At 42.0% G+C, this 72089-nt stretch overlaps 1 protein-coding gene across 7 annotated transcripts; it reads left to right on the forward strand.

The window, feature by feature from the left end:
• Positions 1 to 9746: 9746 nt before the first annotated feature.
• pax2a (paired box 2a) lies at positions 9747 to 50177 on the forward strand. 7 transcript variants are annotated; one of them, XM_072437009.1, is made up of 13 exons: positions 9747 to 10343; positions 11764 to 11929; positions 12444 to 12464; positions 12692 to 12889; positions 18054 to 18139; positions 19115 to 19234; positions 20449 to 20493; positions 32627 to 32802; positions 36515 to 36635; positions 44923 to 45129; positions 46905 to 47006; positions 48931 to 49017; positions 49350 to 50177. In XM_072437009.1, the coding sequence occupies exons 1-13, from the start codon at positions 10301 to 10303 to the stop codon at positions 49469 to 49471; spliced, it is 1494 nt and encodes a 497-aa protein (XP_072293110.1). In that variant the 5' UTR covers positions 9747 to 10300; the 3' UTR covers positions 49472 to 50177. The 7 variants fall into 7 exon arrangements, with proteins under 7 accessions (XP_072293110.1, XP_072293111.1, XP_072293112.1 ...); XM_072437010.1 differs by lacking the exon at positions 12444 to 12464 and having other exon boundaries at positions 9753 to 10343; positions 49350 to 50174; XM_072437011.1 differs by lacking the exon at positions 44923 to 45129 and having other exon boundaries at positions 9755 to 10343; positions 49350 to 50174.
• Positions 50178 to 72089: the final 21912 nt, after the last annotated feature.

The raw sequence follows: 72089 nt of genomic DNA on the forward strand, positions 1-72089 counted from the left end.
TTGCTAATGTGACGTCTAAAAACTATCTCTTATGATCCCATCATGTTTGACCCAATGTGCACTGACTAGATGAGAAAGTAAATTGCATATTTGTATGTAAAAAAGCAGGAAAAATAAACGTGTTCACGCCCAAATCACCATTAAACTCATTCAGTGCCTTTTCATTTCTGCCGTTCAAACGCAAATCATCAAAATCCTGAGAGTATAAGTAGTTTATAGCTTTGTGTCTCTAAACTCCTGCCATGGACACAATATATGGATACTTTGAAATATACTTCTGGCGGCAGGAAAGAAGTTCATCACAAAGAAATGACACAAACTGAACCAACAATCAAAGGACTAAAATTGAACTTAACATTCGGAAACTGAAAAATATTTAATTCTGACTATTCAAAAATGGACAAATCTCTGTTTCTGTTCTTTTCTTTTGTGTTGTATATAAAAACTGAAAATGTCATTGACGACAATGTCATTGCTCTGTTTTTAACTCAACAAAATCAGTGCAAAAGTCAAATTTTCTGAATTTTCACCTTTTCAATTTTTCCAAAACTGTGAAATCCTTACAGCGGTTGTGTTTTTTGTGTTTGTCGATTTGTAAAAATAGACTTTTAACTACATTAGCATTAGCCTGACGGTGTTGCTTTGACAAATGACATTGCACACGGTGGCCTGCCTGGAAGAGAAGCGCAGGACAAAACAAAATGGAGAGAATGGAGGAAAGAGAGACAGAAAGGAGGGGGGGTCATGAGAGACGGGGGGATACCAGGGACACTCGGAGGGACAGGGGAGGTGTACTTAATGTTCAATCCATGAGCAAGTAGGGCACTATTTTTGCACCGAGGGCCTGGATGGACGGGGCAGGTGAAAAGTTACCAGCAGCAGGGGAGCGCGGCTACAGCTCGGAGGCCCCGACCTTAACCCGGCGCGGGCCCCCCCTCCCGGGCAATATCCGGGGCCGGTCCTGATGCCAGTGACCACCCTAATGGACTAATGGGTTATAATAAAAACTCTCTCTTTCCCCCGTTGACTAAATCCACTGGTCTGTGCCTGGTTCCCCACCTCCCCACATGAGCGTGCGCGTTAGCCTCCATTAGCATCAGCCCTACACAGGTTTATGGGCTCCTCCCGTCAGGATGCGGCGCGTGATGGAGCGGTGTGGGCAGAGCAGAGACCAAAGTGTGGGTTCTAACACAAAGGCGGGAAAAAGGAGGAAAATAAAAACTCGGATTGGAGATTTCTGAAGAGCTGTATTTTGTAATGAGTCACTCTGGGAAATGAATGAAGAAAAGAATGTGTATATTACTATCAAAAATAATATTAATCATGACATTTTTTGTATACTTTTTCTTTTTTATTTTATAATGTCGAAACTATTTTGGCATAATGAATCAATTTTATGTGTTTTATTGTTTTATGATATGAATCTATTAAAAAGCAATGGGTTATTTCATTTATTAGTGACAAAAGTGTTCAGAGTGCTGTGTTCAGTGATATGGTAAAGTCAGGTTTTGAATATAATTTCAAGTTTATTTACCATAAATTGTCGTGAAAGATGTGCTAATTAGACACTGTAAAATAACAAACGTTTGACATTATTTGACATGTAAAGTAAAGGACGTTTTGGGGCCTTTTTTGCCTTTTCATTGCTGTTGTAGAAAAAGATTAAGTTGTAAAATATATAACTTGTTGTTTTGTTCTATGTTTTAGTCTCAAAATTGTTATAATAAAACATTGAATACTTTAGGTTTACAGAGGGAAATCTGTTATTATTTCTATGATATTTATTCATTTTATTGTGCTTCCGTTAACGCTGCTTTCAAGTGTGTTTTTTTATTTTCTCTAGTGACGACAAACCTTTAAATAACAGTAAAAATTACAATAAAAGAACATTTGTTTAAACTTATGGTTAAAGACTTCAACACTAACACTCAATTTGATCTTTAGGCTCGTATCAAAATGCTCAAAATTCTATATAGCTAAGTTTTTCCTGTTTTTCTCATCGTTTTCTCTCTCTCAAAACAACAACATAAAATATTCTTCAAAAATGATAGTAAATAAACTGAAAGAAACCATATCCTTCACATTTAGCAGCCACCAACGCGACGGCCCAAAATAAGCTCATTTTCACTGGCTGTTCATCACTGTCACAGGAAATTAGCATAAATTAACATTGCAAGAAAAACCCTTCAGACCGGACCAGTATGTAAACTCTTTATCTAAAAACACACATTTTAACATGTTCTGTATTCTTTTTTGAACTCTTGCTAAACTTTAGATACCCAACTACGCTACATAAAACCACAAAGGCCCCGTCATAAAATACAGAATACTGATATAGTGTCCACCAATAGAAAACTATATCTTGGGACATTTGATCAAATCCATTATGATCCTTGGTCCAGTGACGGTCTTATCGCTTAACTTGCCACACTGTAAAGAGACTTCTAATGCCAAATGTTTGTTAAATAGCCGATAAAGAAGCTATAATGTTTTAATGTTGAATTTTATGGCTCGGGCACGCTCGGGTGTTCTTCTGGATATTGTAATATTGCATTTTTACTGGTAATTCATCTGTTAATGTTCCAGTAGCTAACTTTTATACTCTCCAAGATTATTTTCTGTCTCTTTTTGGTGTATTCCCGCAGTTAAACATAGACTCAAAGTTGGGTCTCAGAAGTTCAGGAAGAATGGGTTTCCTATAGCTGTAAAGTTATTTAAGATGCACTTTATGGGAAATTATTGAATCATAATCATGCTTACAAATGCTGGTAATAGGCTGGAATCGTGATGATTTTTATGGACTTGTTTCAGTTTGGAGGTTGGTCAAACAGATCAGGAGAATTACTGTAGATTTTATTTGGAATTTCACGATAAAATGTGTGGATTTCATAACCAATCTGATATTTAAAACGTTAATATTCCTGTATGACAAATGTTGTATTGTTTTATTTTCTAAAATAAAAATAGAAAGAAAACCCTTCAAAATAACTACACTTTTAATAGCCTTAATAAAGCATGAACAAAGGGTTCAGGAGTGGTAATTGTGAGTCTTTGTTCATGCTTTATTAAGGCTGAACTAAGTGTAAAGTGGTGCCATATAAGTCAATAAAATATTATCTTCTGCATACATAGTACAACATGATATTGTTTTTATGTTATGTTATATTATGTTGCTAAGAATAAAATAAGGAAAACAGTATGATTTGCTTACAAAGCTTTATTTTGTTATTCTTATTATCATTTTTTACATGCTTCACGTGAACATAAAAGTCTTCACTCACTGACCTGTAAAAATGCCCAAACGACTGAATGTGTTAATGGACGAATACTGAGCCATATAAGGAGATAATTATTAACTTTTATAACATAGGCCTATCATATGGCCTTTTCATCTATTCAACACTCAAAAATAAGTACATAACTGGACAAAAACACCGTGCGCAAAAGTTGTACCCGTGTTTCCAAGGCCTCCAAAACACTCCTGAACACCCCTGACCACTCCTGAACTCTCCTGAACTCTCCTGAACTCTCCTGAACTCTCCTGAACTCTCCTGAACTCTCCTGAACACTCCTGAACACTCCTAAACACTCCTGAACACTCCTGAACACTCCTGAACTCTCCTGAACTCTCCTGAACACTCCTGAACACTCCTGAACACTCCTGAACTCTCCTGAACTCTCCTGAACTCTCCTGAACTCTCCTGAACTCTCCTGAACTCTCCTGAACACTCCTGAACACTCCTAAACACTCCTGAACACTCCTGAACACTCCTGAACTCTCCTGAACTCTCCTGAACACTCCTGAACACTCCTAAACACTCCTGAACACTCCTGAACACTCCTGAACTCTCCTGAACTCTCCTGAACTCTCCTGAACTCTCCTGAACACTCCTGAACACTCCTAAACACTCCTGAACACTCCTGAACTCTCCTGAACACTCCTGAACACTCCTGAACTCTCCTGAACACTCCTGAACTCTCCTGAACTCTCCTGAACACTCCTGAACACTCCTAAACACTCCTGAACACTCCTGAACTCTCCTGAACACTCCTGAACACTCCTAAACACTCCTGAACACTCCTGAACTCTCCTGAACACTCCTGAACACTCCTAAACACTCCTGAACTCTCCTAAACACTCCTGAACACTTCTGAACACACCTGAACACACCTGACCACACATGTGCTTACATTTGAGCTTACTTATAGTGTCTTATCTTAAGTAACGCCCCATCTCTCTCAAGCACCACGCTTTTCTGCTCTGATTTTCTACCTTCTTCTTCTTCTTCTTCTTCTTCTTCTTCTTCTTCTTCTTCTTCTTCTTCTTCTTCTTCTTCTTCTTCTTTCTTTCTTTCTTTCTTTCTTTCTTTTTTTCTTCTTTTTTTTTTTTTCTTACTCTTTATCAATGCCTAGTTCATTGGAGCACACTTGCTTCTTCCCTTTTTTGTTGTCGCCCTAAACCGTTTAGTTGTGGATGGGCGCTCCGCGGAGTTGTGACGTGACGGCGGCGGCGGCAGGGCGAGGACGCACGGGCAGCAGCCGGGGAGGGCGCGCAGGAGGCCGGACACATCTAGTGGGCTGCATCGGGGTGGGGTGTTTGGGGGGAGGTGGGGGACGCACCATTAGCCAAGACGCCTAGGACATGGCTCAAAGCGCGCCGCACCCGCCGTCACCGCCGCCGCCGCTGCTGCTGCGCCAGGTACGGAACAGGAAGGATTCCCCTCTCCAACAAGAACACATGTCAATGTTTATTTGCACTTGACAAAACAGAGGAATTCCCATCAGTGTCCATTGAGTTCAGACTGATGAGAGATTAGACAAAGACATTAACATTAAAAACAGAATAATACGTCGTTTTGAATGGGAAAAAGTGCTCAGAATGTTGCATATTATAAGACTGAATATGTGGAACACTATAAGGTTTTACACATAACTCCACTTCAAATTAGGCTATAATGTTAGGCCTATTATTAGTATTATAGTTATTCAAATCTCTCAGAATGATACACGATATTCATTTCAGTACGATATTCAATAGGTCCATTTTGAAGAAGAAACAGAATTTATTTATCCTTAGTACACTTAATTATGCACTGAATTGGAGCAAAATATCATGGTCTATGTTTAATTCTCGCTATTTTATTTTATTTTATTTTATCAGCAACAAACAATACTTTTGATACGCTGAAAGTAGTGATTGTTTTCGTAGATTAAGATTAATTTGATTTTTTTATTGACTATCAGATGATTATTTTTATTGCACATTGAGACCACATAAAGGCTGAAACATGGTGACTAAAGATAACATTTACAGATATTATCAAAGAAAGTAGTTTTTTCTTCTTTTTTTTTACATTTGGATTTATTAATGTCACTATGTTTTTGTTATAAGATGTATGTGTTTTAGAGTTTAGTCCAGATAACGATTATCACATTATTATTTTTTATTATGGAGCAGTGCAGGATTAGTTAATTCATCCCTGCAGCCCTTAATTATCCGGCCTGTAACCACATCCACATCTCTCAGTCCCATATTATCAAGTTATTTATCTCAAAACACGATATTTATTGCGATTTTTCAACGAGTATCGGTGATCGTAACATGATCCCGCAATTATTATGGCTCAACATTTCACCTCTAATTGAAAACACGCAACCCCGCAGCGCAATTCACCTCCAGTTTGGACTTAGATGGGAAGATCAATGCGAAACAGTTGTAATGATCTAATTAATTACGGCGAAATTAAAAAGCAAGTACAAAATCAATCTGCGCCAGTGTCGGGGATATCGAGTCCAATTGGATCTCCATCTGCGCCGAGTGGAGAGGGAGAGAGGGTGAGGGGGGGAGAGAGGGTGAGAGGGGGGGAGAGAGGGTGAGAGGGGGGGGGAGGGTGAGAGGGGGGGAGAGAGGGTGAGAGGGGGGGAGAGAGAGGGTGAGAGGGGAAGAGAGGGTGAGAGGGGGGGAGAGAGGGTGAGAGGGGGGGAGAGAGGGTGAGAGGGGGGGAGAGAGGGTGAGAGGGGGGGAGAGAGAGGGTGAGGGGGGGAGAGGGTGAGAGGGGGGGGAGAGAGGGTGAGGGGGGGAGAGAGGGTGAGAGGGGGGGAGAGAGGGTGAGAGGGGGGGAGGGTGAGAGGGTGAGAGGGGGGGAGAGAGGGTGAGGGGGGGGAGAGAGGGTGAGAGGGGGGGAGAGAGGGTGAGGGGGGGAGAGAGGGTGAGAGGGGGGGAGAGAGGGTGAGAGGGGGGGGAGGGTGAGAGGGTGAGAGGGGGGGAGAGAGGGTGAGGGGGGGAGAGAGGGTGAGAGGGGGGGAGAGAGGGTGAGAGGGGGGGGGAGGGTGAGAGGGGGGGGAGAGGGTGAGAGGGGGGGGTGAGAGGGGGGGAGAGAGGGTGAGAGGGGGGGAGAGAGGGTGAGGGGGGGAGAGAGGGTGAGAGGGGGGGAGAGAGGGTGAGAGGGGGGGAGAGAGGGTGAGAGGGGGGGGAGGGTGAGAGGGGGGGGGGAGGGTGAGAGGGGGGGAGAGAGGGTGAGAGGGGGGGAGAGAGAGGGTGAGAGGGGAAGAGAGGGTGAGAGGGTGAGAGGGGGGGAGAGAGGGTGAGAGGGGGGGAGAGAGGGTGAGAGGGGGGGAGAGAGAGGGTGAGGGGGGGAGAGGGTGAGAGGGGGGGAGGGTGAGAGGGGGGGAGAGAGAGGGTGAGGGGGGGAGAGAGGGTGAGAGGGGGGGAGAGGGTGAGAGGGGGGGGAGAGAGAGGGTGAGGGGGGGAGAGAGGGTGAGAGGGGGGGAGAGGGTGAGAGGGGGGGGAGAGAGGCGCAGCTGTTGTCCCGCAGTTGTGCCACGGTCCCGCGCATATGGCAGCGGGTGTCACGAGGGCCCCACGGCGTCACGGAGGGGTACGAGGGGGGTCCTCCACGTGCAGCAGCTCATCATAAGTGGACTAATAGGGATGGAGTGGGTCCAAAGACAGGACAGGACGGGGAGTTATTATTGTAAGCGCTAAACGTGGTAAATTGGGTGAAATAAACAGAATTAGACAGAGTTAGGGTTTAGTTTACGGGTCAAAGAGGCGCGTTTTATAGCAACAAAAATAAAGCAAGGCCGGGTGTTGTGAAAGAGTCCGTGGATTGTGTGCCACTTTTACGCGTGCCAAATAGTGCAAGAGCTTCTAATGTGACACGGAACAGAGCAAGCGAGGCGGTGGAGCCAGGAACAAGACACAAGGAACAACAAAAAATTGATTTTTGACGTGAACGCGCGTTACGTCTCAGCCAGGAACAAAAAACACGTTCAATTTACTGCCATTTATCATCCTCCTCCTCAATTATGACTTCTTATTATTATTATTAGTACAAGTATTAGTAGTTGCAGTGTTTTCTGTTTGTTATTTGGTCAATTGTAGACATCTGTTACTATAGAAATTGTACAATTGTCTTTATTTTTGAACATTGTATTACATTGCCTTCTGCCTTTTGCATTGGATTAAATTGGTCAGCAGAATTATGACCCTATTATTACATTTTAAAAAAAGGTTTGACATTATTATTGTTTATCTCTGACCTTAAAAAAAAAATTGTTAATGAAAAATGAAAATGTGTGTGTGTGTGTGTGTGTGTGTATGTGTGTGTGTGTGTGTGTGTGTGTGTGTGTGTGTGTGTGTGTGTGTGTGTGTGTGAGATACTACAAATGGCAAATAAACTAACAAATTGTGTAAAAATTAGCAGTTTGACATTTAAAAAAACAGAAAATTCGTTTTTAGTCAAAGTAAAAAAACAAGATAAACGCGAGTAAAGGCCATGGAGGCAGAGACATAAAGCTGCTCTTTGCTCTCAGGACTAAACCCTGGCACTTTGTCCTCCTCCTCCTTCATCATCCTCTTCATCACGCGTGTTGTTCCGGTGGCGGCGGTGACACGGACACTTCACGTCGTCAGCGGTAAAACACTGCGGCCCCGCGCGCTCCGAGGACCAGGCGCCCGGACGCACGGACGCGCGGGGGGCAGATCGGCAGGCAGGGCAGGGCTGCATGGCTGTTGTGTGGGGGAAATAGCAGCAGCTTTAGGGCAAAAGTGCACTGACGTGTGAAATTACTGCCCATGGTGCTACATATTGTACCAGAAGCTGCCAGCCCCCAAAAAAGTCACGTATAAAAAAGAAGGATCGTCCTCAAAGTTGTCCAGAGGCAAGTGGACCATCACGGCTAGATTATATTATCATTATTATTATTATCATTATTATTATTATTGGCATTATTGTGATTCGTATGACTGCTATACCATCATTGTTTTATTGTATTGTAATGCAGTAAAGATGAATTATTTTAGTCAATTCTTCAGTTTTCCTTTCATTATATTTTAATAACATTGTAAAAATATATATATATATATATATATATATATATATATATATATATATATATATATATATATATATGTATATACATTTGTATTCAAAATAAAATATATATCTAAAACAGAATAAAAATAAATTTTAATAAAAATTAAATAAGAATACATAAACATTAGATTTAGATCAACTTTATTGTTCTACAAAATAATTACTTGGACACAGTAGCTCACAATTTACAGCAAAATAACCACAAAAAAGCACAAAAAATTAATTACAATTAAATTCACAAATTGTTCATTATAAAACAGTTAGATTAATTGGATTACACTGACTGGACAAAATCCTGCCCAAAGTTCCAAGTCAGATCACACCTCCAAAAGGCAAACACTTTCCCTTTTCCCAGACACAAAGCATTAACTTTTTCAAATCCTGTTAGACCCGAGCTTTTCTCTCTTTGTTTCGCTTCGGATTGAGTCCCAGCGGAAGAGATTAAGCCGCTATAATTCAGCTACAGTAGGCTTACGGGCCGACCTCTGACCCGGCCGGAGCAGCGGCCGCGGCGGCCGCGGTGCTGCTGTTGGTTTTGGAGACGCTGTGGGTGAAAGACGCGGCCCCGCTGTGCGTAAAGCCTCTGTGTGAGCGCCATCTACAGAGCGAGCGCGGGCAGTGGGAATGTGGTGATGAAGAAGAAGAAGAAGAAGAAGAAGAAGAAGAAGAAGAAGAAGAAGAAGAAGAAGAAGAAGAAGAAGAAGAAGAAGAAGAAGAAGAAGAAGAAGAAGAGGGGGAGGAGGAGGAGTGCACCTTACACCTGCCTCTGACCACGCACAGGCACGCCAAAAACACTCAGTTTTCTATTTATTTTATATTTTCGCGAGGACAAGTTTTGAGTGACTTTCTGATTTGTTTGTCAAATTCAACATTTTAATAAAAGAAAAACATTAAAAAATATTTTTTTATTTAAACGTCTTTTTACCCTTAAAATATGTTTTATTTATAGTAGTAAAGATTATAATTGAATCCTGATGGTTCAAATTGAAGCACATTGACAGGCCCAAAACGTGCCTCAAGGCCATCATTTTAGTCACAGTTATTTAATTGTTCAAACGAATGCCTTCATCCTTTGTCTTGTCAAGTCTAGTTTGGACATCTTAAGGCTGACTTTGTACATGTGATATTGTGAGGGGAATAACACTCTCTTGACTTGAGAGTCCAGAGACAACAGTTCCAAAGTGCCTGTTCCTTAAACACCGCGGCGCGCTGACAGTGGCGTCCCTCACTTCTACCCCCTGTCTTTAATTTCCTTGATTCTTCACCCTAAAGTCTCATCATTTCCCATTTCGTCTCCCTCCCCTTCCTGGCTGTCGGATGCAGGGACCTCCTCATTTGAGCTGCAGTTTTTTTTACGTGGGCGAATCACAAAGTGTTGGAATCTATTGCCTTTGTCTGACAAGTCATCCATCTCTATGCGCGGGGATCTGTGGGCTGGAGGAGTGGGGAGGGGGATCTGTGACTGCAGCTTTTAGAAACAGACACACAGCACAGCCTTTCATTCTCAGCCAAAGCTCCGCACAGGCACAGCCCACTGCGAGAGGGGGATCCTCTGTCCGGCCGCTCCGCTCTCATCCGCACGCTCCGCTCCGGATACTCAGCTCCAGCCGCAGGATTCACTCTGCTTTTGCTCACTATGTGCTGTGGACACGAGCTGTGAGCCGCTTTGAGCCCATGTTCTGGTCGCTGCTGGTGCGCTGTGCACACGCGTGGGTCATGCTCTGCACCTGACACTCTCACTCCTGCCTCCAGACTCGACAGGAGCACAGAGAAGTCCGTCCGCAGGCGACACAACTTGTGGACCGCTCCACACGGACTGTTTGACCGCGACCGTCGAGGCTCCTTTTTTACACCTATTCAAGCTGCACCATCGAGCCGAGACGGCGACCTCAGTCGATTACCTTTCTTTCCTCTGCTATCCCATGGATATTCACTGCAAAGCAGACCCCTTCTCGGCGATGCACCGTGAGTATTCTCAACTAGTTTGTAAATGTCCAGCAGCATCGGGCCGTTTGAACCGGGATTTCTCTGTGGAAGTCATTTCTTTTCAGTTTGCCCATAACAAAAAATGTTGAGTTCGTTAAAAATGTTAAAACCTTAAAAACGGCAGCTTCCTATAGGCAAGGGAAAAAATAGAAACACAATTACTATTTTTAGTTAAATTATGAAAAACGTTGTGCATAAAAATAGATGCGTTTTATTTTGAGAGAGAAAAAAAAAAGTAAAGTAAACTACATGTGTTATTTTGAATTGGCCTCACTCAGAGACACGTGTCTGTTGGAGAGTTGTTTATATTTTTACTAGGGCTTTATATTTATGCTTTACTTATTGTCCTCCGTTGTAAGTAAACTTATATTACCCATGAGTGTTTTCGTGTGTGTAAAACAAACGCAGGTGATTTTGAACATCTTTGTCACCTCTGCAGTGACACTGCCTGTGCTACAGAAGGTCGCTGTGTGTAAATGACCCTGACTATATTCAAATGTATTATAAGTGTTCATATAAAACCCCAAAGTGAAACAGAAACATAAACAGCGTCCCACCGCGTCCCTCTGCATCTTTATTATGGGCATGTTTTGCTCCATACGATATGGGTGAAGAAGAGGACCCGGGCGCGTGATGCATTATTGATTCGTTCCTCATTCGCACCATTCGCATTTGTAATATGAGTTATCAAAGCTCATTTTAATTATTTACAATTATTGTGCGAGGAAAATTAAACAGGTTGAAACGTAATATGAGCGACATGTGTTAGACTCCCCTGGGGCAGGAGAGCACGAGCTGCTTATTATATCCATTTACTCCCGTTTGACTAGAACAAACACGTTTAAAAACGGCTATTCACAATTTAATATAAAAAAAAAGAAAAGGAAAGAAAAAAAATATCCTCGTTGGTGTAATAAATTAATTGTCTCGTTGATTTAACCGTTACTTTTACACTGCTTTTTTTAATCGCGTTTCATTATTTAGTTTATTAGTTTACAAAATTGATTTATACTCATATAATTTAGATAAAGTTTTACATTGCTATCTATATTGTGGCCTTCTTATTATACATGCAAACGAAATGTAAAGAATATAGGACAGTTTCGCGCGCGTAAAAGTCTGAGTAAAGGCGCGTGTTCCTGAACAAAAACATGGCTCTCCGTGTTGAAGAATCCAAACCAAACCAGCTCATAAAACACTAGATTCCCCACGCACCGCATAAGGACCTGCTCAGGACCAAACCGGGTCTAAACTGGACCCAAATCGCTGCACGTGTGTAAATCCGTCCCGCGTGTGCGTGTGCCGCTCTGTCTTCGCTCGTGAACACTGGTCCCGCGCGCGCCGCCTCTGCAGGTATGTAATGTTATGCTCCTCTGTGCTGCTGTTGTGTCCCACGCAGGGCACGGCGGTGTGAACCAGCTCGGTGGGGTGTTTGTGAACGGCAGACCCCTCCCGGACGTGGTGCGGCAGCGGATAGTGGAGCTGGCCCATCAAGGCGTGCGGCCCTGCGACATCTCCCGACAGCTCCGGGTCAGCCACGGCTGCGTCAGCAAAATCCTCGGCAGGTAAAAGAATCCTCGCGAGTGTAAATGTGTGTGAGAGAGAGAGGGAACGTGTCAGACATCAATCTTACCGAGCGCACGCCTCGCTCTCTCACCGCAGCGCACATCCGTTACACCAGGCACATTTTAGCCCGTTCCTTGCCCTCCATTTACGTCCCATCACGAAACGCCTTGGAGGGGAAAAATGAGATAAAAATTTACAGCTAAACATTAAGAGTAAAATGAGCTTTATTAATAGTAAAAGTAGAGTCAGGTTTGGGTGAGAGGCCACGACTGCTTAGAAACCTGTTACAATTGTTGTCATTTTCACAATAATTCATTTTGTTTGCTTGATAATTCATAAAATAGACACGCACACATTATTATCAGATTTATTTTGGACTAATACAATGTAAGTGACAAGCTTCAGAGAGAACAGTATGAACACATCATCCACACTGACTCTAGCGTAAAGTGTAGGACGCTCGTTCTGAACCCAAATGTTGAGAGTAATTTCTCTACATATATTTCTCCCTAGCTATCAGAAGTCATTTCAGAGGTACTCCTTTCACACACACTAAATGTTCACATTGTGTAGCTACACTGTAGGAGACACGGTGGCATGTGGTGCATGCTGCTTCAGAAGCCAAAACTCTGTGCCCTTTGTTCTGTGCGTCTCACTGTTTGAATAAATAAGTACACCAGCCTTAAGAGCACAATTAGGTAAAAGTACACACTCCTGTTTCCAGTCGCTCACTCCGGTAAACTGTCCTCTTCTCCGCGCAGGTACTACGAAACGGGCAGTATTAAACCCGGGGTCATAGGTGGCTCCAAACCAAAGGTGGCGACTCCCAAAGTGGTGGATAAAATAGCCGAATATAAACGACAGAACCCGACCATGTTCGCGTGGGAGATCCGAGACCGGCTATTGGCTGAGGGCGTGTGCGACAACGACACAGTGCCCAGCGTGTCATCCATCAACAGGTAGGTCCACGGTGCCTTTACACCCGAGCTCCAGCTCCAGCGCCGTAGGGCGAGACGCCGCAGGCGAGGCGGGCTTTGTGCGCTCTGTGCTCGGTCTGCGCTCTCCACATGGAACGCGAAAGTCTCCAAACTGCAGCTAAACATGGGTTATTGTTTTATTTAATCAACTCACATGCATAGATTTGTGTGGGACATTGTAACTTATTATTTTCGAATGCGTTTTCCCATAGTGGCACGTGCTAAACTTTACATTTGACACTTTCACAACATGATTTTGACGGATCGCACAGAAGGATTTGTTAATATCTAATTCAAAGCCTGATTTATTCACATTTTACCTCAAAAGAATGAGCTGGAATTTCAATTGTACGCCAATTTGTCAATTTTCTGTCAAATCTAGTTTACTCGAATGGTAAATAAGATATCCAAAATCCCCTTTGTATTCATTTGGAACATAAATGACAAAATAATAATAATAATAATAATAATAATAATAAATAAATACACATTTAAACCTGGCTCTACCCACTTCTCAGATTTACTTCTCTCAAATCTCTGCAATTTTGGCCATTTTCAAGCATAAAATTCCTAATATTTTATGGAGAAAAAAAAAAACTGTAACCCACACATTGACGTAAGGAAACTACAGAATAAGTTTCAAATTGGCATCTCTAAATGTAAGATTTTTTTCCATTTCACCTGCAGCGTCTCGCCTTAAGAGGATAGAATGGCTTTACTTTTCTTCTGGCTCTCACACGCACCATATTATTTACTGATAATATGCTGGAGTTATAACGGTGCCAAGAAGCTGGGGTGGTCTCTCCCCAAGTGCAATCCAATCCCCGCCGCGGCCCACGAGCGCCGCGCGCGCGCCGTGCCCGAGGAGAGATCACATCTGTCTCGATAAAAACCGATCGATAGCGCGCAACCAGATCCAGGCGGAGGGAAATACCCAACAAAGCCGTTCAATACGCGGACCACACTGCGACACGACAGCGCTCCGGTGTCCAGCAGCCTCCTGCACCGCGCTGCCACACCTGCCGCGCCGCCAAATGGCACAGACGTGGCGCGTAATGGCAGAGGTTGGGCTTTTTACGCCTAAATGGATAAGTCAGTGCTGGGAAGAAAATACGTGAGAATTGTGTTTTGCTGCAGCTGTTTTCTGGTTTTACTCTTGAGAGATGGAATTGTTCAGGGAGTTGAGTGGCATTTTGGGTAATATTGATTGTTGTTATGTATGAAATGTGTTCAGAATCAACATAGGTATTGACAACACAAGGAATAGTTTAAACGTTTGAACCAAAATACGTATTTTTTGATGCAAGAATTTATAATATCTACACTTTTATGAGCATTAATAAACAAAACATGTATTAATAATAATTTACACTCAAGTAAGTACTTACTCAGCCTGAGTCATTCTTAATAAAGTATTTGTTCTTTATGGCTTAAGTCCTTGTTCATGTTTATTAAGGCTACTTAAGGAGTAGTTACTGGCAGAACATGAGTCAAATTGCGTTGTGATAATGAGAATTGTTTCCTGTTACGAAGCCTCATTTATTCTGTTTCCCCCTGAATTACATTTGTCTCTGATCGGTTTTTATTTGTGGAATTTGCCTGAAAGTAACTTGTGGGTTCTGTACGATTTGGAGTTGATAAGTAGACACCTCTGATGGTCCCTGTAGAAGGCACACAGAGCAGCAGCAGAAGCACAGAGAGCCCGGAGCATGTGGAGTGTGGGGGGGAGAGAGGGAGGGAGGGATGGAGGGAGGGAGGGAGGGAGAGAGAGAGAGAGAGAGAGAGAGAGAGGGAGAGAAGAGAAAGGGAGAGAGATAGTCAGAGAAAGCCTTGGAAAACGCCAAAGCCCCACAGTGCAGCGCGAGTGATGAACTTTGCTTAGGAGGCACTGTTCCAGAGAGTTGGTCATCGGCATTACATTTTAATGAGGCCAACCGAGTCTCATAACACGTCCAGCTTTTAAACGCGACGGGCGCGAGCGCGAACAGTGAACGCGTTTGACACGTTATTACGAGAATGAGACGCGTTCTAATCACTTCTAATGGATTCGTGCGCGGCGGCGGCGGCTGCGTCACTGCTGCGTTCACCTGTTGTTCGTCAAAAATAGTATCAAAAAGTAGGACGTGTCATCGCGGATGTGCACGTGGCGCCGCGCGTCGACATTAGCGGGTTGTGACGACCCGCTGTGACGTGTTTGTTGTCTTCTGGTCATTAGGCGTGTGGCTCCAAATGGTACGAGATGTGAACTGTGGACACGACATGTGAGAACATTGAGGATTCAAGTTGATTGGTCTTTTTCTAGTGTTGAAATCTGCGCGTTTGTGTATTTCAGTATTTGGCGACATGAAGCATATGGACTACATTTGAATGAGAATTATTATAAAGAATTGTATATTTATTTTTCTTTACAAATGAGCGGACCAAAAATATTTTTTATGGTTTGAATAATTAATCATATTATTATTATTAGTATTAGGATTATTATTACAATTATTATTGTTATTATCATCATCATTATTATTATTGTTATCATTATTATTGTTGTTGTGCATTATTATATTAATAGTAGTAGTAGTGGTAGTAGTAGTAGTAGTGGTAGTAGTAGTAGTGGTGGTAGTAGTAGAAGGCCTAGTAGTAGTATTAGTATTACAATCATCATTAATGTTATTATTATTATCATCTTTACTTGTAGTGGTCGTAGCAGGCTATTATTATATATATCGTTTTTATTATTATTACATTTTTATTGTCAAGTAAATCATTGACTATAGCTCAGAAAAAAATATATCATTAATTACATTGCATTTTATTGTACAGTGATATGGCCCACTGTATTGAACCATAAATTGCTCTATTGTATTGTCATTATGATAATACATGTCATAACGACAATATGCATAGCCTATCTTTACGACAAAACCATAAAATATGAAGAATTAAATGTCTTTTTTTGTTTTAAGTTTAATTTTTGGCGAAGAAATATTGCGTTTTCAAAATATTATTTTAATTTGTTTATTTGCAATTCAATATATTTTTTAATATCAAAATAATCTATAGCCATAATAGCCATAGCAATTTAACATTTCAAAATAAAATAGTACACACAAAAGTACAATACACTTGTCTTGCAAAATCCATTACGAACCAAAGAAATTCAGATTTTCCTCATCTCAATCTGGAGTGTAAAATCTGTCCGTTGCATATGTTTGCTGGTGGTCCGTGCGGTTTGCTGCTCCTGACCTTTGCTCCCCGCAATAAAGAGGATGCCCTGGCTTTAAACACATTTTTCCTGCATGCATTATTAAAGATTACACACAGGCCGGGTTGCACGTTGTTTTGTTGTGGCTTGACCGGAGTGGAGTTACTATCACCCGCCTCCCTAAGCAACCCCTCAATCATATCGATCCCACATTTTAATATTTCTTTGGGGGATGTTTCCTCTCCCTTCCTCCCTCCGTTAGTCTTTCTCTCTGCACAAAAGTCGTTAATTCAGACGCACCACAATTGCTTATTCAACATGCACTTGGAAACTAGTCCTTGGATTTATGCCTGGCGCAGGTCAAATAACTGTTGTGAAGCCATGTTCCAAATCCAAATCAAATATTGATGAGGAGGGCTTATAGTGCTGTGTGTATTCGGACCCCGGGGGAGATTAACCCGTAGTTGTCCAAAATAGGCAGGTGTCATTTCTCATAGGATCGGTGAAGATACCTGTTATTCAGCCTGTCAGTCAAAGCATGATGTGATGTTATGGAGGCGCAGCGCTGAGCGGAGGGACTTTCACATGTAAAGAATACAAAACGTGCTCGGGATGTGGGATTGAAGCAGATAAAACTCTGCTGGTTTCTGTTAAACGTGAGATTTTCCCGTGTTCCATATGACAAAGAATGATCGTCATTATTGAGATTGTGAAGACTTTACAAAAAAAGTTTCCTGATGTTTGAGAATAGAAAGCCTCTCATATTTTGTCCTCGGTGGCACTTAAAATCTAAAAGGAATATTAACATTTATAATTGGCAATGATTCAAGCTAATATAATGCATATCGCTAATGTTTTATATAAACAATTTAGCATTATATTGTATTAAAATTGTTGTTTATCCTTCAAAAGCAATACCTGCACATATATTTGTCGGTCGTGGCATGTTATGTGTAATATTATAATAATAAGAAGATTAGAAAGTTTGCATTTCTGGTTTTGTATTTCAATTTAAATGTCATTGATTTCGTCTTTGATTATTACGTTACTGTATGTATCCTCTCTAAACACGTCTTTCCGTCCAATCAAACAGTTAAACGACTATTGTCAGGGGAGATTTTCATTTTAGAATCACAGCATTTGATTTTTGTGATGAATCGTTGGTATTTAAAGCAAATATTCGCAGTTGTAACCGCCGCCTGCATTGAAATCCCCCACTTCCTGCTCCTCACCGCTCGCCGTTTGCATTCACTCCCTGCAATCCATCCTTTAACTTTTCTCTGGCCAAGTCCTGATCAATACGGCGTGATCCTCCATGAGCCCGGGGGGTCTACAGTCTACAGCCCCCCCCCAAACACTCACAGAGAGAGAGAGATGGGGGGGGGGAATGAACTCAGGCGATGCTAAGATGAGCTGTGAAAGAGTTTTATTGTGGACTTGGACAGTGAGGAGAGTGGAGAGAGAGGTTGTAGGTAGAGACTCGCTGCCCGGGAAGGAAAAGCGGGGGCTCCAGGGGGGTGCAGAGGGAGCAGATTATTAGACTTGGCCAGGTAGAGCCAGTGAAGCCGATCATTGAGGTGAATTGATGTGATTTCATGCTTTGTTTGCAAGATCATTCCGAGCAAAGTGCAATGAAGACTTTCCCCGCCACATCACATCTTACTGCCGCCGTGCCGACTTTATCATATTTTCTAACCCCCAGAATCCAAAGCCAGATTGAATCCGAGCTATTCAACCAGGTAGAGATTGGCCCCGAAAGCTCAGAGATTGGTTATTTGGGTGACAAGGGAGGCCCCCCGATATGGCGTTTACAGCAGAACAGGGCCCTTAGCGGTATAGAACATGCACCTATGGGAGAATAGGCGGGCAGCGCTGGTGTTAAAGGGCCCCCAAACTATGTGAAACTATCGATCGATTGATTTCCCTGATGTTTGTTCACTTTGCCAGGATTATCCGCACCAAAGTCCAGCAGCAGTTCCACCCGTCGCCCGATGGATCCGTGACGCCGCTGTCCACGCCGGGCCACACTATAGGTGAGACAAAAACACCAACTGGTTCATTCTAATTGGTTTAAATTGAGTGTATGTTAAAGAGAAAAGAGGTGGGGCTGGACCGTGCAGGGTTCTGATTGGTTAGAAGGAACTGTGTGAACAAAACCGGAGGTAAACAGTTGTAGCTTTATGTTAGCAAGAAGCTGGTTTGAACATGGATGGATTGATGATATTTCTTGTAGTATTTTTGGATCATTTGAGTCAATTTATTGACTTTGTCCCCTGTTCTATTCACACGCTCCTTCATAATTTAATACGCGTCACGGTACCACAAAGATTCCTTTCTGTTGTTTGTAAAATAGACAAAAAGTACTGAAAGTCCTTATGACAGTTCAGACGACTCATTGAACTAAAATGCAGTTGAGTTTGATATATTTGAAATTTTGCTAGAAATGAGGAAAATATTATCCCAGAAATAAAAATAAAATTAGGTTTATAATTTCACTTCCTGTTTGTAACTGATGACATCACACTCGGAAATTACCCAACAAACACTGAGAAAAAACTAATTTAAATGTCACAATTGCTTTTAATTTGACAAATGGAATTATATGACAGTACTTTTATTTTGGTGAGTTAAAGTTTCGAATGTCAAAAAAGTTGTTTCATTTGTGTAATATATGCATAAACTTTGTCTGTAATGAGTGTCCCCAGTGTGATGTCACTTCCTGTCATTTTCTACACATTTTTCAACATTTTCTCACATATAAACACACCAAAATAAAGTCAAAATTAGAAAATCGTAAAAACCTGTCATATGCACTTTAAGCACACATTTCCATTACTACATACAATTATACTTCTACTATTTCTACTACTTCTTGTACTACTGACAGCAAAGTGCAATAACCGCCAAACCCAATGGGATGACACACATAATGGACATTCCCAAAACCAAACTTGAAACATACACCTCTAACATCCAGAACCTTTCTAACTCTTCTCGTCCTCCCGCAGTCCCTAGCACCGCCTCCCCTCCAGTGACCAGCGCCTCCAACGACCCCGTGGGCTCCTACTCCATCAACGGCATCCTGGGCATCCCCCGCTCCAACGGCGAGAAGCGGAAACGGGACGATGGTAAGACGAGAAAAGAACGAACGAATGAACGAAAGAAAACACCCCATTGTTTTCCTCTTTTTTTTAATTCTCGCTTCCTACTTTTCCGGAGGATGGCATTTATGACAGCACGCCGGGCAGAGTGTAGATCCCCCCCTCCTGTGTCTCCGGTGACTTGTTATGTGGTGTAGCAGTCAGGGGGAGCGCTGGGAGTGTGTTTGCGATTCAATCAGATTTTCTTGATGCCCCCAACGTTTTTACCATACGCCTACGCGAGAAGAGATCTCAATTTGAGGCTGGAGACGCGCCACGCAGTATCCCATAAAGCTGTCATGGAGCGTAATCCCACACACGCCGAGCTCAGGGGGTGTTTCTGTAACAACAAACGCACTGCCCGTCCTAAAACGGCGCCATCAATAGGATTAGCCACGTATAAGTATAGATATTTTACCCCTTAGTTAAGAGGACAAGCCCCACTACACATTTCCTATGGCTCTCCGAGTATGATATGGCTAGAATCTGTCATAATGCAAAATAATATAGCAAAATCATATAGAGCAAGAAGCAACATTGAAGCGCCGTTAATGTGGAAAAAATGTGTTGCAATTCCGTGAAAAATCCTGTTCTTAAGTCGAGTCATTCTAAAAACCTGTAATCTGCTGAATAAAATGATATTATAACTATATTTGAAAAAAGTAGGAGGTTTTCTGTTTACAAATGTCAATAGAATATGTCTAAACGGCAGGGGTATCAGGTAGTAGCAGTGTAAACGTTCATTTCCCGTATTAGAACTATGACTTTACTTCCCCCATAATGCTACAGTTCAATTCTACAAAAATACAAAATAGAAATAATGAACTTTTGGTGTAAACTATACACTGTGGAATACTTTACTCGTGCGGGGCATTGGCAGCCAAAAGCCCGTATCTCCGCTCACAGATTATATCCGGTTTGAGTTTCTCATTCCGAGGCGAGAGAGTGGACACACTGCCTCGGGGCTAATAGATTATCGGTTGTGCAAACAATTGGCTTTTTTAATGCCTCTGAATTAACATGTCCCTGGTGTAGGGCTGAACAGGTGTAGGAACAGACCGGGGCAGGCAGGGAGGGGCCATGTGTGTACCTCTGTGTGTGTGTGTGTGTGTGTGTTTATGATGGGATGTTGTGGTTGAAAATGATCTCAAAGAGCATTCATCAAAACAGGCCTCTTCCTCTTTATGTTTCTGTCTCTGTAGTTCTCTGGAGTGGCAACCACTTGGACGGGAGGAAAATAGGACATTGTAAGTGCCAGTTACACACCCTTCTCCTTTGCTTTGGTCACTTTCATCTCTGTCTTCTGTCTCTGCTGCTGCTGCTGCTGCTGCTGCTGCTGCTGCTGCTGCTGCTGTTTCCATGCTGTTACGGCGGATTACAGGCTTTTTCCAATAAATCATCTCCAGAGAAATTAAATACATTACGATAAAATGAGTGGGAAATCATGTTTTCCGTGTAATGGCGTGCAGGTCAATACACAGTCATGCACCGTGTGTTCACTTGGGAGCCCTGGTGTCAGGCAAGACATAAGGCCAGATTTGGAAAGGTTTTCTCAGATTGAATTGAGCTCACCTTTCTGACTACATCATTCCAGTTTATTACATTACTTATGTTATTAGCCAGCCCTCACTTTAGGCTAGTGGACAGGAGCAACAGAACAGCGTATAATGATGTCAGACAGGGGCATTTTCAATCAGATGACCCAAAATGACTGTTAAATCGGGTCATTGTTTTTCTTTGTGCCATTCTAGGTTTCATAGCATTAACCAAATATATCTGCAGCATGATTATAGAGTATATCTAAAGTATAACATCAAACTTACTGTTTCACTGTAAGAAAAGCTCTGTTTAAGAAGCCTTACTAATTATTTTGCTCCTGTCTGCCTCTCTAAACTGCTCTGAGAAACGATTTCATCACAAAATATGTTTTTTGCTACATTAAATACAGCATCTTATTATTTCTCTCGATTTACCGTAACACAATAATCACACATAATCTCTTTTGCGTGCCTGTTTTACCCTCTTACACTGTGAAATAACCCTGAACACTTACACTCACATCACGGTTTTCTTACTGTACATCACATTTATCTTTCTTTACTGTGCATCCCACTCACGGTTTCTTATAATATATCACATTTGCGCTTTCTTACTGCATATCACAATCATGCTTTTTGACTGTATGCCACGTTTATGCTTTCTTACTGTCCATCACATTTGCGGTTTCTCACTGTCCATCACATTTGCGGTTTCTTACTGTACATCACTGCTGTTTTGCTGCTGGTTTTGCTGCTGGTTTGGGGGGTGTGTGTGCTGGTGTGGCTGACCTCTGCCCTTTGCTCAGGCACAGGTCCCATTACCAGCCGGCTGTAGAGATAATGTAGTGTGACGTGCGTTATGTACACGGGCTCTGTGTATGGGCCCGCTCAGGGACGGGGCCGCCATCGCTGCCATTCATCCGGCCTTGTCATGTCCGCCGCAGATTAAACGTAGCATGCTACACTAGATGACGGGGAGGAAGGGGCGGGGACAAAATACGGCGGGGGAGGGGCTTATGGCGGTCCGGGCAGGAAGTTACTGTTCAAGGAGTTGCTGTATCTTCATAATGTGTTGGATTATGTGCGATTGTTTGTATTTTTATCATCACTTTTCGTATTTTTTGCTAATGTTTTGATACTCGTCCTCATGCTTAGTTTTTTTAGGCAAACTTGAACATATTTTAAGCTGTATTGGGTAATTAAATAGCTAAATGTGCAGTTTATAAGATTCAGCAATGATTACCCAAATTCTATTGTGATTATTTGTTGTTATTGCCAATCGAACAGGCAAATTTGATTGATAATTGTAATATTGTTGGCCTTATTTGTGGCTATAATTGGTTGGAAGCTTAGTATATATTTTGTGTATATGTCCCATGCTTGGATATTATTGGAGACTTCATTTATCTGGAGGGGCATCTGGTCAAAAAAAAGAAAAAAAGGGGGGGGGGAGTGTGAAATTAAAATGCTTCGAAGCCTTTCATTTCCTGCATTTCTTCCATTGTTTCGTTATATGTGGTGCTAAATTATTGCCATGTCAATAACAAATCACGTGCGATCAGCTTTGCATACTTGATATTTTTTGCAGGTCTAAACTGTGGCTTCAAACGCCTCCACTGACATTTTGAACCGCTTGCAATTCTACAGGGGGAAGCTATTAATTCACAAATTAACACCCTCCCCATACCCATACATCGTACATTCTATCCTGGAAGTGCGAGCCATCGAAAGACAAAAGAAATAGCCTTAAGGGGGGAAAGGAGAGAGTCTGCTTGGAGATTGGTTTGCATGTCTGCGAGCACCCATACCAATTATACCATCGCTGAGGAGAACGCGTGTCTCCCTGCACACCCCCCCCCCCCCCCCCCCCCCCCAGCACCACCCCCAAACCTCTACTCCTCATCCCACAGCCCTGAGTCTATCCATAGCCAGATTTATTTGTGTATCTCATTACAGGAAATGGAATGTTGTCCCTGCCAAATGCATTAATACAGAGGTGAAGAAATAAGCCTGTTGTACAGCAGGCCAAGTGCAGTCAGTTTATAGCTACTGTAGGAGGAAGGAGTGGGGGGGGGACAGGGGGGAGACAGCGGGGGAGACAGGGGGGAGACAGCGGGGGAGACAGGGGGAGACAGGGGGACAAGTGCTGGCGTCGGAGGTCTAAGCAAAAAAAGAAATAAAAAAGAGGATGAAAAAGAAGAAGCTGAGGAAACAAGGAAATGTTTTCTAATTAAAGGAAATTGCGATTTCGAGCAGGTTAAAGAGACACAAGCGGCTCATACATTTATTTAGTTTAGCTAATCCTCATCATGCTTTTTCAAATATATAGCAATTCATATTTGTTGATCATTATTATTATTTTTGCATCTATTTTGATCTATAATGAATTCCTAATACAAACATGTCTTCTGACTTCCTGATAAAAACTGCAGATATTGTAGTTGTTTTTACAGTTGAAAAATGGCTATAAAAGGCTTTTTTCAAACCTTATCACGATTATTATTATTTTTCTAATTGCATGTAAGGTCAGGCAGTGGGGTGAGATGGGGGGTAGGTGAAAACAGGAATTTTCTGAGCATCTGAAATGGCTCTAATGCCTAACAATACAGGATTAAACAAACGTGCATGAATCAATCAAAATACAACTCTGAGTAGGAATTCTGATGCGGGAAAATTGTTAAAATGTGGTTAAAAGCTCCTAAAAGTTGATTTCAAATAAAAACCTGCTTAAGCCAGATGCCCTGTCTGTTTTAAACCGTAAATATGTAGCTGGAGTGGACGATCAGGGTGAAGTGTGCCGATGCCGAATCTGCAGTACATGCTCAGGCAAGGAGTTTAGCTAATATGTAACCCTTAAATTGGTTAATCAGTAGATATTCTCAAGTCGAGTAAAAACAGGGTCAGCACTTTTGTTTTGAACAGTTTGTAACATTCAAAATAGTGTTGCCACGATACTAACATTTCAAACTCAGCATCTGGGAATTGACTTAATTCTCAATACCAATGATACTATGCACAATGATGATTAGCATGATGTTTTTTTGTGTTTTTTTTAACAATAGACTTACATTTTAACACAAAATAATATGACTTTATTTAACAGAGTCCGGATGACTACAACTGAATCTTTTTCTACTATTACTTTATTCATGTTACAATGAGATCAGTTTTGACAGATCAGTCTATAACTCTTCAGGAAAGGTCAGATTTTGTCCTTTAAATGTGATTTTTCTTTTTTCTTTTGCTTTACTTTGGCTACTCTGACCTTAATTCCCTAATTCAATATAACATCTTACCACTTGAAACAGTTGAATAGTCATGTCTGTGAAGTGCTTGTCCTAAAAACACAACATGACTGACTTTTGAGCGGCATCGTGAAGCCTTTTGTCATGACCGTAACGCAAACATTAAAAGCTGAACGTCTGAGCTACATTTAGACGTTCTACATTTCCCCTGACTGCGACGGCCCTGCCGCTGACCTCCAGCAGGTTGATGTGACCTCAGCGTTAGTTTGTGGAGGGCTCTGGGGAGGACAGGCCAGAGAGGGGAGCTGTGGTGATGAATTAGCCCAGGAACGCCAAAGGTCATGAGCAGTGATTGTAGCGTGGGATGAAAAATCCCAAGCCAAGACAAGGCTCTCCACGTTCAATAGCTTCATATAATCCGTGTAGAGATTAGGCGTCTTTAATTGTGAAGTATTATTCTCAATCAAGTTTTTAGAGAAAGACGTAACCTGAAGTAGCATTTTGTTTGCTGACACGTCTCGTTTGGAAAAGCGGTTTCCTTCTAAATGACATAAATGCTTAATCACAACTCTTTAACATTTGCTGTATTCAGCTTGCATCATTAGATTTCTATGGAACATTGTAACTTTTAAAAAAATACAGTTTTCTCACATAAAGACGTGACATCGGCCCTCAAAGTCGCACAGACACAGAACCTTCTAGTCTTGTAGATTTTGACGGTTCCTACAGAAGTATTTGTTCATATCTCAATTCTAAGCCTGATTTATTAATGTTTTAGCACCAAAAAAACTGTCAAAATTTGAATTTTTAAAAATATTTTTGTAAGTTGAAAAATCCTTTATGTAAATTTTTGCATCTACAAGGTTTCAACTTTTTTTTTATAGATGAAAACATTACGCAATTAAAAACTGGTAATACATTATTTTCTTACAAACTACAGAAGAAGTTTCAAAATGATCTCTAAATGTAACATTATTTCCTGTTCAATTGCAGCATCTGGCCTTAAAATATCTCACTTTACAATGATATCAATCCATTAGGGTCATGTTGTCAATAACCACACTGTATTTTCATTTTAAAGACCATAAGACCTCAGCTATGTCACAAGTCAAGGGCCTCATGCACCTAAACCAAGTGTTCAAATGGAAACAGTGAAAAAAGTGACAGGCACATCTTTTCCATATGCGATAAAACAAGATGTGCAAAGGTATCCAAAAGTACTAATATAACAACAACAAACATAGCAATAGCTGACGTGTCCCCCATAAGTGATAGCCTGCTGTGTATCTCTGCGCACAGACAAGCCCGTGGAGGCAGAGCTAAGTGTATGGATCTGAACCAGCGCCGTTACCCTTGCTTGACCGGCCAAGCCGCTCCACCACAATGAGTCAATAGAGGATGACTTATAGAAAATAAATGCATCCAGGGAGGAACGCGCAATGACGAGAGCTATGATGACCGTGATGGGCTGTGGCGGAGAAAAGCCCAGGTTTGAGAGGGGCCACCGAGCGGAACATGGACACAAGAAGCTGTTAGGGGCCCACGACAAAGGGGCCCCCTCCTCCTCACATACACCCTTCCCTTACCTTGATCTCCAGGCTTATTTGAACTAATTTGGATCAACAATATCTTTGCAACCCAGTCAACCATTCACTTAATAAGAAGTGGGATTAGAATCTTTTCCTTTCGTGGCAATTTCGGTATTTTCATGTCATCTGGAGGTTGTTGTTAATTTCCGTTGTATTCAGAGAAGGAAATATCAGGGAGATTCAAATAAATATTGCATTAAACTGGACAATTCATGGATTCAATCTGTTGTTTTAAAAGTAATAGTTGAAAAGTAAATATGGCCCTACCAATTCAGTTGCTAGTGGTGTTAGCATTAGCATTTGCGGTCTAAACTTTTAAATTCTTCACAGCCCATTATTCTTATTTAAGAATTTGTTTCTCTTTAGTTTTGTGGAAGAGACACATGTGGAAAACGAGATTTAATTGTCCATGTGTTCACATTTGGATCGGACAAAATGGTTATACACTGGGGAATATCGCCTCTTGAGAAGCTGTTTTCCCAAAAAGTGCGGCTACAATGACAGCAAAAATGAAGTACGCTAAAAAATTGGGCGAACAGATTTGTCAAGATAAAATCTGTTAAAATCTCATCTTTTCCCGTTCTGGTAGACCTTGTGTTCCGTCCCATTCGATTTAGAAAGCTAAAGCTATTTGTCCATTACAATCTCAAAGAGTACCACAAATCAAATAATTACAATCTCCTTCCAGAGTAAATTCCTTACCCATCCTTTCCTATGCACGTCCCCCATTTGCATGCAGCCATTGGTCCACACTCCCTTGTAAAGAGCGCACAATGAGACCCGTCACCAAAAATATAAGGAGCCGGGAATTCACTCAATGGAGAGGGAATCATGTCAGAGAAAAGTCAATTATGGCTCTGATGGCGGGAATTAATGGAGCGCTGCATTACTCAGCTCCAGAAGGAGGCAGAGGAACAGGAGAAGGAAAAAAGAAAAATAAATAAATAAATAATAAAACGAGGGGACTATTTAATTGCATTTCCGCAAATAGTCTTCCTCCTTGCACACACACACACACACACACACACACATTTGGGACGCCACTAAGCGACGACGTGGCTCCGGAGATATTACAAACTGGAATGCTCGTCGTGAGGAAAGGCCTTGGCGGTTGCATGGGATATCAAATCAGCTGGCAGTCAGTACACTGGTCGGCCGGCGCTAAATCGAATTAATAAAGCTCTTAAACACGCCACAACATAACATGATCTTAACAGCCACTGCTCTCTCGCTTTCTCTCTCTCCTTCCTTTCATCCCCCACCCTTCCACCTCTCTCCTTTCCGCTTCACGGCTTTCATAAATATAGCTAGCTTACAGCCTCGGAGTGCTCACCCTCGAGGTATATACCAGTCTGTTTACAATTCCTATTTTTCGTAAGCTCGCCTGCATATTTTCAAAAGGCAGATAATATGCGATTTGTGCCGTGTTTCGTTTGGTTTTCCAGCGCGGTCAGTGCGTAGCAAACCCCCGCGATAGCCCCGCGTGTCATTGATTCGGCGTGGTAAAGGTTGATTTGCCTTTCAAACCACCACCGCTCCCCCCCCCCATCAGCGTCCTCCCCATTGGCTTCTCTGTCTCCGTCCTCCGTTATCTTATCAGAGGAACAGGGGAGATGAAAGGAGGACATGAGACGCCACAAAAGGACGTTAGCATACCCCGCGGAGACAAAGCAAAACAGAACAAGCCGGCGTTTGATAGCACCTCGGTCACTGTAGCCACTGTGTGCGTATGTGTGCGGAGGGGAGGGGGAGGAGGACTAAGTGATCATTTTCAGACAGAACAAGGGTTAAATGGTGCAATATTGAAACTGATTTGACTGATGTAAAGGGTTCAGATCGTGCATATGAAGGGAGTCTGTGTGCATATGGACATCGTGTAGGAGCAGAATTAAGACAATAAGAAAACTACTACTACTACTACTACTACTACTAAACATTTCTCTTAGTCATGGCCAACTTTTTAATTGAAAAAACTAAACAAAATCACACCTTTTAGAAAAAATAAGCATAATGTAGACACACTTCTCTGTGTTTGGTTCTTTAAATTTGGTAATTGTAATTCTTTTGCTTTCTTTATTGGAACAGAAGTTTTCTCAGGACATTACAAAATGATAAATTCTTGTATTAAATCCTTGTGTGTATCAGTTTTCTCAGATTGGAACTTTTATCACTGTTTGAAATTCAAACTAATAAGCTTCAATCAATGTTCTTTGACCAAACAGATTTCTATTACAACTCAATAACCAATTTTGCAGTCTGAATGCCATTTTAATTGTGTATTTCAATCTTTTGGTCCATTTGAATGTATACATATAGTAGAAAAATGTATATGTATTTGGAGTTGCTTTAAGGATTATTTTAGCCAACAAAGTGCTTTCTATTAAATTGGAAAAACATGTATTACACAAATACTTCCTGCAAATAATGTCCTGTTATTACGGTGTTTCAACCCTTGAAAAGTTACCCAAAGCCGCCCCACTTCCCCTTTAAAACATAACCCCTCTTGTATATTGTTCTACAAAATCTATACGTTTTGCTATAATGAGGTAAAATACCCCAAGCATGATATAGACAGTCCGGTACATAGCCAGCTTTCCTGTCGAGCTGATTTGTTCCCAACACCAGGGATGAGGATTGTCTTGTTGTTTTTATCTCTTCACACCGTGGCGTTAAAACCCAGAGACGAAGTTGGCGGGTGATAAGAGGACTACCTGCCGCGCTCCTCACGCAAAGGGCCTGAAATACGCACACACTTCGAATATACGCGCATACATCTACACACAGATGTATCTGACAGCCAGGCTTCACACTCCACTGACACCCTCACTGTCAGAAGGAGCTCTCTGATTTATTACAGCCCGCCGCGTGATATATGTCAAACATGAACGTCCTAATGGTGAATTTTCAAAAATAAGTGATTTACTGTTATTTCCGTCCAAAGGCTGAGTCAGTAGAGCATAAATCTCGATATAGATTTTATAGGTCATTGTGTTGACGTAGTTGAAAAGTACAGAGGGGATTCGTGCACTGTTCCACAAAATTGGTGGTTTTGATAATAAGAAAACCTTTAACTTTAAAATGAAAGAGAGTTTAAAGTTTTATCCAAACTGACTTTAATGGTACTTTATGAAACGTTCACATAGTAAGAGCTATTTATACAGCTATTGTTGCAGTTAACCCAAGACATTTATTTGCGCAGGACCACAACATTAATTATCATGTTTGTTTTTCGTTAAAAATGTTTTAATATTATTATTTATTTATTTTTATATATCTTACTAAAATAATTCAAAACAACTGGCTTCAAGCATTTACCCCCCATACTGCATCACAATGTAGTGAATATACTATGAATAAAGTTATGTACGCATTGAATTCATATGCTAATTAGAACAAGTCAATTTACTTGTACATATTGTTTATTGGAGTTTATTGGAGTATTTTATTCTACTGCTATTGCTGCCAATGCAAAACATGAAGACCCCTCCACAGTGTATGACAAACACATGTTATTGATCAAGAAGCTGATACCTCATAATTAACGACTCCATATTATTCCATACCACAGACAACAATTGACTTCCATACATCAACACTGCTATGCCACGCAATCACAGCCCCTCATCCTAGCGCAAGGGGAAAAATGGAAAAATGTTCTGTTATCTGTAAAAACCATGTGACAAAAACAGTGCAAGAAATAAGAAAAAACTCATTCTGCTGTAAATGTTCCACGCAGCTAAAGTCAATACATTTTAGCACTGACACCTTCCCCCCTTCTCCTTAACCACCCCCAGACCCAATTGCACTCCTCTATTCCATTCTCTCCATGGATCTATTTCGCGGTGCAAGTCAGGTTCATCCTCTGGCTTCAGCCATTGAAAAAAGGTCAAGCAGCCTAGCAGAATGGCAATAACGCCCCTGAAATGGTACCATCAGTGGAACATGATTGATCAATTGAATTCCATAGCACAGAAAAATGTGGGATTAAGTAGAGTATTATACGCACAATGAGTTGAGGCATGATGTTCATTCCAAGTTCATTTCGCCTCCCTCCTCTGCCGCCGGATCAGGCAATCAATAGCGGCCTTGCATATCATATATCACCGCCAGCTCGCCCAGGAGAGAACATAATCTGCTGCAAATTTAGAATGACAGATTTGTACGGCTACGAGCTAAAGCCCTCATCCGCTGTCGGCGCGGTTAACGGGAGCAAGGGAACGGGGAAGGGAGGGCAGCGGTGGTGGTGGTGGCGGTGGCTGGAGCTGGGGGTCTAGGAGGGGTAAGGGACATTGTCAGGAGGGCCGTGGTTTTCTGAGGGGCTTTTGTAGGACGGTGTGTAAGTAATGACGAGAAGAGGTTAGCTTGAGAGTTAGCATTGTGGATGAGCTGATGAATAAATGCATTATACTGTAGATGATGGTAATGAAATGCCATCGGTAAAATAGATTAGCATCACTTGCAAAACATGGATCTTTCAAAAATGTGGTTTCGTTGTAACTTTGAAACCGTTTACGAACATTTAAGTAAGTAGACGTATTTGTTAATTTGTAGAAGACATATTACGCATTTGTCTGGTATATAGTTATTCTTTATGACGCTTGTGGATCAGTATTTTTTATTTTGGACATTTTAACGCCCAATATTTACTAAAGGAAACAAGTTCTGAATGGATTTCCGTTGATCGGCGACTGCCCCTTTACGGTACGTCGCCGTGAACGTGATCACAACAAAGCATCGTGTTGCCAGACTATGGTTAGCTACAGTTCACGTTTGGCGACGTGATGATGCTGAGTCCTTCGTGTTCCCAGGTTTGGGCGTGTATCGGTGGTCCGTGATCATGGGGCGCAATGGGGTCTTGAATGCAGGAAAATAAAGACCACTCAAACTCCGTGTACACATTCAAGTAAATGAGAAGGGAAAAGCATGGTTAAACCTCGATTTTACATAGGGTAAGGGTTTGTCTTTAATGTTTCAAACGACTGTACCAGGAAGTCGTTCACACACACACAAGATAATCACACACACTGTCACTTCCACTTGAACATGACCAGAGTCAGCTTTGCCAGCCACACCGACACTCCCTTTGTGGTGTGATTTTCCTTTTTGTTTGCATCTCTCCCTGAAGACTTATTGAAAATACTTCCGAGATGCTAAAAAAGATTGCACCTTTAGCCACCACAGATTTCCAGCCACCCCAGGCAGAGTAGCGCCGGCGTTTCCCGTGTAGGCTGGAGTAGATAGGGTCAGGGATCAGCGGCGCACGGCAGACACAGGCTCATTTGTTTATATAGAGTGTGAGCGAGTGAGGAAATGCATACGTTTGCCCCTGATGGCCCTTCCTCATCGGGCCCTTAGTAGCATCCCCGCACACTCTCCATTCTGTTCCCCAGCAGACAGGCAATATATGGGGGGGATGGAGGGCCAACGGGAAGGGTAATACGGAGGAGGAAATGGTACAGTTAAATAATGGCACTTCGCCGGCAGAATGAGAGCCTTCTAGACGTAATCGCCGGTCCCCCGCTCTCCTCGCAGCTCCTTCTTTTTTACAAGTATATATTTGCTGCCGAGGTAATCCATCAATTACCATAGGCCTATCACATGATGAGGGGGTTGATGGCGGGCCGTGAGGAGAGGTGCATCATAGGAGTGCTGCTGGCAGGAGACACTCGAGATCAAAAGACTGAAAGCGGCTTGTTCCCGCTGAATCTACTGCGTGCTGTGGCGCTATGCGATCACTTGTGGCGATTAAAAATGGCTGCTGCTTTTGAGTGAGGCTCCTTGATGGAAGTCGACGACTAATTGAATATGAATATCTGATGGACGTATTGCAGTGAGAGTCTTGGTGTTCTTTTGGAAGAGCAAACGTGTCATTTCATTGTGACGGTGGCAAAGCGAGTTGGGTGATCGTTTCTTCCATTTCAAATAACGTACCTAGATTAGCTCATTAGCTCGTTTTGCAATTTACTCTGCGTCATGCAATTCTTGATGTCCGAATTGTGTTGCTCAAGATGTAGTATGTACTTTGAGACCTATCGTGTGGAACTATGAACATTCTGTTAGTAAAACATTTCTAATCTCCTTTACGTGCAAGAAAACATATTCAAAGTGTGTCATTATGTGTTCAGAAACTGGTTCCTTCAAAATGTAATGTTCTTTGTGCTGTTCCACTTTTTCATCTGTCAATTCCAGTTTCTGCCCTGTTAATTCTTATTTTATTGTATTAAGCTGACTTCCTCCTGAAAGTATTAAACCAAATCTATAGTGGGGCCCTGTATTTAAAGGTGCACTGAAATGTAAGTTTACTGGTGGAGGGTCCGCTACCTGCTTGTCTCTATTTCCACAAACACTAGCAAGTTACAAGTCAGATCTGTGGAGAAAAAGACCTGGTTTTGAATCAATGCTAGAAGTTTATTGTCATACTGTGGAACATTCTACGTAAAGCACAAGCAACTCCATTAGCGATGGGCTGTTTGATACCAAATATCCATGTATCGATATTGACTGCGGCATTGGAAAGTATCAATACTCCAAAAATATCAATACTTAAAATGTCCCCAGAAAATGTATTTTTCATTTTAAATATCTTTTTTATATCTAAAGTTGCACAGTAGTTTTATTTGTATAGTAGTTCAAGCTGGAATGGAGAGAAAATAATGATAGCCAAGGTTAAATTACTTAGACCTGGAGGTTTAATGTATTTTAATACTGAATTCATTGGCATTAATGTAACAAACCCTTGCCATAGTATTACATGGTATCAGATCGAATCAAAAATCACTGGTAATGCCCATCACTAATCTCCACAGAGACAAGCAGGTGGCGGACCCTCAGAAAAGTTACACAGTGCACTTTTAAGCAGCAGTCCCCTCTAAATTCTCACATTTGGAAAACTGCATATTTCATTGTTTGGACAGTTTGGATCCATGCCCTGAAATGTTCACCTCTCCCATCTTTCCTCCGTCCCCCCTCCCTCCTTCTTCCTTGTCTCCTTCTTGCTTGCTCCCTTAGATGGCTCGGATGGCTCAGGTCCAGGCAGTGACTCGCAGGGCAGCGTGGAGAGTCTAAGGAAGCACCTGAGAGCGGACGCCTTCACTCAACAGCAGCTGGAGGCTCTAGACCGGGTCTTCGAGCGGCCATCTTACCCCGATGTCTTCCCCACTTCAGAGCACATCAAGCCCGAGCAGGTTAGACACAAACTCCTTATCATGCTGCTCTTTTACCAGGCCAAGTCGTGCCATGGGTGCGAGTCCAGACGGCAGAAGTTATCTTTGCAATATGAACTAGCAAACTACTACCCAAACCAAGCTCTGTAAAGGTTTCTCGATGGTTCCAGTTTTTTTTCTTAGGTTAAAGGAACATTCAGAGAACCTTCAAAGAGCGTTCTGTAAAGGTCACCTGAAGGTTACAGTGAAAGTAAAGTTAGGGGGACATTCAGAGAAACTTTAAGGAACATTTGGGGCCACTGAAATATACCGTCTGAAAACTTTCCATAGTTTTAATTAACTTTTTTCCTCAAAAAGTTAATTGTTTTATATTTTACTATTTTCAAAGTGTAGTATAACTATCCAACTTGCATGTACCTTTTTATTATGGTCATTAAAGTGTCAAATTGGCAATAAATGTAACCAACTAACTAATTAAAGGGGGATTCAAATGACCCCTTTTCATTGTTAAGATGGAAAAGGACATAAGAGACACAATGAAATAGACTGTGGGTAAATTAGACTAACAGCAAAGTAGACTAAACATCCTCACATCCATCAGCATTGGCGTCTTGATAGAAGACAACACATTAAATGATTGATGCGTGATAGTAACTTATGAGGAACAGATAAACACATGCGAGTTCATCTCCCTGGTCCCTTGCTCAAAGCAGCGCAGGGCCTATAAGCTCCTGCGGCGGATAACCTTTATTTACATTCATTAGACTGTTAAACAACAAGAGACTATTAATTCTCCCATTGAAACTCTATATGGGTGCTGGTGGAGCCTTAGCTGTGGCCTAATTGAGTTCATTTTCATCTCTGCGCGATCGCGGCGAATTACAGCGGCGATAAATCAGGGGGACAGCCCCTCAGCCTGCTATACAGCCTCTAATGCAGCTAATTACCAAAGTGATTTCTACGGCAAGATCAATACCAAAACGAATTGGAAATGACTTGCAATCACAAAGAGTGCAGGAGAAGGTATTAAAAAGGCAAGAAGAAGGTGGGGGGAGGGAGAGAAAAATGGTGTCGGAATGGTCCAGAAAAATCAGTTTTAATTTAATGTAATATTAATCAGGCCGCTTTGCCCCGCGCGCCGCCTTCCCTCTCGCTGTTTGCAGCACCCCCTCCTTTTCTTAAACTGGTGAAAAGGTGGGATATTAGGCTATTAGGGGCTTGTCTGGTGTCTGCATCAAGGCATTAAAAAGCCATTTTGAAGAGGCCAAGCTGAATAGGCCTCATCCCTCCCACACTTCTGGCAGCCATGTGGTCAGGTCATTCAGGCCCCAGTGTGCCGCGCCACTCGCCCCCTCCTGCCCCCCTTGTGCCCGCCCCATCCCGCTCCATCCTTGTCCCGCACAGAATCTGGCCCTTCCCACAAGTCCATCTGCATGACAAAAAATGGCCCAGTGGAATAGAGAGGAACATCCAGCCTAGTGCCAGGGAACAGTTGTAAGCAGACAATTAGAGTTTATCTGGGATAGAGGCAGACAAGGCCGGGGTCAGCAGCCAGCCCCCAGTGGGACAGCCCATTGGCCCATTGAGACAAACAGATGCACCCTGGCACAAACAGCGGGCGACACAAGCGCGCTTAGACGGGTCAAGAAGTCCCATCCCATTACCAAACAGGATTTATCACATCTGCTAACACTGCGCTGACCGGAGATGAAAGAGCAGGGCACAAAGGACAGCCTTGTCCTGACCTCTCTCTTCAAGTTTAGAGTGCAATACAATGAAGTCCCCAATCAGAAAGTGCATGGATTGAGCTCTTTATAACTAGAAAATAAATAATCAGAAAGTGTCAATCTGGTTTGTAAAAAATATACATTTTCCTATTTTACTTGTTCTTTTGCAAGTTATTGGATCCCAAAGCCAATACGGCCGTATCATTAGTGAAAATAAGCAAATCTTCATATTGCTGTAGGGGCAATTTGCAACTGTATCTGCAATCTTTAGAGCCTGCCATCACGTAAATAGAATAGATTATAGTGCCTTGTAAGTCTTAAGAATTTAGGCCACAGTCCAAGCCTGTTTGTTGCAGAGAATTACATGTTGTAAAGCTTCAAAATGTAAATGCAAATCAAAAGAAAAATATTCCTCATGACAGAAATGGCCTAAATATCCCAAAAAATGAAATGGCTTCATATTTTACTGGTTTCATGTTAGCACAAGTAACAAGAGTGCCAAGATTGCGACATAAATTGAATCCGTGACGTAAAAGACTAAACGTAAATGTAAATACTGATAAAACAAAGATATCGAATTGTTGGTCTATTATAGATCTGCATTATCCATGAGTACGACACACCATGACGGAACATGACGGTACATAGAAGTACATTTATGGATTTCTCTTGGCTTGCACAAAGGTTGATTTGGAGGTTGTTCTGTGCAGTTGAAAAAAGCCACAGCACCACATGTCTCTCCTGTAACAAAGCCTTGAATGTCTCCTCCCTTGACTGGTCACAGGGATGACTGCAGTGGAGCACAAAGAGCCAGCTGACACCCCGTCCTTTTCACGCCGCTCCCCAATCCCGCTCTCATCCTCACCGCTTTTCTTTACCCCTTTCTGCGCCACACAAGCCCTAATGCATGCATACATCACAGGTCCGGCTAAAGCACAGGAAGCCCAGACAACGGGCCGGAATATTCGGCAGGAAGTACTTTGTAGACTGAATGGATCATAAACAGCTTTTCCGAGAGTCACCGGGGGCCAGCCTAGAGACGAGCCTTTCCGTAGTGAGCCACACCACAAAAAAAAATCGAGCACCAGATGGATAAAACTGTTGGGAGATGGAAAAAGTAATGATATGTTTTGACAAAAGTAGACATCTTTCTATGTATAGTTTAGAAAAAGTATTACGCTGAAGAAAAAAGCAAACAAGTTGTATTTGGTAGCTTTTTTAAATGTCAGATTCCTCAATTGGAATGGGCTCTGTAGGTGAAGCAACCAGGGACGAGACAGTCTGTACTTATAATGTAAAATAATGTCTTGCCAGATTTGGAGTATGTGCAATTATAACTTTAAACACTTCCAGACTTTACCAGTAGGGGGAGTAAAGTGTGTATCGTAATCTAATAATAAACGTAACTTGAAATAATTCCTCTGATCTGGCTTCTTAAGTGCACATTTTATATATTTTTTCACCTGGGATTACCACCACAACCACAACAACATAAATCATATTTGGCAGCGTTTTTATGCCAGATACCCATCTTGTCGTAAATGGAATGGGCAATTTAGATGAAGCGTATATAGAACTTTGATATTATGGGTGTGCAATATTGACAAAATAATGTCTTTAAACATATTTGTTGAGGTTTAATTACCAGTACAATGTGAAAATTAATCACAAAAGTGCAGAAATATCACCTTATACCCTTATATCAAAGGTTGCAACAGAACAATTTTTTCTTTCTTTTTTTAAAATCAGTTCTTTTGGTAGCATTTTATTCTTTTACTATACTCAATATTCAAATTTTGTTTATGTGGGAAGAATAGTACAATTTTAACATCAAACTCCTCTAGAATTTACCTGTAGGGGGAGTAAAGAGCACATAAAAATCACATAAAAAACATCACCTAAAATAGCTTCATTGTGAATTCTTCGGCGCACATTTCACCACACCACCTTTCCTCACCAGTCCTTGTCGAATAACTTACACATTTCACATTTTTGTCTCGTAACAGGCCAACGAGTACTCCCTGCCCTCTCTGAACCCCGGGCTGGAGGACGTGAAGCCCAGCCTCCCCACCAGCGCCAGCTCCGAACTGGCCTCCAGCGTGTCCCAGAGCTACTCGGTGGTGACAGGTACAAGCCCTCGCACACATGCAGACATACAAGAGCACAGCAGGGCCCCGACATCTGCAGCCGAGTGAGGAGGCCGCTACATGTGCCGGGGCCTGCACTCCGTGGCACACGTCCAAAGACACGAAAAATCGGTGGATATTTGGGAACCAGATCGTGCAAATACTTCTTTGGTATTGGTTGTTTGGTCGTAGTAGGATTGTGGGGTGTCGTTTTCTCCGTATTGGTTTGATGGTGTCGTCAAAAGAAAAGAATATACCGTGAATGTCATTTTAATGTATTCGAGGTGCATCGTGGGTTGTAGGACGTTATGCATGGCTAACAAAAAACGTGCAACATCAATATGACACTGCATACATTTGACGTGTCGGGTACTGTATGTGTTGGGCTGTAAGATCTGAGAAAAGTAGAGCAAATAAAGGCTTAAAAGTTTGGAACATTGGTTAACTCAATAATCGATATTGCAACAAGCCAAATATAAACCAAGTAAAATGAAAATATTGAAAAAAGGCAAGTGGGTGATTTGGACTCCTTTACAGAGTCTAAATTATAGCCTTGATTTAATTTTCTTTTTTTAGGTTTTGTTGTTTGACTAACACATTGAGGCATGGAAATATTTGTAGCTGAAATTATTGTGTCTAATTGTTTATTAATATATTGTAATAGTCTCAATATTGCATTACACAACAGCCATATCGCATGACAAAAGCTGTCCAATACCGTGCAGCCTTAGTGACACGCTCTGGCCAATCACATGCTTGCATTCATAAAGGCCTGATCTCTTTGGCTGCTTGGTGTACTTCATACAATCATGAATCAATAATGGATGTAAAAGTTGTTTGATCGTCTATAATTATTTCAGTTTTACGTCATATTATTTTCTGGAACTCTAACTATAACATACAAAAGGCTGTACTTTAGTTATACACGGAATATTTACCTTTTTTTCAGGGGCTTTTTTCCTTTGGTCAAATTCCCCAAAGACTCATCAAAACATCGTCTGACCAAATGAAAAGCTCTTCCAAGTCACTTTGTGTTTATTTCTGAAGGGATCTGGGGAGAGGCCATATATCATGAGAGCCCATTAAACGCTACAGACCCTTCACACGGCGCAGCTCCTAACTGGCTATTGTGTTAGTCCGAATTGGCCCGCTAACAGATTGACTGGGAGCACTTCTCGTAAGCGACAGCTGCTGTTCTCGCCGTGACACTGCGTTGTCATCAAAGCCTATGATAGTCCGCTGATTGACACAGGCTGCAATAGCGCCGAGTCTGGCTGGCTGCCTCGAGCTGGGGAGGCAACAAAAAAAAAAGAGTGAGCGAAACTCGACTTTTGGGTCCAACTTATGAAATGGCGTTCCAGCTTGGTAATAGCAGGTGCAGTGTATTGGATATCGTGACGTGTCTGTATCACGTATCGGGTTGTAGTTCCCTTTTTTTGCGCTGTCAAGCTTGATGGCTGTCTTGTTAATTGAAATATTGCTTCATTGTAGCGAGGACGAGGCCTTCCTTCTTTTTCCCAGGGGAGGTTAGGTTTACTGGTGGTCACGGAATAATAATATGCCCGGCTTTTAATAAAAACTCCCATAATTATGCGCTGGCTATCAAAGTCAATGAGTCCACTATGTGTGTGAGAGAGCAAAGGGAGGAGGAGGAGTGCGTGATTGAAAAAGTGCAGTGGTCAAATGATCCCTATAGTTTAGCGCTATGGGAAAAGAAAGGGGGCCTTTTAACTGCGGGGTATGTGGGAGGTAGATTTGCCCCAGAAAGTTGGGCCTCAGGAGAAGAAAGGTGTGTTTTTGTCTTTGAGCGGGCTGGAGCTCCTCCCATGAAAGCAGGTCTCGCTCCAGGGAGCACACTCATAGCAGGTGGCCTCCACACAGCCACCTGGGGGCCAAGCAAGGGGCCCACCCTCCTCAAGTGATACACACAGGGGCCACGGATACAAGAAGGTGCACAGAGCAAGATTATGACAACAAACTTTTGTGGAAAAGAATTGTGAGCTTGTGTGTAGGTCATTATTTATTGGTTTCTTGTTTATAGAAGACTTTTCACCGTTCAAAAGAGAGAATGTTTTGGTTTAAATTGTGAATTGCTATGGCAACGGGCTCAAGTTTTCATCATTCTGAAACCATGGACAGGAGTTTTTGGAAGAATCATGTTGTAGTAATTTTACAGATGGATTTGTGTAGCAAATATTCTCTTGTGATTATCATATTTTGTATCTATTTTTACATTTCTTGAAATTTCCAAAACAGATTTTCATATTTTCAGTTTTGAGCATTAGGCTGGAATCTCTCAGTATTCAGAAAACTCTGTTTTAAAGTTCTCAAATCGCCGAAAAATCGTCCATTGCGCCTTTAATATCCAAATTAGTTTTTAGTATGTATTTTTTTTTTCAAGCTTTCTTTTTATATCCCTAATTTTTTCATCACTCATTTGCTCATTCCTTAAAATTACAGTAATTAAAATGTATGCGAAAAATATCCATGAAAATATAGCAAATTCAATTCATCTTGGGTCTCTATACTTAAGGCCTTTTCATGAACACGACTCTGAAATTCGATGGCATGAAACGGTTAAATCAAATGACTGAAGATCCCCAAATAACCTTCTTTTACTAGATTAAAACACACTTTTTTCCTCTATCATTCTAAATGTGCCCAAGAGTCATAAATTAGGCTGATATAATTTCCCCACTAAACTTTTAGGATCTCATTTGATGTAGAATAACTCATAAGGAATTTCATTGTGGCACTGCATAATAGGACTTTTCTGCCATTAAGCCGACCCTGTAAATAGAATTGTGCGCCAAGTTTGAAAGAAAAAACACACCAAATTATCTCCTTCACTTAGGCTGCCATCCAATTATCAATAAATTATGCTCTCATATCGAAGGGAGCAATGAGATTATATTCAATCTTGAAATGTTTTCTGCTCCCAATTAAAATTCATACAGTTATTGATCTTGTTGATTTTTACGCAGCCGAATTTGCATAATCTATTAAAGACGAATGATTAATGAAGTACTTTGCTTTCGAGGGCATCGTAGCAGTTGCAATGTCGGATATGTTTGCTTGTCCTCTAATATGGTGAAAATACCGTTACCTAGAAACCGGGGCGGCTACACTGGCAACAATAGAGATTAGCGCGGGAGCCTGGCATTTACAAATGGCCCCGCACTACAGCAGACAATGGCACCAGAGCAATAAAAATACAGTAATGAAGCCGTTTAGTCAGAAGACAATGCGCAATATTTCTTTATGCGTTACCATTTATTTTACCCCCTAAAGAGGAGCGCCACAAACTTAGCTTTCTAATGATGTGCAGATTATTGTAAATTGTTCAGTGTGTATTTTGGGAAGGAAAAATCCATTGTAGTTTAGAAGCGAGCAACGTGACATTTGGATGCAGGGACAAGAATTGGGATTAGTTTTATTCCACTCTGTCTTTGGTAAAACCTGCCAAGACTAACAGTAGGAGTTTTGACAAATGTACAATCTTACGTTTACAGACATTTTGTGAAAAAGCCTGGAAAGAAAATGCAGAATTTGTGGAGTTTGAAAGTTCCATTCGAACATAAAAGTTCACAATGTTCAATCAGGTCCATGCAAAGGTCATTGTTCTGTTGAAGGCCAAAAAGGTTCTTGTTCTGGTTAAAAAACAGAGGGTCAACATTAGTGATTAGTGAACCAATCAAAATAATTTGCCAAAAAAGTTGTGGGCTTTATCTTATTTTTTAACCTTATTTAGTATTAAACTAACATAACATTTTGTTCATTGTAAATTGCAATGTTGATCTAAAATGGCTTATTAATACAGTGCACTTCCTGTTTAAAAAAACCCGATAAAACTCTTCACAGTGACATTGCGCTGTAGCAAAAAGCAGATTTTCATTTTTGAAATGTTTTTTTTTTTGTATGACCTGGAGTCTAATTATTTTAATGATCACAAGTAAGTTCAGGGGTAAAGGATCCAGGGGAAAGGTGTCATCTGAGCACCCATGCCAGATGCAGGACCATACAGATTTACTCAAACATGAGGTGATGATGAGGAAACAGTTCTTCATCTGCCTCGAAGAACTAGTTCTCCGTCTGAGGGAGTCAGATCTCTCCTTCACTCTGGAACTCAGTTCTCCTCTTTTTCCCAAACAGGTTTTGTAGTTTTTCCTGGCCGAGAAGGAGTGTCTAAGGCCAGAGGAGCTTGGGACATGTGTCTAAGGACACGGGATGCTGGGACATGCTGGGACATGTGTCTAAGGACACGGGATGCTGGGACATGCTGGGACATGTGTCTAAGGACACGGGATGCTGGGACATGTGTCTAAGGACACGGGATGCTGGGACATGTGTCTAAGGACACGGGATGCTGGGACATGTGTCTAAGGACACGGGATGCTGGGACATGTGTCTAAGGACACGGGATGCTGGGACATGTGTCTAAGGACACGGGATGCTGGGACATGCTGGGACATGTGTCTAAGGACACGGGATGCTGGGACATGTGTCTAATGGGACTCGAGGCAACTGCTGTTGTGATTTTGGGCGTTCCAATTTTTTTCTTTTTTTGATTGAAACAACATTATAACAAGCTCAAGCACTCATAAAAATCACTATACATCCCCTTTAAGTCAACTTTTCAATTCCTTCAATTGATTGTCTTTTGAATACTTTGCCGTTATTCGTTAGTAATGGTTAGTAATAGTTTAAAGTCCATCCCATTCCCTTCAGAAGAGTGTTACTTGTTCCATCCCGAGAAAAACACAATCATTAAAAGATTATATTAACCAATACATTTTTAATCTACATCAGCTTTATCTTATCTTATCTAGTGGGTAGCTGGGTGGAAATGGCCCACTTCACCATCCATTTCTCCTCTTACATGGATAATAGCATCACTACCACATCTCATTCTCAGCTAGTAATACAACATTAGCCTCTTGCCTGTGTTTCCTCCTGGGCCTCTGCAGCCTCCTAACCCGCAGAGTCGGCTCGCTGTGAGGCCCGGTGACAAACGGCTTGTCTCAGCTCTGTTAACGCCGGCAGCCTCCAGCTCGGAAATTAATGTTTATATCACCCCCCACAATAGCACACTAACCTTTGAGCACACATTTGATAATGAATGGTTTTAAACCTGCGCATGGGGGGCAGCCGTGGTGGCAGCATTGTGAGATTTGAGCAATTTGGACCCCGCAAATATTCTTTACCGACTCGCAATTCCATGCAGCGTGATTGTTCTTTTGTTCCTTTTCCCGTTATAAGTGGTTATAAATTACCCCTCCGACAATGCAGAGGGGGGTAGAGACAGAGATCTAACCGGGCTGCACTTGTAGCAAACGCCAATGTGTCCCTGCCAAGGTAAAATGAATTCCCGATAGATTCCGGTGATGACTTTGCCCTAGCTGCACAGGAGGAGACGGAGAAAAGTTCACAGTAAATTGAAGGCAACGCTGCAAAACAAGACAGCACAGACACTAGTTTAGTTACTTAGTGTGTGTTTAAAAGCTATGCAGACTGTAAAAAAGGGCCCTGTATCTGTAAAGTGATGAAATACAATGCCTTTACAATGAGCCTGCTCTAAACCTTAGTGGTGGTTAGCTCCTCCTGTAGCCGCAGCCGTTATGGAACATACTGGAAAACACATGGTTATCATTCCATGTCAATTGCACTTCCATATTTATAGGGATGAACCTGTCCCAAAGCCCTAACCTTAACCAAATGACCTGCTCTTAAACCGAACCCTAATCCAAACCCGAACCCTAACCTGGATGTGAAAACATTTATTGTCAAAAAGTGACATTTGTTAGCATTGCAAGATATTGCAACATATTGTTCTGTATGAGTTAAACTACAGTAACACCAGCATTAGCATAGCAGTAGCACTTAGCATGTTTGATATTTCTACAAATTTGGGCTGTTGGACCACTTCATTCTTCTCCATGTCTTTGTATCTGTATTTGGCATGATATACTGTGTATCCTGAAGTCAGTATTTGCTCTTGAACAGCGGTTGTTGGAGCAGCTCTTTTACATTAAACTGAATAGTTTGTCAGTGGGCATTACCTCAAATGCAGACTGTGGCATATAGTGTGGATAGATTTGGTGACATGATGAACTGCTTCAGGATAAAGGAGCTCATGACTCCCCCTGCTGGGAATCGTTGATAAAGTATTTGTCCGATGTGCTTCTGCAAAAGTAAAATCAGTTCTTTACAGTTGTAGCAGTAGACTGCCCTTGAGACTGTAGCTTTGAGTAAAGTTTCCAGTAAATTGAATAGCACCACTGCAAAACAAGACAGCGCCGCCGACAGTAGTTCACCATGATTCCTCGGTGTACGTTTAGAAGCAAAATGCTCACTTGAGAAAAGGGTGATGTAGCTATATTTGTTGGCATCAGTCAGGAGGACGCTGTAGGTTGCTAACAGTCCATTTCTATGCTTGATGGGATCTGTAGACACGGTATCCACGCTGGAGACCGATGTTTTGAGAAGTCTATAGCGTCTTGCACTCTTGGCGAGATATGTTTGCCGAAGGAGGAAAGTCCCCAGGGACCTTGACTTTATCTTTCATCTCCATCATCAGGGCCGGGCTGATCTGACAGGCTCCTTTAGCCGCACACCAGCCTCACCACCGTCTCTGGGACAATAAGCAGCACCATGTCTGATTACTTTCAGAGTTCAGTGGGCTTGAACGCAGCATTGGTATCGGTTGTTATTGTTGTGTTGTTGTAGACACCCCCGACCCCCCCCCCCCCCCCCCACCCCTGTATGTTTGACAACGGTTGCTGAGGCGATGGGAAAACAGAAGTGGACAGTATCCAGGCAGGCGCACGTAGAGAAAGCATTAAAGTTTAGGTCAATGTTTGGGAGGTTGTGGAAGCGTAGTTCAACTGTGGGGTGAGGATTACTTCAGATGAAATCTGATTCTATTTAGATTTAGAAGTGGACAAAATGATAAATGTGTCAGAGCAAACAATTGTTGGACACACTATTGTATCTCATAATTCATACTTTTTATACTATTGTGTTTTATTGCTGTATGCTGTGTCTATAGCGGAAGTGAGTCCCTAGTTTGTACCATGTCTCTAATAGTATTTGTGTGTCCGAAATCATATAAACCCATGGTGTCCCTGTGATTTGCAGCTTTACTTTATAAAATTGCTTTGTGTGGTCAAAAACGAGATCGGTGTAATCTTTAAGCGTCGGCTCCATTGCAAAAGAAGGTTGGAAAAAAGGTGTTACGACCTGTGTAAGAACTGAAGAATGAAAGTGTTAGCCAAACGTATTCTCTCCAAACACTTTTGTCCTGTTGAAAGGGAGGAAAGTACTTGTGTAATTGCTCTCTCTGTCTAAATCTACATTAACAGTTCCCAGTGACAGGAAGAAAGGCTTTCCGAGAGCAGCGGAGGTGGCGGTCTCTCTGGGAAACAGCCAGTTCCATGTGCTGTGGCAGGGGGGCCATAGGGCTGACAGGAGTGCACCCCCTTCTATAGAGCAGGCCTTATCTTAATGAGGAATCGCAACACACAGTGCTGTTGTAAAACAACAATGATGTGGGAAGCAGCTAATGAGGCTATCATGGTGTCGAGAAAGAGCCATCTCTCCTCCCTGGGCCCCGCGACCCCTGGTGCACAGGCCGCACAGAGCTGGCATTGACTGCACAGGTTGGACATTCACAGAGGCTAAAATGAGAGATGCCAACGCTCATCAGGAGAATTAGATCTCAGCGTGCCGAGCTTGATTGATCAGGCGCGATGTGTTGCTGCAACATTTCACCGGGGGATGTTTCCACTTATTCGAATGAGTTACTGCTGGCTGCATATGAGATTATTATTACAAGCTATGTAAATGAACAAAATAACTGTGTATCCGTTTAGAATTCAGAAACAATACAATCAACACTCGCCATAGTTAAGAGCCGAAACTTGCACCGCACAACTTCCAGAACTCGGTGAAAGATAGTCCAATGCTTTCCCTTAATTTCCACACCAAATGCCCGGGGCTAGCCTTAATTCATGTCACAAATCTGCAAAGCATTTGGTGCCCGTCTCCGGCTGATTTATTGCACCGTAGTGTGTACTCAGCTCTGTGCCTGACGAATGTGCAAACTTTCTTTTTCTCTGGCGGCTGCGGTAGATTTGTCAGCGCGCAGCCTCTCCCTCTTGACCATTTGCTCCCATTCATCTCATCTCATCTGAGTAAATGACTGAGCGCCCCGTGATTGAGTGCATGTCTACATCACTTTTTCCTTTTTTTTTTTCCTTTTGTTTTTGTTCTTTTCTGTGGACTTCTAGACCCTCACCCATCCCGCAAGTCCTCCCTGTGTGCAAAGCTCGAGCCCCACGAAGCGTCCTTTGCCCCGTACACCCCCTCCTCGCTGGGGGAATTGGCCCTAGCTGACGTCATGCCCCAGCAGCAGTCCAGCCTGTGCGTAGAAGCCCGTGCTCCCAGCTACCATGGCTCCTGCTACGGCCAGTATACCAACCAGCCTTTTATAGCAGGTACTACCCCAAATAAGGCCCCTTGAAGAATTGTGCAATGCTATAACTGACCAAATCTAGATGATATTTTTGTAGTATCAGTATCTTTTCGTGTTTTGCTTGGATATCCAGGGATATGTTTTTTGCAATGTGGGGTGAATCCAAACTGTATTCATTTATAGCATCTTTTATCAGCTTTGGCAACGTGAACTGAGTCCTGGTTTAGACATAGGCGTGGGAAGCGTTCACACTTTTCCCTGGTTCGAGCCTAGTTTAGTCCTGATGGAGACTTGGTTTGGTCCTGATTTAGTCCTTGTTTGGTCCAGGTTTTCTCTCCAGTTTGGTTTTGGATTTGAGCAAGTCCAATACATTGTCTGATATCTACTTGATTGTGGATAGGTCCTGGTTCAGTCGTGGTTCAGTCGTGGTTCAGTCCTGGTTCAGTCCTGGTCCAGTCCTGGTCCAGTCCTGGTCCAGTCGTGGTTCAGTCGTGGTTCAGTCCTGGTTCAGTCCTGGTTCAGTCCTGGTCCAGTCCTGGTCCAGTCCTGGTCCAGTCGTGGTTCAGTCCTGGTTCAGTCCTGGTTCAGTCCTGGTCCAGTCCTGGTTCAGTCCTGGTCCAGTCCTGGTTCAGTCCTGGTCCAGTCCTGGTCCAGTCCTGGATATTGTCTTATAATATTGATGTCCATAATCCTCGAAAACGTTCTAAAAGATTGTAAAATTGTCTGGCTTGGCATTTAAATATTTCACATACAAAACAGCAACTAAAAATCACATTTGCTTTCCATGTCTTACTATAACTTTCCATCATCATCATCATCATCATTGAAAAACCTGCACTGTAGGATTTGTTTTCAGCCCCCGGTTCACAATAGCTGTGCGGTTGTGGGTGGGATCGGCCTCGTGACAGCCTGATGTGTGGGTGGCACCGTTGGCTCGGCGCACACACACCATATAGGGTCCTGCAGAAGCGGCCCTGTCCTGGGTGCCCCTTCGGTCCGAGCCAGGGCAGAGCTGTCACTGTTAATTAGAGAGCTGAATGAGGAGCGCGGGGCAAAGAGGTCCTCTCATAGTCCTGATGTTCCCGTCAGGATTTAAGAATAGAGCCGCAGTTGTGACACAGGCACACTGTACTTTTTTAGATTGTCGAAAAGCTTGACATATGTACGAATTCTCTTTTGGTACGTTTTTGGTTGCGCATACTTCATACTGTATAAGCTGGTTCATCAGTACAGAGCATTTACAGTACTTGCATTTATTTGTTTGCTAGAAAAGTAGCTTGTGAGTTCATTGGATCGCATTTTGCCTGTTCGTGTCAGAAAAGTGTGTAGAATTGTCTGAATTGTTGTAACAAACTCTGCGCTGTCCGACATTCTTGGGTCGGTTGTGTCATTATTCTGAAAAGGGCTGCAACAATTAAGCATATTTTGATCATTGTAATCATTATCTGGGCTGTACAGACGCTAAAACACATGCTGAAAGACTTTTTATGACAAAAACAGTTGCATTTTTCAATCAAAAAATACTTTAACTGTATATATTCCCCAATTCTAAGCCTTCAGTCACCATATTTCAACCTTTGTATGGTTAAAAATGTATATAAAAAGTCTTAATGTTGACTAATATGCAAGATAATCACTGACTTGTCCACCACTGAGTAATTGTTAGCTGCAGCCCTATTTCTGAACGTAAATGCCACAACAAAACACACAATATGCTGACTTGATGCTCATAATGTGAACATACTGGCGTGCACTAGCATCCTTCTAAGCTTCCCATTCCTCTCTGTGTCTCTCCAGGTCGTGACATGGCCAGCACAACTTTACCTGGCTACCCTCCCCATGTGCCCCCCACAGGACAAGGCAGCTACCCCACCTCCACGCTCGCCGGAATGGTCCCTGGTAGGTGTCCCGCACTCTTTTTTACGACGCCATTAATTACGGCTTTACCACTTTTATTATGGGCAGAAAGTCCCCTTCAGTTAAAAATCTTAAGGTCAACTGTGCGCTAAATAACTCGCTCCACGAGAGACGCACCTGCTGTACGGATGCATAATGCGAAAAAAGGCAGCAGCCGGTTCGGTCAGAGAGCGAGCGGCTGCGGCTTCGTTATCCGTGTGGTTAGCGTGCGGTTAGGCGGACATTAGCCAAACTCGATAAGGCGATCGCCGCAATCAGTGGCCGTGAGATAGGACAGTTCCTCTCAGTTACACTCCAGCTCCCAGCGCTTATTAGCCTTCCCCGTGTCCACATGTCCACATACGCTCACCGGCACACAGCCCCGTCAATAAACACTGGCTCTTGGGCTGGTCGGCGCGCCTCCCCGGACACCCAGGGCTGCCCGAGCGTATCTCTTTCCCCTCTACTTAACCCGCAGTTCAGGATCACAGCAAACAGTTAAGGGTCAAAACACAGAGGCGTGGAGGGCCTGTAAATATTTAAATCACTATCTCTCGCAAGGGATGAGCTCCGGTTACACCAGCGGCAGGCGGCGAGGATGCTACAGCTGCTGCCGGTGTGAAGCCGTGTCACAACCTCCCAAAAAAACAACTCTTTTAGTCGGAAGTAATGGAGGGACACGGCACGCTGATCTGTAATTGTAGCGAGGAAAGGTGTTCTACAAGGGGACTTTAGTTTACCTTCATGTTTTCATCTTTTATGCAACAAACGTAAAAGTAGCTTTGAATTATGAGTTGTATTTAATCCCCAGCGTGCAAAAAACAATCTGGTTTCGTCAAATGAAGTACAGATTACAGTTCAGTGAAGTACATTTAGGTCACCACATGATTTTGAGTTCGTTTTCTGTTACCGTCTTTTGTTTTTCTCATTTAGGCATCAAAAAGTACAGTAACTTAGCATAACCCCCAACATGCAGGTCAAGTACTTCAAACACTTATTTCATTTTTTTGTTACATCATTACATCAAGAAGTAACAGTGACTTACCTATACAAGAGTTAAGTACTTTGAATATTGCACGCGCAGACACAATTATTTACGCAGATTCCGAAGTACAATTCAATATCTCTGCTGTATATACAACACAATTAACCAAATTTAAACCCCGCAATATACTCATTCCTAAACTACGTCTCTGCATTTTTACGGTTGCAGCGCACATACATTAAACATCTCCTAATTATGAGGACAGAGCTGATAGCAAACAGTCAGGCAGAACGCTAAGCAGCTCTTATCCGCTCCTGTTGGATTCCCTTTTCATCTCCTGTCCAACGACTTCGATTTACCGTGCGGCCCCCAAACACTGTTAAAGCAAAGGCCATTCTTCAGCGGACCCATATAAAACCTGGCCTTTATAGTCTCGTAAAAGAATGAAACGTGTGGACCCACAGCACTGCGCCTCCCGTCCCTCTTCTCATGCACACATGGTCCACAAAGAGACGAAGAGACGAACCGGAGGAAAGATTTGGCAGTGTTTTCAAGTCCAACGTAATTACAGTTTAGGGATGTGTCAATATTCAGATCGCACGCTGTTTTTTACCGAATTAACCATGCAGTTCAGGTTTTATTGGTGAATTGTGAGTAGGTGACGGCATTGTAGAAATGTTCACAATGAGTATTGAGTTCTTTAAGTGTGAGGTTGTTTTGCATGTTTTTACATTAATATATTCTGAAAATGTGAGATTTTGACGATGTGATTTTACGGGTTTGCCATTAGATTATCACAGTTTGTTTGTAGAAAAGAGGAACTCCTTCTGAAAAGGGATTAATACAATAATTTTGATGTTGAAAAACTGACATGACGCAGTGTGCTTGGATATTAGAAATGCATTACTTTACTCAGAATGGTTTTATTTGTGTGTTTCTCAGGAGGAGATTTTTCTGGAAACCCTTACTCTCATCCGCAATACACCACATACAACGAAGCATGGCGGTTCAGCAATCCAGCATTACTAAGTAAGTGGAAATAAACTACTATGTAAAGCAGTATTAGCTCTGTAGCCTGTGTCTAAATCCTAAAATCTTATTACAACAGAATTTTGAAATTCTTTAGTGCAAAGAAATAAGTGGTTGTTTTTTTGTTTTTGTTTGTTTTGCTAGTAAAAATACTATATATTATAAATTGTTTATCATTTACGTATAGAACGTAAAGAATTCCAAATGCAGTACAGTATTTTGTCTAGTATTTTGTCTTGTGGGAGCATGAACAGTGTTGATACTATGTCTGAACTCATGGATTCCATCGGCTCATTCTTCTGTTAACTTTCAGGTTCCCCTTATTATTATAGTGCCGCATCCCGTGGCTCCGCCCCTCCCACTGCTGCCACTGCCTACGACCGCCACTAGTTACCACGGCGACCAGCTCAAACTGCAGGGCCACGGCTTGGGCCTCCATATTGTCCCCGTCTGAGCAACACTTGAGGTCAAAGCGAGGCAGAGGAGCGGAACGCATTCACGGACGCAGTGGTCACATGACTCGGGATGAGGAAGCAGGAAGCAGAACCGGAGCAGCGACGCCTAATTCACACGTTTGGGTCTAAATTAAAGGTGAACTGCAAGTGATCAGACCTCATCGCTCTCTCAAAGGCCCGGACAGTTCCAAGAATGACTTTAAGAGATTATATAAATATATATATTATAAAATATTAATTGAAGACAAACAGTGTGAAGAATACCATGTGGAAATATGTTGTGGGTTTTTATTTTTTGTTTCTTTGTTGCTGTTGTTGTTGTTGTTATTTTATTCATAGTTTTTCACATTCCTGTACACAATTAAGCACAGGCTGTATCTGAAACACCTCGTCACTACATCACGCTTTAGGCTGCTTATGCCACTGGATCACACTTTGCTGCACTGACCAACAATCATGAAGTAGCATTCAAATTTAACGAATTAGGAATTTGTAAAAACATTAAAGTCAGTTTACATTCTTATTTAGAAATTTTAATAATTTAAATTTGAAAATGGAGGTGGGCGATATGAACAAAAATGTATATTTTTTTTTCTTTTTTTTCATTATGCTAATAACAATAATGTTCACAATGCATCAGGAATATGTTACAATTTGCCTGAAAATTGCAGAAATATCCCCTTATATTCCTATTTGGCTAACTATTAAAAATGACCTCAAAAAGTTGAGGTCATTTTGAATAGTTTTAATTATACATGATTTACTTGATATTATCTCCAAACATATTATACATTTTCTGATAAAGATCCCACCTCTAGTTGGAATAATACGTTTAAATTACCCCTGAATCCGAAGCTAAACAAGACTATTGTTAACGCTAACAGTTGCTAGCATGTTTCATGAAATTGGCATTTAATCTTACCAATCTGGTCCAGCAAGTCTTTTTGTAGCTGATAACAATATTATAAGTCTAAACTGTATTGTTACCTAATGATAAAAGTTACAAGTTAGCAGCTTTAATAGCTTAGCAGCTTAATGTTAGCTTACCTTCGCTAACATGAACACGTTGGTGATTCTGGAGTGGTTTCAAACACAGCCTGAATAATTTTGTGCTCTAATGCGAGAGGAGTCCGAGGGAGACGGTTCCATTGATCAAACTTGAACCAATATTGTGGATCCCCGATATTATACTGATAAATAAATGCTAGCGATAGCCAGTCCCATTGGCTACTCCGGCGCTCTGACTCCATCTGCTCTCATTCCACACCCGGCACGTCGTACGGCAGCAGCGTCCTCCCTGTGGCAAACAATCACATGTAAAAATGTAAATCATTTGTCGAAAACCACTGTAGTTTTCCCAGAGTTTAAATTATTTTATGTCATGTAAAAATGTCTGAACCATTTCTCCTCATTCAATCCATGCATGATTTTTTTGCACTATATCTTCTGTTTTAAATACATTCACGTACATTTACCTATAGCTAATTTGGAAAGTTGCATCAGGCTTGATTATGTAAAATTGGACCTTTTTGGACATACATTTCTTAGCGGACAAATCCAATTCATTCAACAACAAAGTCATACCACTAGATGCCTACACAGTTAAACACGCGTCTACGATTGCCTTACAAACCCAATTTCTTGCCTGTTTAACGATATCAATTTCCGTATTTGCCACCTCCCTACGCAACACTTTCTCCTACGTTTGCTATTATTTGTTGTGAATGTACTTTTACTACATTTGCCAAAGACTTAGTTTGATATTTAATATTTTATTTACAGTATATGTATGCATAAATAAAGCAGTATTATCTTTTGAAATGACTAGTCGAACACTGAACTCCGAAAACACCACTGTTTTTGACTGTAATGCTAGCGTCACTTACCGTCCCATCCGATGCTGCTTTGTAGATTGATTTTGTGAATAATGTGAAGACAATTTCTTTTCTTCTGTGTAAATAATTCCACCACTACAGTATCACGAGATGTACTGGCTCCCTTTGTAGATAAAACTCACTGAAAAAACACGCATTACTTGTGTCTCAATGTTCTACGGTACGCGGTCCGTGCGCGCATGGGCTGTCCATTGTTGTCCGTTTGATTTGAATGTCATAATGATGTTTTATGTCACTATGCAATGAGTTTAATGGCTTTCTGTATCATTGTTTGTGGTTGGGCTCAGACAAAATAATCCCCAAGTTTTATTTTTTGTGGAGGAGATTATAAAAGGCGCAATGTGCAAAAATGTCCAATCTCTGCTTCCGTTTGTCCGTCACGCCAGACTGCGAGCATGGCAACATTCACACAGATTGTTTATGATTGCTTATGATATTTATGTCCAAGATGGAGTGAGAAATATTGTTTATAAAAAGCCATAACAGTAAAAGGGCAAACGTGATTTATTACGGAACAACTACGGAAGGACAAACGGTTCTATTTTAGCAACATTTCTTGCAACGTTTGTCCACTTTGGGTACAAGTAACAAGTACTTCAATTTGGCGATTACTATTTTGTTTCAGCGACAACAAAAATGCCTACTCCAGTTTTAACCTGTGATAAACGCTCGTCTGTGCTTCCATGTAAATGAGATTAGGCCGTTCAAACTGCATTTTCCTTCTGTAAATGTTCCATGTCCGACATCAGTTTAAACAATTGGCTCCATCCCACACACGTGATTCCAGGGTTAACCAGTTATCCGTCTGCGGTCGCCCCAAGAAATTCCATCCTCTTCGAATTGCCCTTGGGATTTGCCTATTTCTGTCGACACGCAGCTCGACATATCTGAAAATGAAGCGCTCCGCCGTCATTCAAACAGAAAGTGGAGCACCTCCGGAGGAATCCCGCCGTTGTAAAGATGATACAGGAGATGTGTCACGGACGTGGAAAAGGATTTCTGATGAAAATCTGTACGGAAAGCCTCATGGCCTCAATCATTGTTCTCTTCTCTGTTCCAATTCCTTTTGTGCACATGAGAAATAAAATCTTTTATATGTCAGTCGTTGACTTTGTGTGCTCTCATTATTAACCTCATAACAACATGATAGAAGGTTGAAGGATCCGGGAGTGAGACGAGGGTGGACAGAGTATTGATGCTTCGCTTTATGAACAAGATGTGCAGGTTATGGTTTTCAAATATGGAAGGATCATAACAGGGTGTGACGTGAATACATTAGGATGTAAAACACAAACGCACTTTGATCATGTTTTAAGAAGGTCCAGAAATCAGCAGCAGAAGAAAGTGATTGTGCATCGCGCCAATTACTGTCTGTGTCTATGAATCCAAGGAGATTAGAAAAGATTAGAGTGTCAAAATGTGTGGAAAACAAATCATGTATTCTTCATGGTCTGGGAACACATTTTTACTCATTTAATTTTAAGATTTAGGGATTATAATGTGATGGGGATGTACAAAAATATATTTAGTTTCAGAATACTGAACACCTGCATTCAAATGTATTTAAAAACATATATTTAGTTATATTATCCAGTCAAAGTACTGTACTCTGAATACACTTGAATTTCATTATATTATAGAGTAAAAACACAGCCATTATTCATTTGCTCACACATAAGAGCAGTCTTTTCTACTTTTCTCACTAATACGGTGAAATTTGAAGCCTAAAATATGTGATGAAGTACCACAAGGTATTCCTCTGATTTTAGTAAGTAACTGTATTCTGAACGCCTCTAACTAAATGTATGTGATACCAAAGCTGTACCAAATAAGATTACTCAAAACTAGTGTTCTGAATCATGTGTTTTCATTTAGTTTCTTCCCAACACAAGTGTAAAAAGGCTTGTTTTGAGTTCTCCTCATTTTATATTATATTATAAAGTCAAGCAATATCTATTTGATTCTTTAATCCTTCACCCAAACTCAACTTGCTCACAACTAAACAAAATGCACTGGCAGTAGCTGAGATCGAACCACCAAATGTAGGAATTAACGGATTTCTGGTAATGAAGCCACGACCTCATTTAGCAGCTTTTATTTAGGAGGCGGAACGTGAACGCTGAATAAATCCAATTGGATAAATACATAGCCAATCAGAAAACAGAACACAGCCCACGTACTAGAAACTTCCAAATGTATAAAACCAATCCCAAACACCGGCGTTATAATTGCTCCTCGGCATCATTTATACAGCAGACGTTTTTAAAGGTGACGTCCCAGAACCGCTTCACTTTGCCAAATAAACCTACTGCCTCTATAGTGTATGATGATATTGTTTCAGTATAAATCTATCATAAGATAATTGCAGTTGCATTGGCGCGCTTGTTTTCAAAGCCGTGCAGCGGGGAATAGAAAAGTATTGGAAACCAGGGGAGCGTTGCCCCAGCTTCTGACTCCAGTATATTTAATGATGCATTGGTTTCATCCTGCTACACCACTCCGCCCCGACTCTCTGCGCACACAATCCCGCCGAGTTGTAATTCCATTTTCCTCTGCTTCCTTCCTCTGCCTATTGTTTATTTCATGGATCCCCTGTGAAGCATCAAAAGCTGGTGTTTCTGTCAGCCCCCTAACTGTCCTATGTGTTTGTCATTCAGGCCTTGTTAAAATCTACAATCTCACATAGACACCAGCTTCCCCTCTTCTCCCAGCTGAGAATTCCCAGTGGTAAAATTATTCCATTTAGATAGCAACTTTTTTTTTGTCACTACCCTGTCTAAATTGGCATATCTGGCTTCTCTCGGAGAAAACCAATAAACTGTGAACTCCGGATGCATCTGTCAGTCAAGCTTCTTCTTTACTTTAGCGGGCCAGATGACAACAACAGGAGAAGAGACACACGCCAGTAGAATGGGCCGCACTGATTGGCTCTCATCAGTTAGGCATTACGGAAAGCACCTGTCATCCTTGGGGCTTCTAGACACAATGCGAGCGCGCTAACACACACACACACACACACGAACGAGCGCGGGGAGCATGTGAGGGGCCCTGCCATGGGGGCCCACAGTTCGCCCGCCGGATTCACTCAAACACTTCACCCTCGTTGTCAACTTGGCCCTACAGCTAGACGCCTATTTGGCATGATTCATGTCTGTCACTGCTAATATATACACTGAGGAGACAGCAGGAGAGGAGCCAAACTATACCATTGTGTTTGTGGTTTACTGTACTTTTCCACCCTTGACAAGTTAAGTTGTCTTTGTCAGAATAAATGCAGTTTTCGTTCAAGCATTGGCGAGTAAATAAGAAAGTGTTTTGAAATGCAACGGAAGTGTTCGTTTACAAAAAGAAAATGGCAAAAGGCTCACAATTTACTCTTTGTCTTAACGCCGTTTTCGAGCGCCGAATCGATCGTCATTCCATCCCTTCTCGAGCAAATCTTCTCAATTATACTAGAGAAGGTGGTGTCAGAAGGAAAAGAACGGAGATGGAGATATCTGTTTTAGCAAATGAGCTCTTCAGGCAGCACAGAGGCCAAACCGTGAATGTGACGTGTTTTATGTGGCGTTAAGTTGATCATCCTCGACCTAGACCCACCTGGCTAAAGATTTAAGGAAGCATTTCTGGAAGCATCCTGGGAGAACTGCATTGGAATTGCTCGCACCAGGAGAACAGGATGATCTGGTCCAATTCAAACAAGATCTTCAAATGCTTGCAGACCCAGGACCTACGATTGATAGATAGATAGCGCTTTGGCTCTCAAAGATCCCATGAACACATCTGGTGCTTGTAGCAGTGCAGTGGGATCACACTCAGGTGAGAGACGGACAGGAAAATATCAGACCTGTGCTTGAACTCACTCATTTTCGACAAACTCCGGCTCCTTCTCAGCAGACCAGCATGTTACGGTCCGCTATGTTAAAGTAACGTGTGAGACATGCAGCCTTTTTGAAAATCAGATGCTCAACGTAATGAGATGTCGCTTATGTATATTTGTATAAGTGTGGTTATATGTATGAAAGCTGTTTGTTGTAGCAATTATAATTACACAGTTGCTAATGGTAAATTACTAGATACCCTAGATGTGGGTGCGGCATGTGTTTTGAGTGGGTTACTTGCAGACTGACTGTGGTGTACTGTGGTGCATAACGCTGCCAGATTCACGAGGTTCACGCAAGAACACTCGCCTAATGACCTGACAACTGTGGGCTTGGTTAAAAATAGACTCCTTCTGGATACTTTCCGCAAGATTTTAATCACTTTTTATGTCTTGTGGATCCCGGATCTCTCCCGACTCACATCAGGTGTACACCCGGTGTTAGGCACCGGGTGTACACCTGATCTCTCACCTGTTGGGTTCTCTGGTCCTACTGGAGACTGGTGAACTGGGACAAGAGCAGTCTGGAGACTAAAATGGATTAAAAGTGGACTCGGAGTGATCTGTGCATGTGAACGTAGTGAATGGCATAGAAGAAATGGGTGAAAGGAAAAGGACTCATTTGTATGCTCCAGTTTTTTTTAAAGACAACGACAGTATTGTCTTTTTTTCTATCCGGGTTACGCAAGAAGAAGAACTGGATTGTGCTCGCGTGTCCTATGATCATTTTAACAACTACAATTATTTTCACCACCAAGATCTTGGCTCGACATGTGGAGAAGGGTCCCTGCCCTGGGTTCTGCAGGAACTGCTCTCTTCCAACTAAATCAAAGAAGAATGGATTCAATGCAAAGGAGAGTTTACCCATCCCGACAAACTGTGTGAGCTTGTACGAACACAACTTTGCAGTGTCCATTGTAGGCCTACTTCATAGATAGCTATAATGTCCAAACACAACCATTTTGACCAACTTCCAGGAGGCTCTACTCTCACCTCGTAGCATCTCTTGTGTCAACACGCCTTGACCAGGACTTACTTCCCCTTCCTGGCCCTCCTCTTCTGAATGGTGGAGCCACAGTGGTCTGTGTCTGGTGATGTGGCTGTCATCTGCCGGCACGGGGGTCTGCCGTCATCCCCATCATGTGGCTGTCAGGGCTGATGGTGACAAGGGGAGAGGCCAGCCCCGCCGTGTCAATCAAGCAGCCCTCATTAGAACCGCCTTTAATTAGTGGCGCTGTTTTGTTCACTGCGGTGTCTTCGTTAACTCTGTTAATCCCAAATGAGTTACCGTGGGGAATGGGAACGGGCTCCTCTATGGTATGGCCATGGGTAGTGGGCTTGTATGTGGTCTAGGTCTGTTATGAAGGCAATTGACAGTTGTTTAAGAATGATGCAAATGAGGTGGGGTGACATGAGATTCTGTAATGTACTGAGCAGTTAATGAGCAAAGATGGGTTTTTATATTTCTTCCAACAGTTTATCAGGACCTGCATAGAAACCTGGTTTTGCATCGTGGCCGTTTCAACAACTGTTCCTTGAAACAAAAACTCAATCTAAGTTCAAGGACAGCATTTAGTTTGAAACCTGCAGAAGCTAAAAAAATAGCCACAATGTCCACAGTATATGAGGCTGCAGACATGAACATTGGGACTAAACTAAACTAAACCAGGACTAGAACAGGATCAAATCACATCAGGGTCAAAGCTATAACAAGCAGCTTTAACCGTGGACATAAGAAATCCACAATCAGCCAATGACTACATGGGAAACATCAGCCAAGAAATGTGTACATATAATAGAAAGCATAAGTAAGTATGTGCGGTTTGTGACATAAGCTTTGGTTAATGGACTCTATACTCTATTAGCTACAGCTTATGTCATTTGTGCTACAATTAAGACTGGTCCAGTTGGTGAGTCCTCTAACTTCACTGACCCTCCTGCGACCACGCCTTTTCTGTGGTCGGCCCCAAACTCTTTCTCCCCTTCACGCAGCAGCTTTTTTCTTCTTTTACTTTTCATCCCTGGCATTTAATTTTTTACCCCCAGGTATTTATGGTTTGAAACTGTGCTATATTGTATACGTATTTTATTAGGAATATTCTGTTTCTGGAAGTTATGCCTGCTCTGTATTCTGTGCAGCACCTTGGAAGCTTTATGTTGGTAAAATGTGCTATACAAATAAAGATGGATTGGATTTAAATTGTAATCTATATAAACCAGGCAAAATAAGCCTAGTTCAGGACAAATTTCACCCCCTGGAACAATAACGTGTCCCTTATAAGACATGATTATAGCTGCATTAACACAATATCATACCGATCAAATGTGCAGTGAACACACATTGTTCCGTTACTAAAATATGTTATTACGCCCTTGTATTATTTAGTCTGGAGATAAAGAAATGTGACTTTTAAAAACGATTAAAGACGTTACTTACGACCAGCATCCTTGCCTTTACAACAAATGCTTTTCAAACCCACAAAAACAAACTACAATATTGCAACGATCAGTCTGAGATTACTTCAATGTGGCGGCTGGGGGGGGGGGGGGGGGGGGGCTTCTATGATTGGGATCCTGACAGAGGCGCGATTATGAGGCCGAGACCATCCAGGCGACAAGAACACGACTTTGTGATGTTTGTAATGAGTGAGCATTGATTGACTCGGCGCGAGGCTAAAGACCTCCTCCGCCACGTTGGAGACCAGAGCACCCAAATAGTTCACAATTAGAATAATGAACAGCGGGGAAGAGCTGTCTACTTAGGGGCAATGCTTCTCCAGTCGGCTTTCATCTGCTAAATATGTGCTAAAACGCCATCGTCGTCGCGTTTCCATCAGTCGGCGAACAGTCATTTAGCCTCCAGGAGCGGGATTAGGCTGCTGAACGGCTATTGTGAGAGACGTCGTGTAATTAAGCGCTAAATATGCTGCGCTACCTGATTATGTCATTTTCCAAAAGAGCTTGGATCTTTGTGAAGGGAATTGGGAGGGAATTGGAGGTAAGAGTGAAAATCGTTCAATGGCGGACAGTTCATGTTATTGTTATAAACTGTATTTTGATTTCATTTTTGGTTCAATTAAAAGACAGAGAAAGTGAGGTTCATGAAATTGGTGTTTTTGCGTTGCCTCTTTTGCATTAAACAGATATTTCAATGGAGACAAGAAGGTCACAGGACAGATCTGTGGAGAGGCGTCCTCACTCATAATAAGAATACACCTTCTCACAGGATCTTTTAACCACTGTATTGCAATAGAATTAATAGATAACAGAATGTTCCTTACTGTGGAACGTTCCAGACAGAGCATTAACATCTCCAAAAGTTGACAATGACCCGATGAAATAAAACAAGAGAATATGCAAAACTAGTCCTGGATCGTTAGTAATAAAAATGGGGAAAATCTGTTTTGGTGTCTGCCTTTTTTCATTTGATTGGATCTTTATTTAACCAGGAGAGTCCCATTGTGATAAATGAGACTCTCCTGACCAAGAGGCAGCAAAGTGTTCATAGTCACAACAAACATACAAACAATCATCAAAATAACACAGATTAGGAAAAACTTTTGTTCATTATTGATGCCGTCTCTGATGCTTTCAGCTCTCAGCCTTCTCTCTCCACTGGCCCCGTGTCTGTGTTCTGTGGCTGACTCTCCTGATGGCATTTCCTCAACTGGTTCACCTGCACTCAGCCTCATGTATTTCAGCATGTGACTGTGTCTGTGTGTGGGTTTATGTGTAAAAAGCGCTTTATAAATAAACTTTGATGGATTATTTTACATTCCGTCCTCTTGGGTTCTATACAGATCTCTAGTAACTGTTCACTAGCATAAATAAAAGTCAATCAAAAACATGGAGAACATCATTTTAGGTGAACTTTGACTGTAATCAAACCACAGTCCTGATTTATCCAGCAAGTGGAAACAAAACAATACAAGGGCATAAATGCTCTAATTAAATGTTAGTTTTTGACATCGAGGTGAGTTTTGAACACCTCTGACTGTGAGTCCAATTGGGAGGTTTAGGCCTGTGGAGGAAGTGTGTGTGAGGGACCAACAAAAGGCCACAGTGTCCAGGCTGGAGAGTCCTGACCTGTGCCCCTGTCAAGCTGCGCCTGACAAGCTCGGCCTCTGCATTTGCCCCACTGTTTGGCTCCATCGTGCAACAAGACAGCAGCGCTTAAGGAGGAAGAAGAGGAGGAAGAAGAGGAGGAGAAGAGGAGAGCAACCCCCCTGCAGCACCTCTGACTGGCTCCTCACGCCGCCCCCGCCCCGCCCCGCCCCCCCTCTACCCGCACCCAGTCACTGTCAAGCCAAACACATGATGAATTGCCCTGTCAACAGAATTCATTCAGGGACCAATTAATTCAGCAGAAATGAACTAGAGCCATCAGTCGCTGAAAAACTCAGTGCAAAGAGAGCAAAGTAGCCCCACTTCAGAAAAACGAGGGAAGGCATGGAGAGAGAGAGAGACGGGGGCACGAGGGGAGAGAAAGGGAAGAGGAGAGGGAGTGCGCTGGAAGTTAGTCTGACAGAAATTGGTCATTTAATGCTTTAGCGCACTGGAGACAGCCCTGTCATAGACGGAGGCCTGGCAGGGGCTCCCCTGGTATTTTATTTATTAATTATCCTATGCAACGAGGGGCTTTTAACTGTCGGGTCCGGCACGTCAGCGCGGCTCCCTGTCATTTTCTCTCTACAAACAGATCCTTTAACACCGTCACCCAGGTTAATGGAGACAAAGCCAATATCCAGCATACCCCCCCCCCTCGTCTCCCCCACCCAAATACTGTATCATCTGTACCTTATCCAGGTAATTACGGCTCAGGCCATCTCCTAAATATGTCGTTGGGATGCTAATAAAGCCCGTTTGGAGTCGGCACGCAGAACACGTCTGACCTTTTCAACCGCTGCTTCATGCTGGCTACACCTACTCAGGAGGCCAGTGCTTATTTACATCCCACAAAGAGCTCGAGTGTGGAATCACCACCGTCCTGTGGATTTAATCACAACCGGACAAATTAGCAGCTAAACACGACGAGGTTAAAGATGTGTTCATGTATTTGTGAAAGCGACAGGAACTGTAGGTCACGCAGAGGTTTCTGTCAAAAACAAGCACACTGTTTGTTTCGGTGTCTCAGAGGAGTTCTCAAGAGTAACTGGGACAAAAAACACTGTCCAATATAATATCTATCTGTCTGGTCAGTCTTGACACAGAGTAGAAACTGAGGATCTTATGATGTTGATCTGTTGCATTTTTTATTAACATTGGAGTTACAGTAGAGTTAGTACATTTGCATGGCCTTTTTTACCTTACCATCAGACCTTTTGTGAATTACCTCCATAAGATAAAGAATGTAAATATACTTGAGTAGGACATATATTTGCAACTGTAAAAAGATTATTACAAGCTGCACCTGGTTTCATGAATGAGAGGCCATTGTGTGTCAGCAAGCTTTATTTACAGATGGTCCGCTGTGGATTCTTTGAGCCGATACTGGTCTCCGATATTTCTCTTGCTGTTCCAATTGGTGCAAAAATATTGGTAACATTTTCAATATGGAACCAATACCGATATCTGGGTAAACCCTCTGATATCACGACGACCGATAACGATTCCCGTTTATGATGCCCTTGTTGGTCAGAGGAAGAGAACAATTACGTTACACGACCTAAAGAAACTCAGGCACGTGATACAACTTTGGGTTTTAAATTAAATTAAATCTTATCATTAAGTTACTCAGAGTTATATTTTGATTGAGTCACGTGTGTTCAAGTATTGTCCTGCAACTGAGGCTCAAGTGCTCCGAAAATACTTCCTTATACTATTTATTATTTGTGATGATGATGATGATGATGATGATGGTGATGATTATTATTATTATCATTATCATTGTTAATATTATTTAATTTTTTTTTTTTTTACTCTCGGTCTAAGGTTCTACAATATTGTTTGGCCATTTTTCATAAATAGAATCAAGATAATGAAATGCCTCTGCTTGTTATGGTAAACAATAAAGGGGCGGGGCTTATCCAGTCTCCATTTTTTTTTCACAGGACGTCAGTGGTGCCATTTCTGTGACCAAGCCATTTTTAATAGATTTAGCTCTTAAAGAACACAATTTAAAATAACAATCTAGTACTAAAGAAAAGCATCGTAGGTCATTTCATTAAATATGACTCTATACGAACAAAAACACCCATTTTGAAACCACAATGATCATTAAAAACAGTCTCTTTTCTAACATTCTGATAATACAACATTTCATTGATACACGCTCTAATAAATATCTAATCACAATTCCACGTCTTGATATCCTCGTCTCCATTTGGCCGACAATCCTCACGTTGTCTGTCCCATCCGTCCGTTGTGACTCCGTTAAGCTCTTCTCCGTCGCTGTTTTGCTGGCGGTGACAAATTAGTGCTCGTGAAGGGCGATAACAGCAGCGGCTAATTAAGGTGTCGTGTGATTTTGGGCTCCGGATCAAGAATGTGCTGAATCATCCCACTGGTGATTATAGGCTCCATATGGTGAACGTACAGGCGTCGCCGAGCGGGGGAAACACTAGCAGGGCCCGGTACCGCCAGCTCTGCCAAAGGTTTGATCTGGTCCTTTGTGCCGGTGTTGGGTGGTGCGCGCTCGGCTGCTGAATTATTGAGCGCATCTTTTCTGTGCGGTGCATGGATGGGGGGGCAGATGGGAGGCTCTGCGCCATGTCGGTATCAGGAAGTGAAACCCGACGCTGTTTCCACTGATGATATGTACCTTGGATGCCCTCACACTGATGGCACTCGATTGGAAAGTACAGTAAATACACATGGGAAGTAATAATAGTTCTAGATATACAGTATCAGCTTTTAATCTCCAGATCTGATGCTGCGTTGGTGTGGCCCTCGGGAGCCAGGGTTTCCGAGATGAGGAAGTGCGATTCCGACTTGTGCGTATGTGACCGACTGCAAGTGTGGATTATGAAGCCACGATAGAAAAATATCTGAGTTGGCTAATTAACAGCGCTAATTCAAATCAAATCAATTTATTTTTGTAAGGCCCAAAATCACAACAACAGTTGCCTCTGAGGGCCACAGGGAGAAATGAATCAACAATGTCTGTGGTGGCGATGGAGTCAGACAATGTCTGTGGTGTAATTAAGAGCTAACCGGTAAGACATGTTCTTGTTAGCCTTCCCAAAAGCTAACGTTTAATGTTTGGAATCCATTTAAACATTTTTATTTTAACTAATATTACATGGATAATGATGTGTCAGGTCTGTTGTTGTGTGCTGCTGCCCAACCACTCCACCACCGGGCAGTAACATGGCCAGGCTCCATGTCCAGCCAGTCGCAACGTCGTGAGTTCAAATTCTGTATGTCCTCCCTTCTCTCTCCCCCCACGTGCTAAGCTGTTTGTGACGTGTAAACCTCTAATGAAGTAACAATTAGTCAAAGAGCTCAAATATTAAAGATAATTTAAACCAATTTACTGATGTTCGTTCGTCTCCAAACAGCAGGAGACGTCAGATGTGGAAGTCGGGCAGCAGCTTTTAAACCCACAAGACTTCAAAGCGACGCCTCCTGTGACGACTGACGAGCGGCCGCGGGCAGGACGGGGTCAGAGATGGGTCAGAGATGGGTCAGAGACGGCAGCGGTCAAGATCTCGTGTGAAACCACCTGAATCTGTGTGGACCGGAGTTGGTGTAAGAGGTAATCTACAAGTGACCCGCATGAGTCCAGAACCGCACCAGAGTCAGTGACACCCGGCGAGTTCTTTTCCTGACGTTAACAGGATTTTTCTTGAGTTTCCGAGGACGATGGTCAGTCTTGGTCATTGTTTTAGTGTTCCAGAGGCAGAATGTTACTTCGACTTTGTCTGAGCTGATAAAAGTTTACTATAAGTGGTACCTGAAGATATTTATGTATATTTAAGTATTTAATTATTCTTTTGATCTAAATTATTTCTTTATTTTCTATATGTGATTTTATACACCTAATTTATAGCTTTTATTTGTTTGATTGTTCTGATCAATTTTTTGTCTTTTACAGCTAAATGTTTGCTTTATACATTGCTATGATGGTGCAGCACTTTGGAAACGGTCTTATTCATACAATGTACCATAAAAATAAAGTTCTGTGTTCTATTCCCCGACTGAAGAAGTACTTTCTATGAGAGGTTTGCACATTCTCTCTGTGTTTGGGTCTTTTCCATCAAACCGGCCCATCTTATATACATATAAAATCCCATTGTTGCTTGACTTATAATGATGCTTTATCCCAATCTCTCAACCCGCCCAGACACAGTTACACAATAATTAGATCTTTGACCGGTGCACTTTGAGTTTATATACTGGCTGAACGGTGAGTAATTACTAAACTTCTCCCTCTCCCCTTCTCTTTCTTTCTGTCTTATTCTCCCCTAATCTGGAGCTATATACTGTAGCACTAAGCACAGTGCAAACAGCCCTAATAGACAACACTGGCACAGCGGCAGAGTGGAGCTGACAAATGGAACAGAAGGCCTAACGCAGAAGAAAGAGGTGCTTAGGCCCACTGTCACCGCTAAAGTGCTCACCTGATTTCTGTTTACTTATCCACGGCCCAGACTGGACTTGTTTTCCTCCAGCTCACTGAGGGGTTTTGTCTCTCCAGTCAGCGGGAAAGCACTCGCTAAACGCTCAGATGAAGCAGCTTTGGAGAATCCACGAGAGTGAGATGTAAAAAGCCCAGTTTGGTCCCGATACTGACTTTGTTTGGTTCTGTCCTGGTTTTGTCCTGGTTTTGTCCTGGTTCTGTCCTGGTTTTGTCCTGGTTTTGTCCTGGTTCTGTCCTGGTTTTGTCCTGGTTTTGTCCTGGTTTTGTCCGGTAGGTCCCAGTTCGGGTTAAAGGTGCACTGTGTTATCTGGTCAGAACTGTTTTCAAGAAAAGCATCTGTACGCATTAAGACCATAGAGACGTGCACCGCCCCTTAAAGGAGACACAGTGTCACCTTTAAGGTCTTAATCATGATCAGGATCAGTCTCCAGGAAATGAATGAATATAAGTCAATGTAATGTCCTCATACAATACTTGAAAACATCACGTCTGTGCGAGAAAAGGTTTCAAATGTAGCCATCTGGGGGGAAATAATTGACAGGCAGCATAATTTCTAGCCCCTCCGGTTAGTACCTTTAGATTGAAAATCACTTCTGGATGGAAGACAAAGACATTTCGAGTCTTTGTCCAGATGAATACCATGGACCATTTCTGGACAAATGAGGGATTAAACCAACTCCTTTCTAATAATGTCAGTGTGAACGTGCCACTTAAAGCCTGGGATGTGATGTACATGTACATGTACATGTACATGTACATGTAGCTGTACATGTACCTCATATGCAGATATGTCAGGCACAGAAAAGATGTGTAACTGCGCAGATAGTCAATGTGTAAAAGGGCAGGATTCCATTTCTACTGTCTGCAGCTGCATGACCTGCACAGACAATAAACACAAAAAACTAAAAAAATGCTCTGCTTGATTCTGTTTGTCTCGTCTCCGTGTGGAATGTACGTGCAGGAAGTACAAAGCTTCACTTTGGAGATATTTAGGAGCTCTCAATACTTCAGTGGTGTTGTTCTGATCAATAATAAAAAGTCCATATAAAGTTTCCCCTGTTTTTATTATCATGACTTAGTTTGTTGGGGCAGCACCAGTGGTAAATATTTATCATAGTTTTACCTTCGTTAAGCAGCAGTTTGTGAAGACATTTTGAAAAATAAAAGTTTAAAAATACAGGGAAACTTAAACAGGATTAACACTTCACTAATACACAATGAAAAAGCTGTTATGTGGTATTATTGTTTGTCAAATCATAACTGTGGATTTTGGCTCTTGTTTTCAGTATGGTTGCTAGGTAAATGGTTGCTAGGTAAATTTTACACTATACACTTAAAAAAAAAAAAAGGGTCAAACTAGGGACCATGTTTTTTTGTAAAATCTGAAATATAATCATTTAACTTTTTTTTAAATGAAATGTGTCGTCTAACGTGCCACTTTAGGGCCGGATACAAATGAAGGAGTTGCAATAAAAAACATAATGCATTGTATGTTACATCATTAAATAGAACTGTGGATCATGAATGCACATCATTTTGTTGAATATGAAATGTAAGTTATTTGACCAATGCTGTGACACTTGAGCTGTTGTTTTTTTTCCTCATTAAAAAAAAAATGCCTTGAGTTGTGTTTTGTTTGATTTATTTGAATAATTCAGCGTGGACCTGAATTGACTTTCCTGAACTTAAAATGTTCAATTCCACCTCATGACATCGTTCAAAAACTGCAGTCTTCACACACTAAGATGCATCAAACATCAAAGCTCAGTGTTTTGTATGTTCTAAATATTCTTCAAACATTTCTTTAACGTGAAATAAATCTGTTCAAAAGTTTAGAATAATTTCCCTTTTATGCAATGGACAAAAGTTTCACCTCCATAAAACCACCATGCTAACCACTTCTTCTGAACTCATATCTCTCTTAACATTTAAACGCATTAAAAACCCTTTACGGCTGAAACGTGACGCCGCACGCACAACAGCCAGCGGATGTGCAGCCACGGCGAATATAATTAATTAAATGAGACTAATTAGGAGACACAGGAGCAGGTGCCAGGCTAGGAGCTGACAGGGACGACAGCGAGACAACATGCCAGCGCAAAAACAAGAAACGCACACACACACGCACACACATACACACACACACGCACACACGCACACACGCACACACACACACACACACACACACACTTACAAAGTACTACACATCTGCGGTTAGGAGGAGCGCGGCGGTGACAGGCGCGGGGACACAACAACTTTGGGTGTTTTTGTCATGTGAAAGCCCGGAGGAATACTGCTGACAGGAAGCAGAGACCCAGGCATCGCGGGGGTCTCCTGGCTTTGTCTCCCTTCAAGACACACACATACGCACACATGCACTATATGGCTTTATTATTTTGTTCTGCAATGGTGGAAGGAAGTTTGCACAAGCCACGGATTTCTCCCTTTCGCCCTAATTGTTTCATACACTGTTGGCAAAGGAGTGTTTAGGAAAGTGGAAGTGCTGGACAGTGCACTGGAGTTTGTGGTCAAGGGGGGAACAAATCGGGGGTTAGAAGTAAAACGACGATCAAATTAGAGATGCGTCAATGTAGCTTCAAACGCAAGTAATTTATTATTTAAAAACTGATCAAAATATGTTACGTTTGTACGGCAAAATAAGAGGAGATAAAGGACACTTTCTCATCAAACAGACGTCTTATTTAAGAATAGAAAGGTAATCTGTTGAACTGTGTGTGATCCCAAAGTCTGTGATCAGTGATAAATGAACACAGATTTTAAATGATGTATTGAAACAAGTGATTCTAGTTTCCAGATCGTCTGTTGAGGATGCAGAATGTTGAGATGCAGCTTTACCAGGCTCTGTGTCATGTGTTTTCAGCTCTTACTGGAGAAAATGTCATAACTCGACATATACAGTTTTGCCTGGTAAATATCAGAATGCTGTGATGTTATTTCTTGCATAATCTCTCTTGATATCTTCATGTGTTAAAGTTGGGGATAAAGTTCTTCATTGTAAACATATGTGTGAGAAATGCCTTCATCTGCATATTTTCTTTCCATTAACTAAAAATGTTTGATGTTCTTATATCTGCCTTTTCTTCTCGGGGACGAGCATCACAGCCGACCCTTCTCACCCCGGACTATTTGAGCCACTCCCCTCAGGCAGGAGGCCACTCCCCTCAGGCAGGAGGCCACCTCCCTCAGGCAGGAGGCCACTCCCCTCAGGCAGGAGGCCACTCCCCTCAGGCAGGAGGCCACTCCCCTCAGGCAGGAGGCCACTCCCCTCAGGCCAGAGGCTGTAGTCCATCCAGAGCAGGACCTCCCGCCACAAGAACAGTTTCTTTCCCTGTGTCGGACTCATGAGCACTTTTAACTCCTGTCATCTTAAGAATGGAAGTAAATAATAATTCACCTATTCCACTGTTTGCCACTGTTTGGTTTCTGATATTGTTGTATATATATTGTATTTAACTTTCATTATACATACATTGTATTTTGCGTGTGTTTGTTGTTTTTTAACAAAGTCTATTCTTTTTTACTATTATTATCATCATACATTGTTATATGTTACACCTTACCGCCAAAGCAAGTTCCTAGTTTGTGAATGATTCTACCTCCTCCTTCTTTATATTCTGTAGTATCTGGAATGGTTTTTGGCATCACATTTGACCCTAAAGTCGACCTTGTTTTCCACCTCAAACCAGCTCTCAACACGGACTGATTTTTTCAAACGATTTCTGACAAACGGTACGGCCGCACAAAACTCCCTCCTCGTGCAATAAGTACGCACAACCCACCCACCAAAGCATGACACCACATCGGAATCCTACAAATTCAACGACGATCACATTTGAGCAGTTACAATCAAAAATCAGATCTGCTGGCGTTATCACGGTCTCTTTCCACGCTCCCTGGATTTTGTTTTGGCCCATTATCCAAGCCAATCCCTCTGACTGTCACTTAGCCCCACATCCAGGTATAGAATGTCCTGCCCTCCTTTGCCAGCTCTTGATTAAAATGTTGACTTTTTGCTGGGTAATAAGCTGATTAATGTAATTGAATGTAAAAGGGCGTAGCTCAGCAGCCCTGTTGATCAGCCGAGATGGATTAGGAGAGAAGGCTTTCAAATTGAGTACAGTTCTCCCTCCTCAGCCCGTTAATTGTGCCGTTTACCACTACCTGAGTCGGTGACCAGTGCTATTTAGTCTCTCTAATGATGATGCACAGTCCGACCCGACCACAGATAATTAAAAAAGCTCGCAGCACCCCGCACCCGCCTCCATCCCTCTCCTCCTGTCTCCACTTCGCATTGACAGGGAGCCGCGAGGCCGGGATATTGAGCTGTCCGCCGGGCGGAGTCAGGGGCTCCCGAATACCGCGCCGGAGGTTTGAGAGCAAGGACACTAGCGCCAAAGAGAGGTGATGGCGAAGACTGAGACGTGACCAGATTGGACTAAACAATTGATGAGTAAACTGAATGCACTTTGGTCGATTGTTGTGTAAAAGCAACAGAACCTAGTTTTAAATAAGAGACTAGGATCAAGACAAAAGGTTCTTAACAAGTAGAACAGTGGAATAAACGATCATGAGATCATAGCAAAATATATATCAAATGTATGTATAAAACAATAATTTATTACAAATACTAAAAACAATTAGATCCAATGCCAAAATGTTAAAAGCAGCAGAAGTTTCTGGATTTGGACCTTATTACGTGTGTGTTCAGTTCCAAGGCAGTGGTGGAAAGTAACAAAGTACTGAAGTAAAAGTTCAATACTTAAAAAAATAGGTATCTCTACACCTTTACATCACTATATTATAGAGCAGTTATCTGTACTTTCTTCTGAAATTACTTGATTGATTGATTGATTGATTGATTGATTGATTGATTTGAGCCTGAAATTGAGCACTACTTCTGACTCTTTAATAGTTCTTAAAATCTGTCTGAAATAATTTTACTTTTTACTACATACATCTTACCTAAGTCGATTTGTTTTAATGCCACACTTTTACTTGAGTATTTTTTGCCCCTGCCCTGTATCTGCTCTTTTACTTCTGTAACAAAATGGAGCTCTTGCACTTAAAGGTGACTCTGCTTATCTGTCTCCATGGAAATGTTATTGACGTGTTCCACAGTATTCAACCTTTTTTTTGTCCTTTTTTCTCTATTTCTTGATAAAAATCTCTACAAAACAACTTAACTCTGAGCAGGGACGCCTTCTACAGATCTGACCAGTAACTTGGCCTGATGGTGTCACCTGCTTGTCTCAAGTGCACTTCTGTGTATGTTTTTGTCTCTTTGTTGTTTTTTGGCGCATTATAAATAGATTTGGATGGGATTGGAACCAAACTAACCATTGATCTTAACTTTTCTTGTAGGAAAGTTTGACCTCTGCATTTGAACCATCCCTTAGGGCTTCTCCAGAGCCTGGACCTCAGTGGGAGGACTGGCCTGTTGAGCAGATTTTAGGACAAACCAGTAACAAGTCCAATCGTTTCCCCAGTTCAGACACTTATATTATATTATATTGTAAAAGCATCGACTCAAGATGAGACCAGAGCGCTTTGTCTGTGTCTAATTATACAGCGTTTCATCCTTTAGCATGCTAATGTTTGTTAGCTTTACTGTGACGGCAAAACAATGGCTCTATTGTGGAAAAAGTTGAGAAAACGTTTTTCTCGTAGAGCACGATGTAAAAACAAACTGCAGCTTTCACAAAGTCCGGAGTTTGCTTTTTGACTATTTTAAGATCATGACATTTTTTCTCGGCTTCAATCAAAAATCGCTCTGCTCCACTCTAGCAGCTCTCGCTCTGGTTGGTCAGAGCGGTCACATGGTACCCGAGCCCCTCCCACAGCCACCAGCTGCAGTTAGCCGCTAAAGGCTAAACTGGCGCCACGGGCCAATGAGCGCCGCCACTAGCTCAAAACAGCGACCGCTTTTCATGACTCGACTCATCGCAGGGGAATATTTAGGATTGTGGAAAGTGAGTAACGTGGACTGCAGTTTAAAAAGAATATAAGATAATCAAGTGGAGCGTCTTTGGCATGTGGCGATATTCATACATCCAGATCCACCATGAGGTAAAGGTTCTGAGTTTAGAAGCTGAGGTTTCTTCTTCTTCTTCAGGGCTTGGTGAGCGCGTGGACTCCTACTTGAAGAAGCAGACTTTAGGCTTAAATATTTGAAGGTGAAATGAAACGTGGAATGCTCATATTCTAAGTTCAGGATAAGTGAAGTTAAAGGTCTGTTCTCGCTTGCACCTCGTCCACACAAATCGTTTTTATGAGCGTGTGCTTACCTTTCAACCGCTGCTGTTTCCTTTGCTGACTGATCGCTGACTGCACAACCAAAGAGAAGCTCATTTACAAGAACCTCTGGCTAAGCAGTAGTTCCTCACACACTTTCTCCCACTAACAGGGCAAAAATCAATTCTCTGGTGTCTATGACAGTCCAAAGATGTCCATTTGAGTTATTTTAGCATTTCTCCGCACGGTTCTGCATTTTTGTCGAGTTGCGAGTCATGTGATGGTCTAAGCCAATGCGCGTTGATTAATGGAGGGAAATTGGTGTTGTCCAGCGCATAATGAGAGAAGACAGAGGTGAGAACAGCTCAATAGCACAGATAACCACTCTGATCCAAACGGTCATGCACAACTTGTTCTGCGGGAGGGCCAGAAAGTGTGTAGTCAGACTACTCCTCGTCTCCTCATAAAGTTTCAAGAAAAACAAAATCAAAGTGCAAAATCCTTTAATCTGATTGACATATTTCATGAACAAATAGTATTCAGATGAGCCACGTTTCGACTGGCTCTTGTACGCGTTTTGTCATCTGAGTTCTTTGGCAAGACTTTCGACTCCACTACATTTCTCTAACTGGATTTTAAAGTCTTTTTTAAGGTTTGACACCGCTTTAACCGGCTGAGCAGTTATTTTTTGCATTTATGGAGCCATTTTTCCTGAACGCTTGAGGCTTTGAGCAAACTTAATTAACTAGCAAACTATTAAGAAGTAGATTCCAATCTCTATCAGTCGTGACTCGTAATTAATTCCAAAAGGTTAAATACTATACTCTATACAAAATACTTAACCTTTAACCCTAAAAGTGAATTTTTTATAGGTTCACTTCAATATACTTTTGCTGATGTAGTTTCTTTGTGTGATACTTTTACTTTTACCTGAGTAATCGCTTTCCTCTTGTATCTGAGAACTTCTGTCCACTGACCAGGGGCAGGGGATGTTAGCCGAATTATACTTTTAATCAAATATCTATTCACAAAATAAAGTTTTTGGTCATTTCACGTTTGTGTTGCTGTGGCTAAAGCTAAAGTAAATAAGAAACAACTTCCAGCTTTTTCTACATTTATTTCACCTCTATGTGTCTTTATGTTGGGCGCTAGCACCTTGGAGAGGGGCGAGTCGGACCCCTCAAAAGCACTGGACCGGCTCATTTAAACTTAGATTTGTTTTCCTAGATTCTATAGTTTATACACAACACTAAATGACAAAGACATTTCGTGAATCTTGTCTTGAATCTTGACCTTTCAACATAACTAATTAATAAATAATTTATGCATAATAATATTGACTAGTTGAATACTGTTCTTGCTGACAGCTTTATGAATTCCAACCTATTCTAGTTTCTACGGTTTTGCCATGGATTTCTTTGACAGCGCGGTCAAAAGCAGGAGGAAAGAAGTGCTGTGATGCATATGTGCTTCAGCTAAATAACTGAGCCATCCGTAACTAAAGACTTTTTTTTCTTATTTTTTTCAATTTTTCAGTTTGAAACGCAGAAAAAACAGAACTCGGAACACAACAATAAAGACAAGCTCTAGGCACACATTGTCCTGCTAATGAGCCCCATATGGTTCAAACGTTGTCAAATAACTCAATTTTTTTAATAAGTCCAATTCATTTTTTCCATTTTTCCAATTATATTTGTGAGTTTAACCCAGTCCCATGTCTGTCGCTTCAGTTTGCGAGTGACAAAAGATTTCAACAGAGAACACAATCATCGACTGCTTAAACCCTATTAGACTGAATGAAAAAATAATCTTAAGCAAATGATCAACACATTACACAATTTGGACACTAACTGGATCCATCTGAACCTGAGATGCCTTGTTAAATTGAGACCTTGTTCCCCAGTGGACTTGAGTGTAGAACACATCCCCAGCCCTTGACAAGCAATGTTAATCCATTTAGTGAAACGAACTAACATGTCCCTAATTAAAATATGCCTTTTAATGATACGTCC

The sequence above is a fragment of the Eucyclogobius newberryi genome, unplaced genomic scaffold, assembly GCF_026437365.1.
Source record: "Eucyclogobius newberryi isolate DKJ021-1_F unplaced genomic scaffold, fEucNew1.0.hap1 SCAF_8, whole genome shotgun sequence".
Taxonomy (NCBI): domain Eukaryota; kingdom Metazoa; phylum Chordata; class Actinopteri; order Gobiiformes; family Gobiidae; genus Eucyclogobius; species Eucyclogobius newberryi.

Coding starts and splice junctions, on each gene's coding strand:
- pax2a (XM_072437009.1), top strand. CDS start 10,301: ATGGATATTCACTGCAAAGCAGACCCCTTCTCGGCGATGCACC. Junction 12,890..18,053: donor AGCGTGTCATCCATCAACAG/GTAGGTCCACGG, acceptor TCACTTTGCCAG/GATTATCCGCACCAAAGTCC. Junction 36,636..44,922: donor GAGCTACTCGGTGGTGACAG/GTACAAGCCCTC, acceptor GTGGACTTCTAG/ACCCTCACCCATCCCGCAAG.